Consider the following 72089-nt stretch of genomic DNA (forward strand, 5'->3'; position numbering starts at 1 on the left):
CACCTGATAGTAAGCAGCTCTCTGGAGCTGCTCTGTTCCTCGTTCTACGTGAACTTCTGCATTCTCCACATTTGCCTCAATGCTATCTGCAGGGGAAAAAAAACACACCAAGGTCAGCTGGGAGCTAATGACAACCACCTGACACCTTTCTGTGTGGAGTTGAATGCTCTCCCTGTGCCTGTGTGGGTTCTCTCCAGGTACTCCAGCTTCCTCCACAGTCCAAACTCATGTCTGTTAGAGCAGCAGGTGATTGTAAATTAGCTATAGGAGTGAATATGAGGCTAAATGATTGTCTGTCTCTCTCTGTTAATCCTGTGATAAACTGCAGGCCTGTCCAGGGTGTGCCCCACCATGACCCTGAATTCAGCGCATGGATGAAAAGACAAATGTCAAACTTCAACAGAACCTTCACATCCCACCTCCTATCAGCACTGCTGGGATCCTGAAATAAATGACAAGTACAAGATTCCACACTTAACTAAACCTGTGGCTGCCTGATAATGATATTTGTCACAATTCATCCATCCATCCATTCTCTTCCACCTATCCTGTTCCGGGTCGAGGGGGGGCTGGAGCCTATCCCAGCTGACATAGGGTGAGAGGCAGGGTACACCCTGTACAGGTCACCAGCCTGTCGCAGGGCCAACACAGAGAGACAGAGCAGCATTCACACCTTTGGGCAATTTAGAGTAACCAATCAACCTAACCCCTGTAAGTGCATGTCTTTGGACTGTGGGAGGAAACCCACACAGACACGGGGAGAACATGCAAACTCCACACAGAATCAAACCCAGACCTTCTAGATATCCTTCTAGATGTGAGGCAGCCGTGCTAACCACTGCACTGCCCACAAATCTCATAATCACTAATTTAACTTTTTTTTGTCAATAACTTAGTAAATTAAATAAGTTATTAACAGGTTGATCTGAACTGTAAGTGAACTTCTGATTTTAGGGAAGCTTGACAGAATAGTGACATTGTAACTGATTACTGGTTATTTCACAAACTGAGTCACAGAATAACAACCTTCCTGTTACTACTCACCAATCATCTCTCCCTGGTCATGAATCATCACAGCCAGGTCCTTGAAGATCTGGTTTACATCCATGATATCAGACTGAAGTTTAAAGACAGACAGAAAAAAAAAAAAGACCCATGTTAGAATGAGCTGAACCAAGTGTGTCCACTCCAGGACTACACAGTAGATTTGAGTGGAGGCCAGTATCCCTGGTGAAGGGCTAATGGTGATGTTTATTAGAAATAGTGAGCCAAGAATCACCTCAAGTTGTCTGATGTTGGTTTCTCTCTCCTTGATGAGTTCCAAGTCCTCCTCTGTGATGGCCATTTCCTCTGTCTGTGTGGTCATCTGACCCCATTCCTCTTGGCTTTAAACAACAGGACAGCATTACTAATCGTGCAAACAGCTGCAATATTAGATGCAAACATTTTATTACATGTAAATAAACTTGGCACAAAAATTTGTATTTGGTCAATTGTTTCTTTGCTGTAACAGCATCTTGGCAATAAATGCTGTGCTGTTGGAAAGCTTGTTTATTCCCCCTTAAATGGAGCCACGTTTGTAAGAAAAATGAATTTGTGGGCTGAGCAGCAGAGTTGACTTTGTGGTTTGTGTCCATGAAAAACTTCTCAGATCTTCACTGCAAAAGCCAAACAGCTTATTCTGCTATTGGCTCTTGTTTGGCTTCATTTATTGGAGGATTGAAATCTGAAGAAATAAGACATATTGCCAATTTAACAATTCATTCATTTATCAAAGAGGGGCCTCAGGTGGAAGAACCATACAGAGCCACAACAGCCTGGCACCTCCTCCTCATGATGGCCACCGTCTTGGTCACACGCTGCTACGAGATGACATCCCAGTCTTCAACAAACATTTCTTTCAGTTCAGCCAATGTGGTTGCATTGGTCACTCTGGCACAAAGAGCATGCCCAACAAAGCTGACCCCACAGTGTTCAGTGGGTGTTGAAGTCGGGCCTACAGGCAGGTCATTCCATCCTCTTCACTCCCAGATTCTAATAAACCCCGCTCTGTGGGGCGAGTATTGTTATCTTGGATGAGTTGGATCCCAGACTGTGGAGATATGGGATTGTCACTGGTTGCAGAATCTCATTTCGATATTTCTCAGCATTGAGATTGCCTCCAGTGACGACAGGCCTTATTTTTCCAGTGAGGGAGGTGGATGCCACCCCACACCATCACTCTGCCTCCACCAAAAGTGCAGCAATCAGTACATGAAGTCTGCGTTTTCTCCACACTTTGATCCAACTGCTGTGGACTCAATGCTCAACATAACATTCCATTCTGACGCAGCGCAAATGGGCCTGGAAATGTGTTTTCAGTGCTTTCGGTGCAATAGGTGTGCACAATGTAATGTAAAGAATAAAACAGAATAGAATGCCTTTATTGTCATTATACAGGATGTATAATGAGATTGGATTAATAAACAACTTTTTAAAAAATCTACTTTGTAAGAGCTTCATTTTCAAATTATCTGTGATAGTGTGGGTCTCCATGACACACCTTGCAACAAAGAGGAAACCATGAAAGAACAGGAGTCACTTACTTATCAAATGACACAAGCTTTTCATCCCGGGAAGTGTCTTCAGTCTAAAAGAGAAGGAAAAAAAGATCAATACTGCCAATGTCAACTCAGTGGAAGATTATGAAGGCACAAAAATGGATGTACAAAAGGAAAATTCCACTGTAACCAAAAAGTATGAATAGAAAACACTGAGTCCACATAATCAGGTTTCAAGTTTCATAGAATAATAAAAAAAAAACGCTTCAAGTTAATCAGACTAAATTCTGAATATAAAATAACATTTCTAAGGCTCGTATTTGTTGCCAAATGTTTAAGAAAATATTTGCTGTAGTGGATTCGTTTTATGCTAGTTTGCAAGGCCGCAGTTGTAAATAAGAAATTGTTCTTAATCTGTTTGCCTGGTTAAATAAATAAAGATTTAAAAAGTTTTGTGGGATTTTTAGAAGGTTATTGGTTCAATCCCTGACTCATGCTCTTGACAAACCTGGAGATTGTGTTTGCATTTTCAGGTAGACAGGGATATTTTTCAAAACTAATGATGATGAACAAACAAAACAACCCCCCCCCCCCCCCCCCCAAAAAAAAAAAAAAAAAAACAAAAAAAAAAAAAAAACAAAAACAAAAAAACAAAGACTGACGGACGGGAAGCCGTAGGCAAAATATCAGCCCCCCACCTTCTATAGACCTCAAAATCTGTAGTTACAAATTGGGGACTTCAAGCATCCACCATCCTGTGTTAACCTGAAGTCCACTCCTATGAGTCCATATTCATAAAGCCATAGTACCAGATATTTACCCTAAAATATTTGAAGGACCGAGCTCAAGCAGCTTTCTAGATAATGGAATTTTAAAATAAAAATGTTTTTCTGGCTTTGGCTTAATCAGATTGTGGATTATTTTTTATATAGTTCATGAAAGTTCATTTTGGCCATCCTGGTCTTAATTTATGTCTTTTTTACAAGCTATTTAGTTTCCCTGATCAGAATTTTCTCCCATAAAAATGTAAAAATCACACTGCATGTTGGTAACATATTACCATGTATCTGACATTTCTAATACTGTTTGTGTATAAAAATATTTTTGTAAACACTACATTTGAACACAATTTAATAATCAACACGCAACAATAAATCAGGAATAAAAACATGCCGGGTGTGGAGCATCCAAAACTATTTACTCTGACTCTGCACAACTTTATGAAAGGAGACCGATGCAAAATGATGAAGAATCTCTGTGAGAAAGGTGTGATAGATCACTGATCTGCACAGTTCATGTTGTTTGATCATATACATGGTAATATGTCATCAACGGGAGACGGTGCTTGAGATCAGTTTTTGATCAGAAGACTGATTATGGGGCACACAGAACGGCTTCATCAACTGATGAGCCACATCATCAAGAATAACATTTTTTGTTTCTAGGGGTGACTTCGAAAACATGTCAGGATTCCAGCTAGCAGCTGATGGCTCGGCACTGCGCCTGGCTGAGGTGCTGCCATGCTGGGCTGAGAATTTCAGCTGTTAGTTATCGGAACAGATCGCCATCGTCACAGTTTGCTAGCCTGCTTTCAGTTCAAAGTGACACCCCCCCCCCCCCCCCCCCCCCCCCGATACTGCATGTGAATTTGGTAATGTGCACATCCTTCAAGAGAGTCCATCTTTGCCCTGGAATTTTTCAGCCAAATATGAGACGATCACATGAGTTTTTCTATGTGTGTGTTTTTATTTTAATATATTTCATGAACAGAGGTGAAATGAGCCCTCTGCCTGACACTTACTGATAGGCGGGACCCAGCTCTTGCTCTGGCCACAGACTCCTTCTCTTTCTCTGCTGCACGCCTCTGGACTGCTTGGAAGTTGTTGAGTGCTGCTGAGAACTCATTCATCAGCCGGTCCCTCTGGATCTTTTGCTGCCTCTGGACACCACAGAGCAGAGGCGCACAGAATCCAGTTAGAAAGACATGGTACAAATTATAATGTAAACAAGAAAGATTCCCGACTTTATTATTCCAGAGATATTTTGTACATGTTACACTGTGCACACTTGTGTCAGAATGTTTGGGGGTTTTTCTCTGTGTAATGATTAAATTTCAGTTTCTATTTATCCTTGAGCACTCTTGTCCGTTCAGCCTGCGGTGTTAACAGCAGAGTCAGAAGTCAAACTTTTAGAGGCACAAACATTAATTTCACAATTTTGCAAAGTTATTTTATTGACCCTATTCTGAGTCCATAGTGACATTAGGAAATGTAAACTAGTACTTACTTGCTCTGAAGGTGATAAGGGCAAAGGAATTGATCCCAGCTCTTTCAGATGCTTGTTGGTTTCTTTTGCCAGTTGGTTAGTATAGTGTTGTGTCTGCTGCCTGTGGAAACATCAACAGTTTAAAGTGGCTCATCATCTTGCAGAGAGCTTGGCTTTCTAGTCCAAATAACAGAACAGTGCTCTTGTATATGTACAATTTAAGGTACTCAAGCATACAAATACACTTCATTTGGGACAGTTTAACAGAAATGTGTGTGGTAGCTCTGGGCCACAGCAGATAAAAGGTGACTGGTCAAAAGTGTGTTTAGCAGAGGAACAAACAAAACAAAAACAGGCAAATTATTGTACATACAGCCGATCCTGCAGTTCACTGGTGTCCTGTCTGGTCCCCAGCTGGTTCACCATGGTCTTTATCTGAGCAGCTGTCATGAGAACACAACGATAATTCAATTTTGAAGGTGAGTTTTGGAATAACTCATCAGTGCATACAAATGCCACAATAAAGAAACAGCACATATACAGGCCATCACTGAATGTGTACATATGATCGACGGCCAGGTCGTGTAATAATTTATTTTTAGTTATATAGATACATTTTCAAGAAGATATAGGATGAGATAATATTCATAAAGACATAGTTTGATGTTGCTTTAAAATACGCATTTCTTTTAATATTTGATCAGCCCAAGACACAACATCCCAGCTAGAAAATATTTTTCAATTTTATTTTGTGACAAGTGCACTGTCTGAAAATCAAGGCACTTAAGTTAAATCTTCCTATTGATATTCAGTGTGAACTCTAACAGAATGATGTACCCATCTTGTTATGGGGATCTGTAGTATGGGGTTTTAACAAATTAGATCAAGTTATTATGTTTCAAAAGAAATTTTAAAAAAAATTTTACTCTGAGTTAATAAAAGGACAGTAAATTGTATGGTATTTAGGGAATTGGGTCAACTTAGCATTGAAGCACTAGTATAGAAAAGAACGATACATTTTTTGGGTTATCTTACTAATGGTAAATAAAAAAGTTCTCCAACACCGTTTAGATTACTTAAAGACATGTATGATAAAGAGATCTTTAAATCAAGCTGGGTTTCAAAAGTTAAAGAGATTATAAATAACTGGGTTTTCTTACGTGTGGCCAAATATTGGATTAATTGATGCTGATTGATGGGAATATAATTAGTCTGAGAATTGATGACATTTATAAGCAAAAATGGCATGGTGAAATCCAGAGTAATAGGTTATGTTCCAACTACTATCACTTTAAACTTGAAAATTCTTTGGAAAACTCTTCTTGAATTATCATGATCGGAAAATTTTTGCTAAATTTCGTTGTGGAAACCATCGGCTCCCTATTACAGACGTTTTTTTTTAAATGATAAAACTCAGGCTCAATGTAATCTTTGTAATATGAGGGCTGTTAGTGATGAATATCATTATATACTGTTTTGCCCATTTTTTTTTTTTTTTAAACCCACCGTGAAAAGTACCGGAGACAAAAAAAAATTATTTTCGTCCTAATATACGTAAGTTTTCTGAACTGTTCCAAACCAAGAATGAAACAATATTGTCTAATCTGATTAACTTTATTAAAATAATTTAATATTATTTTAAATAATTTCCTGTAAATTCTCTGTGGCAAACAGGAATGTTTATTGACACATTCTGATTTTGGATTTATTGCTCACAGATTTTACAGTTTGTTTGCTTTTGTTTATTTTAACTAAATTTAAACCTCTCCTGTACACAAGCCATGATGTGAAGGTTGCTTTAAATTTTCTAATTGTACTCTCATACCCTGAAAGGGGTCGTTTTAGAGTACCGTATTTTCCGGACTATAGAGCGCACCATACTATAAGCCGCACCTACAAATTTTTTGGAAAAAACTGGAAACGTACATATATAAGCCGCACCGGGCTATAAGCCGCTGGTATCTCCGCCGCTCTCGGTTTTCCACAATTACTCGGCACTCAGCAGAGGGGGACAGACAACCCCAAATTTGAGTTATAACAAGTCAATTCACCATTGATTCGTTCACGCCGAGCTTACGTGCAGCGGCTCTATTTCCCTCCTGTAGTGCCAGGTCGATAGCCCTCAACTTAAAAGCGGCATCATAGGAAGTTCTTTTTGTGGTTTCTATGATGAGGGAGTTTGAAAAAAATCTCTTTTGTGCCTGCTGCTAGCACTTGTTGGCGCTTTCTTCTTTGATTTCCAACTTTGACGTCCCATGATTCATATCCTGCTAAAGAGCCCCCTGGTGGTTAAAGAAAAATCCACAGAAACGCCGCACCGGGCTATAAGCCGCATGGTTCAAAACGTGGGAAAAAAGTAGCGGCTTATAGTCCGAAAAATACGGTAAATAAAATTGATTGACTGACTGATTGGTTGCTAATTCACAATCTCTGCACACCTGAATATGTGACCGGTACATTGTAAGAAAAATTCCACAAAAACAATTAAATCTAACTCCTGCACACAGTCTTCCTTACCGCTAATACATTTATTAAAGTAAAATCAGGTACCTGATGATGGTCAGCAGGACCAAAATGCTGCAACTGGTAGTTTTCCAAATGATATTGGTGGCCATAGCTACAATCAGAACATCTAAGCTCCCAAAATCAAGACCACAAATTGTTTTTAAATAAGACTAAGCATTTCTCTAAGAAAGCTTTCTTTCAGATTTATGGGACTGTGACTGAAAAACCCCACCCCACCATACACACAAACACACACCAATTCCAGTGTGCCTAAATCTGAGGCAGACTGGAATTGTTTTTAGATAGCTCAGAGATCGTTCAGACTCCTTAATTATTCAACCCCGCAACGAAAATACAAGTTTGTTTTTGTTTTAATCTTGTTTCTCTTTTCAAGTAAGGAAACATTTACTATCTTTAACTTTTTTACCCTGATTTATGTTGATTTGCTCTTTATATGAATTCACCTGATCAACACCATCTTTGTGTGACTTTCTCATTAGTTAGTTTTTATATATGAATCTCTGCTTGGGATTGTTCCTTCTTATTTGCTCTACATGCACATATGAAAGCCAAAATGAGTAAAGCCGTTGTCCTCAGATGCTCTCACATGTAGTTCCAGTGAAACAGGTTACAAGAAGAGGATGTGGATTCTTTGACACCCAACATCTAGACTGACATCGAAACAACTAGTAGCTCAGTGTTCCAACATTCGCAAGAAACAACTGCTATCACAACTAGAGATTGACAAGATACAACACAAATGCTATGGCAAGGGGGAGCCAGGACATCAGGTCAGGAGGGAGATGTCATCATCCCCACTCTGAGATTGGTACCAAGCTCCAAGAACAACTGGTATGTTGAATACCAGAGCAACTGACCTGAAAGATAAGATCATGGCTAAGCTGGAAACCTAAACTATTCAAGGTGTACTCTCAGTGGCAGGGGAACAATGTGAGAACAGAAAAACAGCACAGAGGCACTGATCATGGCAGCACAGGAACAAGCTCTATGCACAAGATCAGTAGAGGCTAGGGTCTACCACACCAGGCAAGACCCAGGTGCAGGCTGCGCAGAGATGCCCCTGAGACAATTCAACACATAACAGCAGGGTTCAAGATGCTAGCAGGCAGGGCATACATGGAACGCCATAAGCCAGCTGGCTGGCATAGTTTACACCAGGGATCCTCAAATCCAGGGCTCGAGGGCCAGTGTCCTGCAGGTTTTAGATGTGTCCCTGATCCAACATCAGGGACACTGGTAATAGGAGGTGGTTAGTTTGTGATCCTCATTAGTCTGACCTAAATTTACTGCTCTTGTTCTGAAGTTTGTGTCCCAGTGGCAAGTAGGTCACGTATTGGCATTAGCACTTTACATATGACTGGGTAGTATTAGCAATTTATAGCAAACAGACTGCTTGCTTATGTTTTTTTTAAATCAAATTTTCAAGGAAATACATCACTTTCTCTTGTATTTTGATGAGAGTGAAGACAGGCTTCTAGCCAGGAAAATGCGATCTGTTGGCCTAAATACAAGTTGGCATTTAAAAAGTCTAGAGCATCAGAACCTCAGAACAAAAAAGGATCCAAAAACTAGAGTCAGCTTAGAGTGCTTTAGTTCCTTGGCATGATATCTCAGAAAAAACAGGTATTATACCGCTCTTTATCAAAGATATCTGAGTCAGTGAACAAAATTTCTTTGGTAGAGGAAAACCTGAAATGTCTCCTTCAGTTGCCAACTCACGTTTACAGTGCTGTGAGGATGGGTGACTTCACTCTCTGATAAAGATGACTTCACTATGTCCTGACATGGCAAACAGTTGTTATATGGGACCCTTTTATCTGTTACTGAGTAAGTCTACATCACACTGCAGTAAAATTAGAAGCACTTACTATTCTGTGTGATCTTTTGGATGTTGGAGCTGCATGTCTGAATGAGTGTGCCGAAGTCCCGTGGGACCGGGCGGCTCTCAGCTTTACCATATGACATGTTTGTACTAGTCTGCTGGTGCCTCCTTATGTTTTGGCTGCAAAGAAACAGAGGGGGAAAACAGTAATTATAAACCATCAGAATCTGTATCTTAACACCGGTCTGATATGATCTAATATTAGAACTCAAATATGACAAGAATAATAATAATAACATAATAGCGAGAGTGTGGGCCCATCATTGACCACCAGAGTATCAATCTAGCGTCTGTAAACAGACACAATGACACAGGAAACAGGGAAGAGCAGTTCTTCGGTTTGGTTCTGGAGTTACTTTTGCTACGTGTCTCAAAGTCCGTTTACAGCTTTCACTGTTTTACTGACGGGAGATAACTGAAACTAACGGCACTTGGTCGTAATAACGCCTGTTAGCTTGCTATAATTAGCTAGCCTATTTGGACATATATCAGCTGAACAAAAGTCACATTTGTGAAACTATAGCCCTACCGTCTTGTTCATATGGTTTATGAATTACCAAGCTTGGCTTAGCACGCTCCTTCTGTTTATCTCCCGGAATGCCAAGGCTGTTGGACGGGCTCAGCTCTTAGCTTCCTTAGCTCCGTGACGCTAATTTTGTCAGCTTTCGATTGTTTACGGTAATATGGTTTTTGATCAACAAGACACACAAACTATATGCTGTTACTAATACTAGCGTTTACGGCTTTAAAAAAAAACAAGCAAATACTTACTTATTTAGCTGTCTAAAATGAACACATAGGAATGGGTTTGTTTTCGTCCTACAATAAATACAATGTTCTTCCCGACCCGTGACATCACTTCGTAACCGCTTCTTCTTCTTCTCGGTATTTATTGGCTGTTAGCAAACAACGAAACGGTGAATTACCGCCACCACTTGGTATAGGATGTGGACCGATATATCCGAAGTACAATCTGCGCGTATCAATTGTCTAGTTGTCAAATATGTTTGAATACTATGTATGCATGTATTTAGGGCCCGAGCACGAACTGTGCGAAGGCCCTATTGTAATTGCTTCGTTTATTATTTTTATTTTTATTTTTATTATTTTTATTATTATTCAGGCAAATGAATTGGCTTTTTGGGGGCTTTATCATATTCAAAAACTCATGAAACTTTGCACATGCATCACACCTGGTGAAAATTTAAGTATTTTAATGGGCTCGGGCAAGGGCGCGCCCAAATGGCTCGCTAGCGCCCCCTAAACTGGAGCCCCACCGCTGTGTTTCACGTACATGAATGAAACTTCATACACATGTATATCATGTCCACGCGCACAAAAAATCCTCTTGGAGCCATGCCCTAAACCCAACAGGAAGTCCGCCATTTTGAATTAATTATGCAAATTTGGCGATTTGCAGCCCTCACACTTTCTCTAATAACTCAGAGGTTTTAGACGTTATCATCTTCATATTTGGTTTGTCTAACCTACACCCCCAGGGGAATCTAAATCTCGAAAATGGTGAGTTTTTGCCAAGGGGGAGGGGTCCTTATGCCCCTTTGACCTTTGATCATTCGCCATGAAAATTTGATTGCCTCTCATTCATACCTACATGATCCAATGTGCATCAAACTTCTCCAGTAGGATGAGGGTGCCCCCCTGAACACATACATATGACAATATTTAATATCAGTCGCAGCGCCACCTAGTGGGAACAGGAAATGTCATATTTTACACTTGGAGGTCCAGCTCCAAGGTGGTTTAGCAGAACCATCTCAAATTTCACCTGGAAAGCCTTAAGAAGTTGGACTTACTGTGTTTTCAAAACTGTGAGTTTTTGACAAAAGGGCGTGACCCTTATGGGACGGCAAAGTTCGATGATTCGCCATGAACACAAAAATGGCTGTAACTCAAAGCCAACTTGCCCAATCTGGCTCAAACTTCAGTGGTGTGATAAGCATGCTGCCCTGAACACACTCATATGCATAAAGTCCATAAACGTTAGAGCGCCGCCTAGTGGCAGCTCGGAATATCTTAAAATAGCAAGTTTTTTGAGTAGCCCCGGAGCTACGTTTTCTCTACATGTATGAAAATGTACATGCTCGTGTAACATACTAAGACGTACAAAAAAGTCTCTTGGACCCATACCCCAAACCCTACAGGAAGTCGGCCATCTTCAATTGAAGGTGTCAATTTTTGCGATTTCCACGCCTGCTATTTGAACGAACTTGTCCTAGGGCATTTCACCCAGTGACACCAAATTGGCTCCAGATCATCTACACAAGTAGCCCATCAAAAGTTATTCAGGGTTTTGTAGAATATTGAACGGTGTTGCCATGGCAACCCTCTGAATTTGGACTTTTTTCAATTTCAAATTCACAGAGATTCTAAACATCAGCCCCTGGGCTGTGCTTTCTCTATGTACCTGAAAATGTGCCTGCTGATGTAAGATGCTAACATCTACAAAAAACTCTCTTGGACCGATAGCCCAAACCCAACAGGAAGTCAGCCACGTTTACTTTAAAGTGTCATTTTTGCAGCATTTTTCGCCTTTTTCAGGCCTTTTTGCCTCAACTCCTCCTAGGGCATTTGACCCAGTGAGACCAAAATGGCTCCAGATCATCCACACAAGTAGCCCATCAAAAGATATTCATGGTTTTGTAGAATATTGAACGGTGTTGCCGTAGCAACCCTCTGAATTTGGACTTTTTTTCCATTTCAGGCCCAGATAGGTTCTAAACATCAGCCCCAGGGCAGTGCTTGGTCTGTGTACCTGAAATCGTGCATGCTGAAGTAAGATGCTAACATGTACAAAAAAGTCTCTTGGACCGATAGCCGAAATCCAACAGGAAGCCTGACATGTTCTAATTAAGGTGTCATTTTTGCAGCATTTTTCACATTTTTCAGGCCTGCTATTTGAATCATCTTCTACTACAGCTTTTCATCCAGTCACACCAAAATGGCTCCAGATCATCTACACAAGTAGCCCATCAAAAGATATTCATGGTTTTGTAGAATATTGAACGGTGTTGCCGTAGCAACCCTCTAAATGTGGGATTTTACTCATATACCACAGTGCACCAAATTGTTACATCTCTGACATACATTGTCCGATCTGCCGCAAACTTCACAGGCTTAATGGGAGGGTAAGGGAGACCGGACACACCCCTCTATCAGCTTTGTTTCACACTCATAACGCCACCTAGTGGCAACAGGAAATCAGTAGGACACTGATACTCATCATCCTATGGTCATTACAGTTTCATTGATGGCTGCAGGCATTACATAGAGCATTGTGACATATTAATTAGTGGGCACTCACCGACGCCACCTAGTGGAAGCGGGAGACGATCGACGCGAAGTACGGCTAGCCTGCTGAGCCGTCAGCAGCCGGGTGAGCCAGCTACTCTCTCGTCTGCGAGAACCTCCGAGCGCGGTTCGGCTGGAGCGTGCCACGGGTCGACGCGCGACTTGGCTGGAGCGCGCCAGGGGTCGACGCGCGCCGGGTGCGAGGGCCCGCTCATCGCCGCTTGCGGCTTTAATTATATTCTTATTTTTCTTATTCTAAATTTATTTCTAAAGATTTCACTTTAAGCCAGATTCCACAGTGAATTTGTTTATTGTAGTTTATAGTGTTTGTTATATTATGTGGGGTATTTGTCAGGGACAATATTAAAGATGCTCACAGCAGAGATTAAAATACAAATACTTGAAGGGAGGTGACTCACAGTACTCTATGCATCCCGGTTTTAATAAATGTTTTCAAAGATCTTCATAATGGCTGACAAATTTGAAATAAAAAATATAAAGCTTCAGATTTCCCTTCTTACTTTAGTTTTGTAAGTAAAAATTATTGTTTCAGTTTTAATTGCTTCTGTACAAAGTATTTCAGTGTATATTTTTCACATTTAGTTTTATGTTAGATTTAGCTCATATGATAACCATGATTATACACTGAGTTCTTTCAAAACCCCTCCTGCAGTATAATTAATGTGTTTGTACAGTCCTGAAGGATATAGTACATTCTGTTGCAATCAATATTAGTCCAGCTAATCAGCTAATCTCCTTTCACTCTCCTCCACACACAGATGTGCACAGAGGTTCTAAAAGGTACAGACCTCACATCACTAAACAGACTCCAAATCATTACATTCGTTTTTTTTTTTTTCTGCTCTAACTTTTTATAATACATTTTATTATGTTTGTTCTTTATAACAGCCATAGAAAAAATGGCACCAACAGTGTTTATATTGGTTGCCTATAAATTTTTCCTTCATTGCTGGCACTGGGCTGGAATTTTCCTGAAGGGAAAAGCAGTCACATGAAAGCTGGTTATCAACTCAATGAGTTAACCCAGTGTTTCAGACTCTAGCTATGAGCGTTCACATGAATGGGGGTCACACTGGATGCATATGACCAATCCACAAATATGGAGAAGTACCAGCAGACTGACTGATTCTACAAAGGAAGAGAAAACTATAATAACAGACAAGGTTAAACAGACAATACAGCCAAAAGCAGCCCAGCTGCTGCTGGCAAAGCAACAGTACTTGAGTGTCCGATGAAAAGAACTGTACAGTAGTTTAGTGTTAAAAGAACTGTGTGAGTGGTGAATCTGTGAGCACTTTAAGTCAGTAAGACTGGAAACAACTATTAAAGTTTAGCCTGTTTGAAGGTAGGAAGCAAAGCTGGAAAAGTGCAGACTAAGTTTACAGAATTATCAATATTACAATTCTATCATTAAGACACGGGTGAATCTGAAAGTACAGAATACATATAAAATAGAATTTAAATGAGGCCAGTCTGTGTGTGAAGTTGATAATAAAGTCAGCAAACACAGTACTGTGCAAAAGTCTTGATCCACCAGACATTTCTTTATACTTTGCTAGAAAAATGGGGAAATACGTGCAGTCATAGATAGAAATACAGTATATAAGGCAAAAAAAGAAAAGTATGATTAACTAATTAACTAATAAGATGGGTGGTCTTTGGTCCTCCTCTAAGCTTGGTTCCTCTACCAGAGGCCTGGGAGCTTCGGTGTCCTGCGCAGTATCTTAGCTCGTCACCTGTGAAGCAATTCCTTGAATAGTTAGAACCATGAAACGTCATAACCAAGTGGCTGGGAAAGCAGATAGCATCTGTGCCAAGTATGGCCTGGAAGTTCTGAAGTCACAATAGGACACATCCTAAAAGGTGGCTGAGAATGGCCATGCTAAGCTCCTGTGGGATGTCCAGATTCAAATGGACAGACTGGTGATAACTGACCAACCGGACACAGTGGTGGTGGATAAGTAGAGGGAGAAGGCCACAGTGATAGATGTAGTAGTACCAAGTGATGCCAACATCAGGAAGAAGGAACCCAAGACAGGTGTTCATGCTCAGCAATGCTGGAACAGTCCAGCACAGAAAATGAGAGCAGCTGAAATCTTAAATTAAAAACTTAAAACTTACCTCTTCAGCCTGGCTTTTGGCTAAGTAGACACCATTAACTTGTTTTAACATAACTTTATTTTTAGTATTATTTTTACTGTCATTATTATGCAGAAGAACATAATTATTATTCATTTTTATTGCTGTTTTACAATTTGTGATTTTTGCTTACTTCCATGTATTGCATCAGCTAATCCAGCTGTGCAGCACTGACCTGCATGGAAGATGCAGTTTGATTGGTAATGTTAATCAAACTGTAAAAGCTGGAACTACTGTGTGTGTAATCAGTGTTGAGCTTAATAAATGTGCTGTTGTTGAAAAGTATGTTATTTCATCTTTTATAGAAGTCTTATGTTAAGACAAGAAGTATAACATGTAAAAAATGTAATAAATCCACACTAGAATAGTGGTGCAATGGTACATAAATATTACTTTAACACACAAAATAATTTGAGTCTTTTCAGAGTGCTTTAGTAATTTGATACAAAAGAAGTAAAATTCAGAATAGATTTTCTGTGTTGCTGGTAAAATTTGCCTGAGTATTTTTGGTTTATGAAATAATAATTATAATTCTTTCTCTCAACTGTTTGCTTGTTTAAGTCTTGGACATGGATGTTCCATGTAAAAGAGGAAATCTTTTGATTATGTTACACTGACATCTGTAGTTCTATAATAAACTGGTTCCAGGAGTAACACCTGACTGTGGTAAAGATTTCTATTAATTAATTAATTTATAGATTTTTTTTTTTTTATCCCAGTAACACAACTTCAGCCAGCCTGGGAAAGGTTTCCAGCTCAGGCCACAGCTGGTCCATCGGGCGGTGACTGACCAGAAGACCTCTGTTTAAATGATTATCCATCATGGCTCCCAGGCTGAGCCACCTTCCTGTTACTCTAGAGCTGTGATTGGTTCGTGGGCTGCAAACCTGCCACAAATCTCCGTGTCAGTGTCCATTCACTCACAACAATGAAGCTGAATAACTAATGAGCTCTGTCCACGCTGAGGTCTCTTCCTTGCTCAGTTCTCAGAGTGGCTTTGAACATGACCAGCAACCTTGCGGAGGCCAAATGCTGAAGAACAGAAGAATAGCGATGATTTGATACAAACAGTACAAATTTAAGCTACACTACCAAAGAAGATACACAGCAGGAGGACACAGAAGAAACTGGCTTTCCTTCTTTTTTTTTTCATGTTTTAGATTTTGGAGGTTCACGGGGTGAGAAGCTTTAACGTGAAGTAAGCTGGAGACCAAAATGAAAGCAGTAGTCTGTCTCAGCTGGCTGGCAGCCTTCTACAGTTTGAGTAAGTAGACTTTTGGATCTGTGTTCCATCTGAATCGCTATATAATCACTGTTTTATGGTTTGATTGCTGTGAAGTGGAGAGACAGCCTCCTGCTCTGTTCTCTTGTCAGTGTGTACATTGATATAAACTGATTTTAATGTTTACTAAGAGCCAAAAAGATTTTGCCATTTAATAAACTAGTATATAGTTTGCTTATCCTTAAGTTTCATCAAGCCCTGGTGCCGTATATGTTTGTTTAAGCTTTAAGAGTCTCACTGTCACTTAGTATAAATTGATGGTAACAAATTTTCTGAGTGTTGTAATGGTGTAAATGTTTGGATACAAGCTGTAAAGTTAAACAAAGTTTGTTTGTTTGTTTTTTCTTTAAAGCTTCCAAAAAATCGTGGAAGTGGCTTAATGACAAATAATAATAAATAATAATAAAACCAGATTACAAATTTTACCTTTGCTAGGTGTTCCATCCGATTTTCTCTTTTGGAGAAAATCGGATGGAATCTGGGGTCATTTTCTCTTTTGGAGAAAATGACCCCAGATTCAAAAAAAAAAAAAAAATTTAAGTGTAGCATAACTTATTTCATACTTTATGATATTGTATGAATTTAGTGGCCATTATATCGCTTTCTTCCCACCAACCCAGTGATATTACAGCATTGAATGGTGCAGTGGGAGTGGGAGTTCCCCCAGTGCTACAGACTCATATGGGTGATGAGATTTTATTAATATTCCATGAATAAATTCAAATTAAGCAAAGCCCGCACTATTCCCACCACAAATGTTTCATATATTTGCATTTCTAAACATTAAAAAATAGGATTTAAAAAAAAACTGATTTATTTTTAGGTCTTTATGTAGAAAATGTTCAGACAGATCAGCAAAGTTGGAGAAGCTAAAAATGTTTTATTTGTGGAAAAAAAAAACCCAGCAGGTTTGAAGCAGAGCAGCGCAGACGATACTTTATTTTCTGTCTTTAACTCAGACCACAGAATTGGCTCAGAGTCAGTGACCTCTGACCCTTTGGAGGAGGGTAGGCTCTCTGGGTCAGCAGAGCACTCTGGGGAGGGGGTGAAGAGGGACAATAGCCTTCCTAAAGTCCTCAGTCTTCAGTGACCTGACCCTCACACCCTCATCTCCATAACACTGCAGCAGTCTGTGCTCACATTGAGACTTTATTAAAGATATGTGTGAAGGTAATCCTCCTACAGCTGCCCATGACTGTGCCCTCGACAGCCCCTCCCCCTCATGCTCCTCATTTCACACACACAGTGTCCATGATAAAGTAGGCCAGCAGAAACACCCATTGATTTAATCCACAAGAGGGACACAATGCGTCTGTGGTGGCCTGTGTTTCCTGTAGTGAAACACAAAAGAAGCTAACATCTCAATCTCTGAAGAGTTCAGGCTCCTGTTTACAGCTTTACACAGAGCTTTGTGAACTTGAATGTACTTTTATGAGTCCATTTAGACTCTGTCATTATTTATTTACTAGGTTAAATACTTGAGGTTTTATATTTCCATCATGGAAGAACCTTAGAATTATAAAGTTCTTGCAGTTGTATGTGCAGCACCACTTAGTGTTACACATGACAGCTAAAAATGCTGGAAAGCACGCTCTACTAGCATTCAGCATCAAATCATCTACCATCAAGCTTCCTCACACTATCAAAGACCCGTACCTGTCATCTTTCAGTGGGGTCACTCTCACTGTCAGGTGACGGTGTGATATCACAGCAGCACTGTGAAACCTGGTGCTGCTTATGAAGAGCGCAGAGGTCAGTAAACTCCTTCTAGAAGCAGGTCTTGCCAGCCAGCGGCCATCTTGAATTATTTAGGTAGTTAATTCAAAGCATTAACAAAATTACTGAAATTCCAACACAGAATCATCACTCAAATCTGATAAAAATGCTTAAAAACTTTGGCCTAAAATTAAGCCTAAAAAAAGCTTTTGTCCCTCCACAAAATTCTCTCTTTCAGTTCAGGATTTATGCCACGTCTCTGTCATGTTGCTGCTTCAGATGAATTTTAGGGAATCTGGGTGTGACGATGTCTTTTAGGCACAAAGCAGTTTAATTTCTGTTTATTTTATACTTTTAATAATTTACAGTTTTAACCACTGACCAACAAAACAAAATAATATCCATCATCATCATCTGAGTCAGTCAGTTAAAAACAAAAACAGCTTCGGTCTGACTCCTGATGTCTGCAAAATATCCACGAAAAGCAAGTAAGTCTAAATCAGTGACTCCAGACCGACTCAGACAGTAAGAAGGAATCATCGGATGTCCAGTATGAAGGAAAAAATAAACGTTACTGCAACCATTTGTGAGAACAAACCTTACTGATTAAATCTGCAGGGCAAACAAAGAGGCCTCATTGTACTAGAAACAGATGCTTCTTGATTTCCCTTTAAATGCAGGTGGAACATCATTGGCCCCAGGGCCAAAAGGCTAATATTAGTTTGTACACAGGCAAGTGTGTCATCAGTAGAAATTCAATATGTTGATCAAGTCAGTTTTGACATTAAATTCCACTGTTGAGACATTTTTGATATCACATGATTTGGTGAAGTTTACCTTTAAGGACTCCAAATATTTGCACACAGCTGTAAACCAAACTTTTATTTTCTGTCTCCTGATCGTAGACTTTGACAGTGATGCATCTGCATCCTCAAGAGTGTTCCTGCCTTGGTTAGATGTTGTGAAGCTGTTTTTCCTAACCATAGAAATCATTCTGTCATCACGCACTTTAGATGTTGTCTGTGGTCCTTCTGGTGTTGCTGAGCTGGTCAGTTCATTCACTCTTTTTAACAGTGAACCAGATTGTTGGGTTGGAGACTTCTAAAGTTTCTGTTCTCTCTCTGATTGCTTCATTTTGGTTTTTCAGCCTAATGATGGCCTCCTTTACTTGTACCAACATCTATGGTGAAAACCTATAAATTCAAATTCAAGCCTTTGAGTTAACGTCACATATTATCTGTGCTTCATATGTTCTGAAGGAAAGAGGCCTCACCTCAACTGTCCAATTAATGTTGAGCATCAGAAAACAGGGAACTGCACAAACACGGCTGTAATTCCTAAACAGTTAATGCAGAATTTTTGCAAAACCCCTGTAATTAAAGCTGAGGAGGCAAAACTACAAAAATTGAGTCTTTGTCCTCCAAATTATGGGCTTTTGGGGGTCGGTGGTTAAAAATCTGTGAAGTTCAGGGGCAGCAGTTTTGCTAAACAACGGCAGCAGAAGGCAGGGAGAATTGCTCAGACTGGAGACAAGTACCAACCCCCAACTCTCATCTACATATCCATCCTGCTCACCTCTGACTCTCTCATGGCCCTTGAAGGGCTTGAGGTCACAAGTACGGGGCGCTAGTGTGGGGGTTGCTGGACAACCTCCTCCCGTTAAAAAAATCTCATTAAGTTCACAGCATTACAGACTGAACTATACAGTCCGTAATGCTGTGACCTCGGTCAGAAGCCATGCAGGTTCAGCTTGTTGGAATTTACCAAGACTAAACTTCACATTTGTTTATTTGATTGTTAAAAATGATCTAATTTGATCAATTCAGTGCTAAGCATTCCTTCAGTAATTCAATGCAATATTTCATGATATTGTAAGCATAGGTGTTACTAATGTGTTCATCTCCAGAAGCAGCATAATCAGCTCAACAAGAGGCAACAGAAACAATGTGATACAAAGGGTTAAATCTTACATCTGAATTTAAGGGGAAGTGGGTGAGGCGGTGGGGGAGAGGGCAGCCATGGAGCGCTGCTAAAAGGCAGCTTTGTGATAAAGATGCTACCATTGTGGATCAATTGATCTGCTGGACATGTTGACAAACACGCCACATTATTTACCATCATATTCAGAATGATGTGGCACTAATGTGGTTACCATGTGTGTGCCACTTGTGTAAAATGCAAACTTGAGTAATTTTTGTCTGTATGATGTGATGCTGCAGAAATTCATTGCAGACAAAGGAACAAATCTCACACATAGCCAGCTGTAAGCAACCAATAAGCCATCAGCAGAGCTACCAGTGTCTTTATAAAATTATGAATTAATCTCACAGTTGCTGACGAAAAACTGACAAACACTGTTGTTGGATTTAAAAAGCCAGAAACTCTGAAAACCATCACATCAGACCCACCACCAAATCATTATTAATCGTATTTGTATATATTCCTACATTTTTCTGCAAAACCATTAAATGGATGAAAATGTTGATGCAACACATTGAGGTTAAACTACAGTGCTGCTGTACTGCACAGCTTTTTCAGCAGGTTGTAAAAGTCTGTATATGGATAGTCTGAAAATTACTGTTAAATCACCGATAATTCAGATGGTTCAATAATTTGTCCTGCTGTTTCCACTGTGGAGGATCCAAAGACTGTCAATGGATCTTAAGTTCTTTGGATTATGAAGGAGCTCTAAAGCAAACTTGTTACAGGATCAAGAAGAACCCAGTGAGCATTTAAGGCCTGGAAAAAAAGACGACGCTAAAAGCTTCGTTCTGGCACCGAGTCCGTGTCTCGACAGTGTCGTCACATCCGGTCACCTTTGTTTTCTTTACAATTATCTATGATCTATTTATTTTACAAATCCATTTCAGAGGTGCTGGGTGGTGGTGTGTTTACTCCACATGATTTGAGCTACCCTCCAGTTTTCATTATTAATCTGCATTACTCTTTTCTGAATATCCTTCGATGGACTTGCTATGGCATAGCTTTATTTCTATTCAACCAGCATTTTCTTGCCTGTACCAATCAGCTATCACAGTTTGGAATACTATGTGTTCAATAATCATACACACAGAAGTTAATGCAAACCCCCACCCCCCCATGGGAGCCCTGAATTTCATTACTAGGCCTGAGGGATGTGAGGCTCGGGGGGGTGTAGGGTTCTATCAGCCCCTCCAGACACAGCTGACCAGAAGAGCTGCAATCATATCTGCTAAGAGCATCTGCTGAGTGGGAGATTTCTCATTACCATGAAGCAGATGCTCATTTCTTGATTTGGCACATCAGTCAAACCAGTGATGGAGATCATGAGGACAGGGAGCAGCTCTGTGGTGTGGTTAGGCTGGGAAAGTTTCATGGTAGATTCCAGCCTATAATCTGACTATAATAAAGCCTTTTTTATCAGTCACCACGTCCAACGTCAACATGGAGTTACCACAATACTCGTATCCAGAGCAAATGCAGCTAAATCATGAAATGTCAAAATGGCCACCTTTATGTAATTTATGTGTATAATTAATAATACATATAATACAATGTTATGATACAGTCCATTACATTTATCTGGTTTAGTGAACCCAAAGTTACGACCCCACAGGTGAATGTGTGCTTCTTATGGCCCATAGTTGTGTTAAATGGCTGAGCAACATTTTAGCAAATGCTCCCAAATCACCTTTGTTTACATTTAAGTGATAAATGTGTTCGGTGTTTGTATTGATGATGATGAGAACAAAATAGGAGTGCAGGCAATGTTGTTGTCAGTCTGGAAAACCAACATAATATCCAAAGATCCCCAAAAACCTGTGTGATAGCCCTGGCTGACCATGAAAGGATGCTGACCATGCTGAATGATTATAGAGAGAAAGAGCTGTGTGGTCACTGAGGTTGGATGTAAGTGCAAATAAAAATCTGTGAGAAGAAGCATGTGATGTTCAACAGATTAAAAGGCATCAGATGGCCTCCAGAAATAAAAATAAACTTAAAAAAAAACAAAAAACCATAAAACTACTGAAGTTTCTTCAAACTCAAGCTACCAATCGCTGTGTGTAGGACGCTATTCTTGGTGGTTGTATTGTATGTTTGGTCAAACAGGTTACAAGAATCCATAGTGACAATGATAAGGCATGTTGCAAGTTCAAGTGCAGTTAATGTTAATGCTTCACAGCTGGGATGGAGGGCAGCCATCGCAAGGGTTCAATGTTCTGAAGACAGAGAAGGCAACAAAGACTGGGAGTGATCCCAAGGTCACTGCGGCGAGGGGACAAGGGTGAGGAAGGGAGATCTGGTAGCATGGGAAAGTCACCTCAGCGACAGATATGAAAGGATGAGAAAAGATGGGGGGAGTGGTTGTATAAGAAGGGGCAGATGGTGGCCTTGGTTGTGTGGTGGCCAACGGGAAGAGGTAACTGGGGGTTGGGTGCAAATAAGCATAGTCACAATGCTATTGTCACTACTGGCCCCTGCTTCAATGGAGGCTCTCCTAACGTGACCCCAGCAACCCTTACCAGTGTTCTCCTCCACAGCTCTCTGCCCTCTCTGGCTGGATAGCCCTGTGGCATTCAGCTTCCATTGTGACTCGTCTTCAATAAGTATCACAGGCCACAAAACCAAATGCATAATCTATCAAATCAGACATTGTGTGTGTGTGTGTGTGTGTGTGTGTGTGTGTGTGTGTGTGTGTGTGTGTGTGTGTGTGTGTGTGTGTGTGTGTGTGTGTGTGTGTGTGTGTGTGTGTGAGAGAGAGAGAGAGAGAGAGAAGTTTTTTGTTTTTGTTTTGTTTTCAGGCTGGAGGTGGGGTCTCCTGCTGTCAGTGGTGTTGAGCAGTGCTCTCTTTTTCATAGTAGAAAATTTCTTTCTCACTTGCAACTCATTACATGTTATTACAAAAACCTCTCGTGGTTTCGATTGGTTTGGTTTGGATTTGTTCAATCAAACTGGATTTTAAGGGGTGTCCAGACTAAGAAGAAGCAAGATTCTGTTTTTATGCATCCAGGTTTAATGCACCAGCAGAGATTTCAAGTTAATGTGCAAAAAGCTGTGAGTGCATGGCTGTAGACTGCAGCATGTGTGTGTGTGTGTGAGTCTTATGTCTGACAGGTGTGTTCACTTATTGTACATTTGGGTTTTATTTTTATACAGCGAGCATTTCTGGAGCTCCTCTCTTTATGTGCCGTTGAACTGTAGGTAAATTTAGATTGGTTCGCTGGTTTGTGTCTTTTGCCTTCATTCTTAGTGTTGCATGTTTGGGATTCTGCCTCTGTGTGTGTATTTATTTGATATTTTTAGTATCTGCAACATGTGTGTGAGAACATGGGAAGCATAAGACATTTTGGGTATTATTCACTTACAAATGTAGTCAATAAGCCATGAAGAGCTCTTTGGTGTTAGTTGCTAGAGTCACACACTTGTACACGACTTTATAAACTGCTTGTGTGACAGTTCTCACTCAGACTTATGTCAGAATGCTGGCCTTTATTAAGCATCCTGCAATATCCTCAATTACATGATTGGGCTTGGGAAATAGTATTTAAAATGCCTTTTAACTGTACAAGAAATAATCAATTCTAAAGCGTGTTCTCTTTAATAACTTTGTTCTGTCTGCAGGTGGCTGCCTGGCCTCCGAGCTGTCGTTTTTGGTGGAACCCAGTGATGTGATTGCAGTGAGGGATCGGCCACTTATGCTAGACTGCCAGGTGCAGGGCGAGGAACCGATCACGGTCACATGGCGTAAGAACGGGGTGTCCATACCCACTGGCCCGCGGGTTCGAGTCCTGGAAAATGGCACACTGTTAATCCAGAGCTTCCAGAAACGCAGAGAGAGCAGCGATGCAGATATGGGCGAGTACGACTGTGCCGCGCAGAACCGTTACGGCATGCTGGTCAGCCGCAAGGCCAAGGTCCATTTGGCATGTAAGTGATTAATTATGCAACACACCACAAGAATGTTATAATCTCCACAATCTGTGTGGCATTCACTTCCTCAGCAACATGCATCACTTTCAGCAGCTACACTGGGCGGAGGGGAACCCAAATTAAGGTATAAAAAGATGGTCTCAGGGTCCTCAGCTATGACAGCCTCACTTCTCAGCTTCCTTAGGAGGGACGTTGTGATTTGGCTGCTAAAATGGAGCACACCAGGCCAACTGTAATCTCAGATTTAAAGTTCTGTTTTTAAGACCACTAATCTTCACAGTGTTGTTACATAACAATGTTCACGTGTTACACAACGTGTGTTTCTTTTCTCTGATTTTTCAAGTTATTACGTTTCCATCTAGCTATTTTAAAACACAATCTGTGAGGATGGATGGAAGGATGGAGGATGAAGCTTTTGCATTTCTTTAAATGGGCACACCTGCCCTGAACTGTTTTAGGTTTAGGGTCTCACAGTTAGACTTGGCCATCAGCTGGTATCAGATGATCACAGCCAGGAAAGACGGGCAAAACTTGAAGTTGTAATAAAACTTTAAAGATTTACTTTGAACATTTGTGTGTACAGTACTGTATATTGGGCATTTAATATAGGCTCATGTCTTATGACATAAAAATTGCCCATTCTTAAAGTGATTTTAATATCCTTCTCTAATAACCTTAAGATGACAATTTCCATTTCAATATGCAAATCTCTGCATTATTCACAGTCCATTCATGTGGAGGTGCAGGAGCAGAGTCAGTGCATGTTCCACAGGTTCACATACTGAACACCTCTGTCTCATACTTGGCAACCCAAGAGCCCCTTCAAACACTTGTTGGCCTCTTTGTTGTCACGGACAACAGGGGCCCACATGCCTCACTAAACTATCGCAGCTTCTCTCTTTTTCAAAAGGGCTTTTGGAAAAGGTACTGTACATGGCTGCACGTGCTTAACACATGCAAACACCCTGCATCAGGGTGTACAGTTCTCCTCGCCCTCACCCCTTTGTTAAACCAATAAACCTGGAGTTTATGGGTAATCCAGAAGAATTATGGCTATCTTGAGATGGTTTGAGGTCTTATCTAATGCAATGAGTTGCCATGGTAATGCCAGCTCATTGAAACCTTGTCTATGGTATCCAACCTTATTGATTATGGCCACCAGTTCAAATGAATCCTGTTTGATTCTGTGTGAGTACTTGAATGTGATTAAAAATCCTGGAAGTTGTAATGCTGTTTGAGGGAACACCAAACATGATTATCATAAAAAAAAAAAAGAAAAGAAAGAAAGAAAAAGGAAAAAAGTTCTATTTTACTGTAAAAAAGGCTAAAAAAATGATTAAATAGGTCATCAATTCTGTAAAATACTTTCAATCATACCCCAAACACTTCACAATATAAGTCTACACAAAACCATCAGTAAGTATATAGAAAATTAATTCCATCAGTTCAATATCACTTTATTATTTTCATATCCACCTCATTAAATCCTTTAACTTCCTGAGCGCCCCGTGGAACACAAAGTAAAGAGATGCTGTGTTACATCATTCTGTTACAAACAAATACGATGGGATTGCAGTTATGTCTTATGTGGTAATGGTTGCTCTGCTCAAAGAGAAAGCTGTTTTAAATTGGTTGAAGAAGCTGAGCTAAGGCTAATTTCTAAGTCATAATTAAGGTATATTGACTGCAAGGGATTTTCATATTAAAAATCCCAAGCTGGCATAACCCCAATGACATCACCTGTCTTCATACGCAAAAACGGACTCGTTGGCTGATCTTGATGTGTGGATCTTTATGTCGGACTCTCCCGCCACGCTGTTTCATAATGACATTCAGCATTCATGCCCAGTATTTTGCTCATCAAGCCTCCTCTTTTTGCGTTTTGCCCTTCAGCTCTTCCTAAGTTCCACACACACCCAGCATCGATGTCTGTGGACGAGGGAGGAGTCGCTCGATTCCAGTGTCAGATCAGTGGAGTACCTGAGGCCAAAATCACCTGGGAGAAAGACAGAGTACTGCTCAACACCACTGACAGCAGGTAAAAACACGTCCAGTGTAAACTCTGCACTTCTGGACATTGTGCACAATACTTGATGATGGGGCAAATTTAATTCTCCTGTACAAACTCAACTCTCAACATATCATCGACCACAATATGTGGCAACTAGATACAAACTTCTTAGCAAAATAATTTTACTTATAAATTTGTTGTGCAGTTTTTAATTTAATTTATTGTATTTAATTTAATACAATATTTTTAAGAGTATACATTTCTAATTTGTAGTAATCGTTTTTAGTGCCTCATCTTCACTTTGACCTCCTTTACCTGTCCAGGTACACTCTCCTTCCAATGGGTATCCTCCAGGTGACAGGTGTGAGAAAGGCAGATTCAGGGGTTTTCCGCTGCGTTGCCACTAACATTGCCAACACCCGCTACAGCCATGAAGCCACACTCAATGTCACTGGTAGGTGGACTTGTATTGTGCAATACACGAGCAGTCAGGGGAAACACTTTTGTTGTGAACAGTAAACATATCTTTATAAATTTAACTGACATAATATAGCTGGTGCTATAGCATGGTGATGCAGTGGTTAGCCCTGGTGCCTCACGGTGCAACATTTCCAGTTTCAGCCCCGGCGGGGGCCTCTGTGTGTGGAGCATCTCAGCAACATCTCAGTTTCAGAATTGTTACAAGCCAATAATATATGCACTGCTTGTGAAATGGTAATCGTCACTTCAAAATGTCCTGGAATCTACATCCAGTTCCTAAGACTTGGTGTTTTATCCACCTAACAGGAGGGAGTCCAAGAACCTACAAGGAGCCAGTAATTCTGTCAGGACCCCAAAATCTGACCATCACTGTGCATCAGACTGCCATCTTGGAATGCATTGCCACAGGAAACCCAAGGCCCATTGTTTCCTGGAGCAGGCTAGGTGCCTCTGTAGCATTCCAGTAGAATGTGAAAGAAAATTACTGACAGGCCGCACAATGAAACTTTTATTAATGAAGCATTTCCGTGTCTGTGTGTCCATCAGACGGACGCTCCATTGGGGTGGAGGGCATCCAGGTTCTTGGGACGGGGAACCTGATGATCTCAGATGTTTCCCTGCAGCACTCTGGTGTGTATGTGTGTGCTGCCAATCGGCCCGGCACCAGAATGAGACGTACCGCACTTGGACGCCTCGTGGTACAAGGTGAGTTTGTACAGGAATGACTGACATGTTCTTTGGTTATAATTCTCTATCTCTATAATTCTCTCTATTATGTTGTCATAAAACAGAATTAATATTCAGACCAATAAACAGTAGAATTAGCCTTAAAAACATCATAAAATTTGTAACTGAGGATTTTAAAGACTACATATGTATAATTGGCTCACATATACAAGAAGCTGTAAGATATTGTAAGATATGTAAGAGGATCCTGCCTGTGCATGTATCTGTGTAAATGGTACTTGGCTATATTAATGAGTGCTGGCTGTGAGGGGAGGGAAAGGAAGCTCCGTATGTGTCAAGCCCTACGCCACCTTCTTACCTTTGCCACTGGCTGCTTAGTGGGGGAAGGACTGAGTTACTATACGGTTTGCTGGAGGGGGTGGACATGCACTCATCCATCAGCCTGCAGATGTCCATAAGCTGAGCCAAATCATATTTCTGACTTTCATTAGCTGTTCTCAATTACAAGATTAGCATGTGCTAATTCCTGTAATAATATTGATTGTAGGAAATATTCATTCTATATATTAAGAGTCATATATAACCGCAAGCTTTGAAATAATTTCTTTGCATTCCAGAAGCTTAAATCACATTTAATCTGAGAAACTTTTAAAAAAAATCAGATTTTTTTTTTTTTTTTTTTTTTTTTTGCTTAGCTACATTTGGAGTATTTGAAAGAAGTCCTATTATGCGCAGCTCAAATAAAATTAAAGGAACACTCTGAAAACAGGAGATCTGAAAGGGAAAAAATCATGCTGGAAGTCTGTGCTGATATGAACTGGGTAATGTGTTTGGAATGAAAATTATCAAATATACAGAGGGCTGAATTCAAAGTCACCCCAAAAGTCAAATTGAAAAAATTGCTGAAATCTCATCACAGCAACTTAAAGTAGTACTCAGTAGTTTGTATGGCTTGTATGCATGCCTGATAACATCGGGGCATGATCCCAATGAGACAATAGATGTCCTGGGAAACCTCCTCCCAGATCTGTGCCGGGGCATTACTGAGCCCCTGGATGGTCTGAGGTGCAACCTCAGTCCAGGAGGAACCCAGAGCCCACCAGAGGGTCCTCAGGCCACCCTCATGAAGTCTGTTTGTGATTGTTTGGTCAGAGACATTCGCACCAGTGGCCTGGTGGAGGTCATTTGTAGCTCTGGCAGTGCTCATCCTATTCCTCTTTGCACAAAGGAGCAGATACTGCTCCTGCTGATGGGTTAAGGACCTTTTATGGCCCTGTCCAGCTCTCCTAGAGCAACTGTCTGTCTCCTGTAATGTCCTACATGCTCTTGACACAGTGCTAGGAGACATAGCAAACCTCCTGGCAATGGCACGTATTGATGCGCCACCCTGGAGGAGTTGGACTACCTGTGCAACTTCTGTAGGGTTCAGGTATCACCTCATACTTCCAGTAGTGACACTGACCTTAGCCAAATGCAAAACTAGTAAAAAAAAAAAAAAATGAGGAGGAAAAAATGTAAGTGTCCTCCACCTGTAAAACCATTCATGTTTTTTTTTGTTTTTTTTTTTTGGGGGGGGGGGGGGGGGGGGGGGGGGGGGGGTTGTCTCATTGTTGCACCTCTAGTTCACCTGTTGTTTATCTCATTAACACCAAAGCAGCTGAAACTGATTAACAACCCCCTCTGCTACTTAACTGATGAGATCAATATCCCAGAAGTTTAATGGGCTTGATGCTGTACTCTGATTAAAAAGTGTTCCTTTTTTGAGCAGTGCATACATAGTTAATAGTATTCTTTCTAATTAAAGCAAGAAGCACTCTGACAGTGCAAATCTCCACCAAGGCAGCTCACTCTCTGGGCAGCGTTTCCTTTTAAGGGAACAGTGTTTTATTTTGTAGATATTAATTTTGTTTTCTTTGTTCTTGTTAAATGTACTTTAAGACGTTTGTAGTGCAGTAAAATCAGATAAGAGGACTGTAACAGATGTTTACTTTGATTACACAAACAATATGCAGGAGTATGTAATGGCTAATAGGTATTTACTTATAAACAGATGGACATTAATAACTTGAGCTCATTATATGATATTACACTACAGTATATTTTTGACTAACAAGGAAGCTCATTCTTGTTCTTGTAACAATCCTTTATTTAAAGATATAAGACATTTTGGGGTCACCTTGAAAGAAATCCAGATGTGAAGTGTAAAAGGTCAGAGGTCAAATATGACATGATATTAGGATGCAAACTATAATGTGATATATAGAATCCCCATATACCCGTATCATTATCTAAATGTTGCCAATACAAATAAAGGCATAATTTTAAAGATAAAACACATTTTATGGCAGTTTGACCTGATTTGAAAGCCCACTGCACTGTGAAGGTACAGACAGCTGCTTGAAGGTTAAATGTGGAGCGATGCCACGGCTCACAGTCAAGGTGAATGTTTCTGTTGTCCAGCTGAAATCAAGTGTTGTTGGGTAAGAACGGTTTCTGTTTGTGAGGCTAGCAGAGGTCTGAACTTTCACACAGTCTGGAAAAGTGTGGACTTAGTCATGGTCAGCATGCAGGGACAAAGACAACAACAGACGGAGAGACAAAAGCAGGGGGCAACTAGACGATCAATACAAGAGGCAGGTGGGGGTTGCAAGGGGAAGGGAAAGGGAAAGGGTTGAAGAATGACCTGCAACCTCTGACCCCTGAGCTAGACAGGAGGAATAAGGGGGCATGTCTCTGAAAACAGTTGGATGGAGGGAGGAGGCGTGGAATAGGGCTGGACAGACAGGGAGGGAAGAATAATGAATGAGAAAGAATAACTAATTTGGTGCATATTGAAGATGAATAGTATCCTAGTAGAAGTACAAATAAATACACATAGTTCTTCTAATAATTGTAAACTTTTCCATTAAAGTTTAGCAATAAAATTTGTCCTTGTGTATTACATTCTTCTTAACTCAGAAGAAGAATAAACCTTGTAGAAGTGATTCTCAGTGATTCTGTTGTATTTCAGAGCACATGCTGCTTCAGTTCAGGTTTGTCATGCATCCTTATCTAAATAACTGATAATAGGTTGCAGTGGAATCCACACAAATGGCCAAAGTGTGAAAAATGACATTTGCTTCACAGATTTGCAAATCTATTAATATTGCTTGCATTTATCAAGCAGTTAATAAATGCAAGCATAATGTTTTCTAAATGTAATTAGACATACAAGGCAAGGTGAAACTCAAGGTCAACAAAATCACTGATCAATACTGAGCATGGATCGACTGAACGCTCAACTGAGGACGCCTGACACTTTAGTGAGACAGATGAAGGGGTGGACAGCTGTGTCCCCTGAGATAGTATGATACCCCAACACCCTCCCCACCTCCCAACACTTGACAAATGAAATCAGACAATGAAACAGAAAGAATGTGTAATATATATACATTTTATATGTGTGTGTGTGTGTGTGTTTGTATAGATAGATAGATAGATAGATAGATAGATAGATAGATAGATAGATAGATAGATAGATAGATAGATAGATAGATAGATAGATAGATAGATAGATAGATAGATAGATAGATGGATAGATAGATAGATAGATAGATAGATAGATAGATAGATAGATAGATAGATAGATAGATAGATAGATAGATAGATAGATAGATAGATAGATAGATAGATAGATAGATAGATAGATAGATAGATAGATAGATAGATAGATAGATAGACAGACTGTTGTTTTCATTGATACTTTTGGCTTGGATCAACTGAGAGCTTGGCTCACTCTGGGGTTTAAGCAATTTAAGACAAATTTGAAATTAATGGCTCTATAAACCATGTCCTTTGTATCTTGTATCCTTGAATCTGACACATTTTCTGGACCTTTGTTTATCAGCACTTTGCACTTTTTAAGCCCATATAAACCTAATATGGGAATAAATCTTAGTCTTAACATTTTGATCTTGATTGTGGTTGAAATGTTTCAAATTAAAAAGTGAGACCCAAATGTTAACAAACCAGAATTATCTTTTAGTGCTGGCTTGGTGCTGAACATACCCTGTATTTAGCCTGACTGCATTTCATCTCGTCTCCCTCCCTGCTCCACCTCAGCTCCTCCCGAGTTCCTGCAGTGGCCACAGTCTGTGTCCAAACCATTAGGGGGCAGTGCTGTGTTCAGCTGCGTGGCCCAGGGTGTCCCTGAGCCTCACCTCATTTGGCTGAAGAATGGCAAGGTCCTGATGCCAGGACAAAATATCAAGCTGACCAATAACAACAGGTATGTGAATCAGGCAGGTAGGCCGGGATGTTGGTCTAAAAATGTTACCTATTATACAAGCTTTTTGGCATTTTACACATAGACTGTACACAGTGTTAGCAGTCATGTGGTTAAACATTACAGTGAGAGAGGTAGCAACAGCAGTATCAGCATTAGTATATTTGTAATATTGACTAGAGAGTGTAATTAGATGCAGAAGTCTTAGTAGTAGTTGTTGCAAAGCAGGTGAAGGTGCATTAGTAGGATTGTTACAGTAATACTACTGTTGCTTTAACTGCTTTACCATCACATTTTCCATTCAGTCCTAGTACTGCATGTCTAGTAAGTAACAGCAGATTACTGATCCAGTTGTGTATGCTGTCTGTACAGCACTCTGGCTTTGACCCGTATTAGGTCAGATGATGAGGCTATCTACCAGTGCATTGCTGAGAACAGTGCTGGTACCAACCAGGCCAGTGCCCGTCTGGCTGTTGCACAGGGTAAGGATCTGCCTGATGCCCCTCAAGGGTTCACAGCCAAAGCCCTGTCCACAAACACCCTGCAGATCACATGGAACCAGTCACCCACCAATATCACTGAGAGCATCATCGGGTACGTCCTGCACATCCGCAAGATAGGAGGTGAGTGTACACACACACACACACACACACACACACACACACACACACACACACACACACACACACACACACACACACAATCTACATTACAGCATGTGTGCATGTGTGTGTTTAATTTAGAGCCTGACAGTCTGGAGCTACAGGAGGCCATAAGTAAAGACAACTTTCAGCATGATGTGACCAACCTGGAACCAGCCACCACCTACTCCCTTTATTTGAGGGCCTACTCTCCCATGGGAGCCAGTCAGCAGTCCCACACTGTCATTGCTACTACATTAGGAGGCGGTAAGCTCACAAAACACTAATGGAACCAGCGCAGGATTACTGTTCCAAGTTATTTTTTATCATCTTTAAAGACAGTGGGTAATGCCTATTTCAAAATATTTCTGTTCATCTCTTACCACTCTTTTTTTTTGCATTGTTTCTCCTCCATCTAGTGCCCACTCCACCCAACTACTTCACCAAGGTGTTAAATTCCAGCGCTGTGCAGGTCCTCTGGGAACTTCCGAGTAAGGCTGGTATGGTTGAGGGTTTCAGGTTGTCCTACCGTAGGGTCCCTCATGCTGACTACCAGAGGCCAATTCAGCTGTCCTGTTACATTAATGTCCACACCATCTCTAACCTGGGTAAGTTTGTGTGTGTGTGTGTGTGTGTGTGTGTGTGTGTGTGTGTGTGTGTGTGTGTGTGTGTGTGTGTGTGAGTACATCACAAAAGGAATTAAGAGTAAGAACTTACATTTATGCTTCTGCAACGCTGCATACAGACACACTGTAACTCCAGCCATCAATGTGACACGGATTTTAATCATGTATCATAATTACACCAACGGAAAGCATTTCCTCTTCATATTAATTAGTATAAACAGAGTATAGTATAAACATTAGCACGGTTACCTCCAGGGGTTAAAGTGGGATTTGGTACGTGGTGATTGGGTGTCGCAGTGCAGTGTGGAGGAACAAATCACCTATAAATAAGTCACAGCCTGTGATCAGCTGACCTGTGCTGCTACTCCAGTATTCATGTGTTGATGGCTGATGTGGAATGTCACACCAACAGTTAGCTCATTCACCAGTAATATGCAATAACCTGCTTATCAGATTGAATTACTCATTAGCTGAAGGTGCCAGAGTGTCATTCCCGATCACTCCATCTCACTTTAACCCCTGGTTCCCCCACAGCAAAACAAGGTGCTGAGTTCAAATTCAGGCTGGGGCCTTTCTGTGTGGAGTCTGTATGTTCTCCCTGTGCTTGTTTGGGTTCTCTCTGGGTACTTCCTCCCACAGTACAAAAACATGCACGGGTTAGTTTGTTTGGTAATTCTAAATTATTCATAGAGTGAATGTGAGAGTGAATGCTGTTTGTCTCTTTGCGTTAGCCCTGTGACAGACTGGTGATGAGGGAATACGTCACCTCTCACCCTATGGCAGCTGGGATGGGGACTGAGTAATTATTTAAACATTTACATTTCTAGCATACAGAACTTTGGTACTATATATTTTTACATTTCATGGCAGTGTCAAAGATGGGCATGCAAAACAGAGAAATGATTTGTACAGTTTCCTTATTTCTGTATTTACAGAATGCTGTTGGGAGGGTCATAGAAAGAACAATATAGTCCTCTATTAGTCATTACACAGTAGTTCACCCCAACCAGCCCCTATGTGAAAACACAGAACACAAAACAAGAACAAAGTGTCCAATAACAATGGAACAATGAAACGGTTCGCTTTAAGTGGGATTCCATGTTTTAAGGTCATATGGGAATGAAGAATTCCACAGAAAGTCATTGTTACTTATAACATTGTTTCTATTTTCTACTGAATGAGTGCTGCTGACAGTTTTTTCCAACTTTCCATTAACAAAATACAGAGTGTCTTTTTAAATTTCCTGAATTAAGTAAACTTAAGTAAACTGACTTAAATAAATTTAGAGAAAAAAAAAAGAAATAGTCATTCTTTGCCACAAAAAATTATTTCCCTCTTTTAAACTGCAGCATAGTACTGTAGTATCTAGTTTGGATACGTTTGTATTTTGGGTGAGTATCTGAAGTATCATGAGATTTTTGCTATCCAGATTGTCACTATTTGGCAACATTTGCTGAATCCTTCTGATCGTTACAGGAAAAGTGTTATATTTAATAATACTGTTTGATGTGTGCCACGTAACACTTCGGTCCAACATCTTATATCACTGAGTGTAACTGTAAGTGTGGCTCAGCATTGTTGTATAGATACAACAAACTTGTTAAGCCACTTATGGACTGAGCTTATAAGAGCTGAATACCCCTGAGAGACTTGGACAGCACATCACTGAAAGGAAAACTAAATGTAATACGGGAGCAATTTAGAATGAATAAACTATAAAATACATGATTATCTATAATTCATTAAATCCATTTTTCCCTCCTTCTTTATCACATGTTCACCAATGCAATATTATTATGTCTAATATTTATTAGAGTAACTGAGCACGACTGCATTTTAAAAGAAGACACTCTCACTGAAGTTAAGAAACAAATCAATCTGCTTAAAAATGCTGTGTCAAAGCCTCACTGAATCCAGATGGGCCGTTCTGTTTTAGAACCAGGTGCAGTGTATGAAGTCAAACTGGTCGCCTACAATGGAAATGGAGAGAGTGACTGCTCCAAGAGACTGGTGTCACTTGCACAGGAAGGCATGAGAGACCAGCCCACTGGTGAGTCCTAATACACATCTGTGACTCCAGCAGTAGGAAGCTCAAATTTGATCATTAATATTCCACAAACATTTTTGCAGACATGCAACAATTTGACTTTATCAGTAAATTAAAAGACACAGAATTTTTGGAAAACCTATGAAAGATTTGGTGAGAGATTTGTATGGTAGAAATATCTTTAATGAAGAAATGACACTGGGGAATGTTCGTGAATCTAATTCCTGCATGTTTACAAAATATAAAAACAAGGCAGGACTGAATCCCCGAATGTAAAAACATGGAGACAAAAGGGAAAACAGAGAACGAGGGTGCACACAGCGTGAGACATTTCTAACGAGGTCAAAACTCGTTTTGTTTGTGCTTCAATCATAAGGACGTTCATCATTGATATTCTTTTTTTTCCAGGAGGAGACCCTCTGTGTCAGTGCAGTGATAGAGAGGCTTCACTGGGCAGCATTGTCATTGGCATTCACATCGGCACTGCCTGCATTATCTTCTGTGTTCTTTTCCTCATGTTTGGATACCGTCGCAAGTATGCATCCATACACTGCACGTCTGTTTTGTTGTTCCTTAGCTAATTTATAGAATAGAATTCATTCCTGCTAAACATGTCTTAAACGCAAACTTGTGCAGCGCATGTACTTATAACTGGAGCTTGTTTTTTTCAGTCTGTTTTGCAGTAAAGGGACTCAGGACAGCTGGTCTGTACAGAGGATTAACACAGTACACAGTGGCATCCCTAAAGATGGAGAAAACCTCCCCAGAGTGGAGTCTCAGGTAGTCACAGTGTGTTTCGCTTTATTCTACATTAATGAAGTACAAGTACACAATAATAATAACAACAACAACAACAAACTTCTCTTTCTCTGTAGCTTAAAGCTCCTCACATGTAAGTGTTTCTGTAACAATGACCAAAAGATGAATTAGTAGGAACAGGAATAAATGTCCTCTACAACAGCCAATAAAGAGTTAGGTTAAACTACCAAACTCGACTGGCATCAGAACAGACTCTGAAGAGGAGTTAATTACTCATTCTTCACAGTCACAAGGCTTCCCAATAAAATATGATGTTAACGAGACAGCTGTGGAATAGTGACTGAAGGCTGGATCAGCTGGGATAAAGAATGCAAATAAATTAGTTAGAAAAATAGTAACTAAATACATGATAGACTCAACCTGGTCTTCAGCTAGCAGCTTTTATCTTGTGGTATATTCCTTGACCATAAGCTTTGACATATATATAATTCAAATTGGGATTCTCTCTAATCCACACAGGGTCAAAATTATACATACACCCCCACTAATATGTGGTTAAATGTCAGGTTGCTCCTCGACCAGAAGCGTTTGGTAGCCATCAACAAGCTTCGGGCATAATTCTTGCTCGATATTTGACCACTTTTCTTGGTAGAAATCATTAAAAGCCCCAAATTACCATGACATTAAGCCCATGATGAGTGAATGTAAACTGTTTGACCACAACTGTAGCTGTAACTTTAAATTATTTCCTCTTTTAATTAGATTGAAAATACAAGTGTAGCACTGCAGTCAGCATCAGTAAAAAGACATGCACTTTGAAGAACACCAGGTGCCAATATTTGGAAATATATCCATCCAACATCCACAAATAACAGCATGCAGAGAATTTGGACGTCTCACACTGCTGTTTGTTTGTCTGGCATATGAATCAATATAACCAAGTGTTTTGGCCAGACTGGTATCTTTTACACTTGATAGGTGGAATAATTAAACTAGCTTACTATAAGAACAAATAACACTGTCTGTTTTAATGTTTATGATAACATACATCAGTAACATACATGCCTCTTTCAGGCCTTGTTTTGTGCACATAATATTTTTTTTCCCAAACGCCACCTACCCTGTAACTTAAAGAACTGTCTATTAATAATCATGTATTGATGGCTATTTAGAATGAGACTAGTTGTCACATGGAAAATCTGACTTCGTGCTGCTTTACACTATTTTACTCCATATGATGCTCAGCAGTCTAATAATGATGCAGTGTTCAGAAATAATCCCACGCTTCTGATCTATGACTTATTGTTCTCTTTTGCCTTCTTCCTGTCATGCTGTTCCATCCTGTGAGCAGGTGGTCTGTCCAGCACAGTGCCAGGTTATCACTGATCACCAGTCATCAGGTTTGCATGCCATGGGCACTGGCTAACACTGGTCAATGATGGAGTGCATCCCTGTCCTCTCCTCCAGCAGTCAGCCATTCACTAGGAACCATAAGCCTCCCAACAAAGAGCACCATCTGTGCCGTTTGATAGGGGTCAGCTGTAGGTTTAATTATAGGTTTAGTCTCCCCAAGACTTGCTGCTAAAAACCTGTAAGTAGATTTGTAGATGTAGACTCGGAGGCATTCTAGCCCTTCTCCACCCTAAAGCCATCTTCCAGTCCTACCTCAAACCAAAGCTTATTGCCTTTGTTGCCTGTGCATGTGCGCATGCGCATGTAGAGAAAGCCTTCAGAAAGCATTGTCACTCCAGATTGTGCCCTGTCTCATTCATTTTGTGTGTGTATACCACTAAACGTTTGTCACTTTTTCAGTGGAAGACTGTTCCATAAACCAAAATTTTCTATCCTTCACATCTCCACTGATAAATTGACATGTGACAGCGTGGTCTTTAGACCCTGAATGAAGCCAAATATTCAAACCTGACTGAGACATCTCATGAATCTGCTGTGACAAACTCTTGATTTTGCCTTTTGTTCCTCTACAGTAAGGAAAAGAAGAAACATAGCGGCCTTTGTAAACACCTTACAGAGGTGAGAGTCAGATAAGAAATTATTTTCTATCAATTTGCAAGCCATTTAGAAGAATCATGTAAACAGGCATTTTTTATTCCGTTCATTTTATCCAAAAGCTACTAATTTCCAAAGAAAGCTACCTCCCTCTGACAAGAATGTCTGAGCTGTAGTTTGGGCCTTTGTTAGCCCAATGATCCTGCTCATGTTAGCCTACCTCAACCAAAAACCCTTCACATCAGTAACTACATCCTTGGCCAGTGTCAGTCACAGTGTACCTTGCCAGACCCTCTGCTAACCAGACCAGTCCAAAGAGGGCTGAGCAGCAAGACTACCATGTGGAGCATTCTCTACAGCATCAGTCTCATTACCTGAGGCAGAGGTCGGTGTGAGGCCTCACAACCGTCTGTTCAAGCTTTGCGTTTGGTGGGATTTTTTGATCTGACATCAGAAAATACTGTATTCATGATTTTCAAATGCCTACTTGTCCTTGAAAGACATATTTGACAGAGGAAGCAGGTCATGGATAACACGCTGAAACAACCCAGGCATTCCTCTTTTTTTTTGCCGACCACTGAACGAAAGCTTGTTTTTATTGATCTGCACAAACTGATGCCATACTGAACTGAAGCCAAAAAAGTGACTGAGGCGATGCTACCGAGTTACCTCTTTAGATCCCAAACTGATGAACCTGGAACCTCAACAGAACCAAGTTTTCCTGTGATACTTGCCTGAATGCACGGACAAGACCCACGTTTGTCTGCAGATCCACAAAGATGTTCACTGAAAACCAAGATGGATGATACCCAAAGATATAAACTATTCAGGGTTTTCTTTATGTTCATTTCAAACTCACTATAGAGATATACATTTATATACAATACATTACATTTTACTTTCAGTTCTTGTTCCTGTTTGAAAGGGGCCACCAGTGTGTTAACTGAACCCAAACCAAAAAAATTTTAAACATGATTTCATTACCATTTTTTTAAAAAAAATCTCTTTCAGGCCCTTTAGTTCTAAAGTCATTCCAGGTGGACCCTTCAAATATGGAAATATGGAACTATTTTACAGATTCTAACATTTACCTCTTAAATGTCTCCAGATGAAGATGTAAGATGTATTTTGAATAATTTTTTTATGTCGATACTATAATGAATACTTATTCATTTTTAAATGAGCTGAATTGTTGCCAAATATTTAGCTATTTTGAAGAAATACATGACCAAATAACCTTTTACCTTTACACTTCACACATAACCAAAGCACAGAAACATGCATGTAAGCAGGATGATATACAGCACATATGTGTGAAGAGCTAGCAGTGGGTGAACCTTGAGGGCAGAAGCACTGAAAATGAATCCCAAATCGAGATAAAAGATTTTTTTCCCCCACTTTTGGTATCAATTTAAATAAATCAGTGATTCCAGATTGAGGGAATCCAGATTGCTTTGACCCAGCCTTTCAACTATCTTTCTTCCTCCTAATATGTTAATGATGAAGCTCATATATTAAAGATAACAGTTTACCTCAAGTCTTTATGGCCCTCAAGGTTTACCTTAACCCTTACAAATGTTAAAGGTTTACTCACACCAGAGAAAAATGAAAAATAAAACCTTTCCTCTTCATTCCCACTGTTGCAAATAAAAACTGTTAAACAAATGTGATACCAAAAAAAAAAGTTTGATATGAAATATGTAAGAAGTCAATGTGTTTTTGTAGTATGAATGTGTAGTTTTTAAGCTAGTATTTGAAACAGAGGCTTTTGCTACTTCTGCTTTGTTTTGATGTTTTTTTGCCTCTTTTCATTTGAGTCTTTTGTTCTTCCTGCTGTGCACAGGAAATGTTGCCAAAATTGTTTGATTATTATTAATATTATTGTTCTTTGATTTGACACCATTAATTATGAAATGTTTTCTTTCTTTGATACATGTGAGAGGGCTATGAAAACGCTTGTTCGGGATTCCTTTGAGTGAGTAATGTGAGTTTCCTGAAGACCTTAAACATTCAAGCGAAAATGTTTGTGAAGCCAAACTCACATATTGCCAAAAGTCAGCTGTTAGAAGAAAAAAAAACTACAAAAATGCTGTAAAATATAGTAAAGTAGAAAGTATGCACTAGTACCAATGAGAAAGAATGCTTTAATAATTCTAAGTGCTTCACTGTTCCCAAAGCTTTTCACTGTTACATTGTAGCCAATTGCAAATCTAAAGCTTTAACCTGTTGTGACTGAGGTCTGGTCCTTGGTCTTTGGCCAAAATGAAAAGGTATGGAAGTAAAGAACTGATTGCAGATGAGCAGCACATGCAGAGACCAAGTTGTGACTTTCACAGGTTTTCATATTACATTTATTTAATGCAGTCATGCAGTACAACTATATATATTTATTTTAATTTTAAACATAGCTTTAAAGAAAACTGGGTGATGCTCTAATTTGCTCCCCGTGGATCTCATTTTGAACAAAAGTAACATTTCATTCCATATTATTCTTAATCTATAAAATACACTTAATACAGAATGTACTATACTAGGGACACAATAACAGAAGTACAAAGAGAGATTGTCAGTAAAATGAAAATTATATATATTGTATTTAATCCCATATTTATTCTCGATCATACTATTACAACAGTAGTCACTGTTCAACAAAACTCACACAGGCACCGTTTAAAGCATTCAAAGCTACATTTAAACAAACAGTCTAGATGTAGTTTCTATTTTGAGTTTTTGTGATGCCACATTGTTAAATGTCACAAGGGTAAATTTGAATGTGGTCATTTGTCTGATCTGCCCTTTATTTAATTACTTGTTTAGCCCAGTGTCTTCTTCTTGGCACTGTCAGTCTTCCTTAGAAAATATGGAACTCTTAACAAAATTCTAATGAATTGCATTTATTTCTCATATTGCGCAAACTGACCACTTTACACTAAATATATATCATTAAGGAAACAGAATATATCATTAGAGCACAAATTGATGTAAAACTTTAATTTAGGTGAATGCTGTTTGCAATTTGGAAGACGACTAATTTATTTAAGTTTCTGTTTTTAACCTAAAGAATGTTTCAGAGAGCCTCTAACTGTGAAAGCAACAGTTTGGTTTGTGCCTGCAGGCTGATCTATCTGAAGTCTGATCTTTATGCCACCTTTTCTCTTTTCTTCACCATATTCAATGCCCAAAACCAAATAAAGATATTTAGCTGAATTCATGTGTCCTTTTTATTGTTTAGCGTGCAACACGTTAGCTTAGTTAGCCTATAGACTAAGTCATCTATTGGCAAGATGCTTTCTTCAGTCCTTGACCCTTGGAAGTCAGAGAGGTAAGTTAAATAGTTTTAAAGATCAGTTCAGAAAAGATTTGATTGTGTTGTTGTGCTTTGTTTACTGGTAATGAGGTCACTTAGATCAGAGTGTCATATTTGTTTAATATACTGCATTGATTACAAGGGTAGCTCATTTTCAGTTATTTTTATTTTTATATATTAATTTTAAACATTTATACATACACAAAAATGTTTGTTTTTAACTGTTATTTTATTTTGTGTGTGAGAGAGAGAGCGAGAGAAAATGGACCATGTGGATCTCTATAGACCCAAAAAAGAATGAAAAGAAAATGAATATGAAAAGAATTTAAAATCATCAAAAACATCTGTGTTTAAATATCTACAAATGTAATCATGTCTGAATGTTTGAATGCATGTATCAAGTTTCTGTATCCATATTCTCTTGATTCTCTTCCACTGGCTGCTGGACCCAGCTAGATAATGGAAGGACCAAATGGTTGGTAAAAGGAGTGAACACTCCACCTGCACACACAGCATAAAGATGTTGCTGTAATTTGACTCTCAGACGGTCACCCATCCATGCTTCACCCACATATGTCAGAAATCTGTTCATCGGGGATCTCGATGGAACTTCACCTATCATGATCATTCTGGTCTGCTCTCTGTCGACCTCCACGGAGATCTGGCCAGACTGTTAACCACAATGTGATGAGGAGCCTGGTGAGATGGACTCATGCCACAGTTGGGACAAACAAACTCTCCTTCGGGCTATTTAACGTCCATTCATTCACCAGTTAGAGTCCTCTACTCTGTGATCTGCTGACTGACTGCAAGTTTGACTTTCTTTGTTTGACGGAGACCTGAGTTTGTTAAGATCTGCCACCCCCGTGTGTCTGATCAAAGTGGTGATCACACAGTACTCTATAACAAGAAGTTCAAAGTATCATCTAAAACTATGCCTCAGTATGCCTCAGTTGAGTCCATTGTCTTACAAATCAAAGGAGCTGCTCCCACTCTACTTCCTACAGTGTATTGCCCACCTAATCTAAATAATAACTTTTTAACTGAATATTCAGAGTTTGCTAACTCAGTTTATTCTATGTCCTCTGATTTATTTTGCTAGGTGACTTTAATATACAGTGGCTTGCAAAAGTATTCATACCCCTTGAACTTTTCCATATTTTGTCACATTACAACCACAAACAAATATGTTTCACTGGAATTTAATGTGAAAGACCAACACAAAGTGGTTACAATTGTGAAGTGGAAAGAAAATTATACATGATTCAAAACATTTTTTACAAATAAAAAACTGAAAAGTGTGGTGTGCAAAAGTATTGAGCCCCCTTTTCTCTGAGTGCAACCAATTGCATTCAGAAGTTGCCTGATGACTGCTAATGACTAAAAAGAGTCCACCTGTGTGTAATCTAACCTCAGTACAAATACAGCTGCTCCGTGACGGCCTCAGAGGTTGGTTAAGAGAATATTGGGGAGTAAACAGCATCATGAAGTCCAAAGAACACAGCAGACAGGTCAGGAAGAAGGTTGTGGAGAAGTTTAAAGCAGGCTTAGGCTATAAAAAGATTTCCCAAGCTTAGAACATCTCACAGAACACTGTTCAATCCATTATCTGGAAATGGAAAGAGAATGGCACAACTGTAAACCTACCAAGACAAGGCCGTCCACCTAAACTTACAGGCCCAACAAGGAGAGCACTGATCAGAGATGCAGCCAAGAGGCCCATGGTGACTCTGGACGAAATGCAGAGATCCACAGCTCAGGTGGGGGAATCTGTCCACAGGACAACTATTAGTCGTGCACTGCACAAATGTGGTCTTCATGGAAGAGTGGCAAGAAGAAAGCCATTTTGCAGTTTGCCAGAGGCCATGTTGGAGACAGAGCAAACATGTGGAACAAGGTGCTTTGGTCAGATGAGACCAAAATTGAACTTTCTGGCCAAAATGCAAAACGCTATGTGTGGCAGAGAATTAACACTGCACATCACTCTGAACACACCATCCCCACTGTCAAATATGGTGGTGGCAGCATCATGCTCTGGGGCTGCTTCTCTTCAGCAGGGACAGGGAAGTTGGTCAGAGTTGATGGGAAGATGGATGGAGCCAAATACAGGACAATCTTGGAGGGAAACCTGTTGGAGTCTGCAAAAGACTTGAGACTGGGACAGAGGTTCACCTTCCAGCAGGACAACGACCCTAAACATAAAGCCAGGGCTACAATGGAACGGTTTCAAACCAAACATATTCATGTGTTAGACCGGCCCAGTCAAAGTCCAGACCTAAACCCAATCCAGAATTTGTGGCAAGATCTGAAAACTGCTGTTCACAAACGCTCTCCATCTAATCTGACTGAGCTTGAACTGTTTTGCAAAGAAGAATGGGCAAAAATTTCAGTCACTAGATGTTCAAAGCTGGTGGAGACTTGCAGCTGTAACTGCAGCAAAAGGGGGTTCACGTATAATTTTCTTTCCACTTCACAATTGTAACCACTTTGTGTTGGTCTTTCACATTAAATTCCAGTGAAATATATTTATGTTTGTAATGTGACAAAATATGGAAAAGTTCAAGGGGTATGCATACTTTTGCAAGCCACTGTACATATGGACACTGTCACTAATATGCTTATGAGGGAGTTCTCATGTCTTGACAGTTTTGGGCTACAGCAATTGGTTTATTTTCCAGCTCACTCTAAGGGCCATATTTTTGATCGTATCTGTTACTCTGGTGTTATTTCACAGAACTGTAAGCGTCTGACCTAAAACTGACCATAAGCTGGTATCTTTTAATGTCAAATTATTATTATGTCTTATCAAACTCTTTTCTCTCTATCTCATATTGCAACATTAAGAACAATGACATAATTGCCTTCTCCAGTGGAGTTGACAGTCTTCTTAGTAGAGACAATTTAGAAACTCCAGATGAAAAAGACTTCATGATTTCTTTGTTTTCTGAACTTCACTCAGTCTGAAGAAAAAGAGAAAGCATTTCATCACACTGATGCAGTATCTCAGTGGTCAACAGCTTCTTCGATTTAAAGATCTTTTAAGACTTCCTGTTCACCTTAAAAAAACCTCAGCATCCTCTCACAGCTCAGCATATTTCATGTGTTTCTGTGCAGCTCCGAGCCCTCGTACACATGGACTATATGAAAGTTTTTGGGTTTTTAGAGCCTGTCATGTCGGACAGTTTTTGCAATCAGAATCCTGAACTGAATGCACTGTTGTGCCAAACATATTTGCTTTTACAAGAAGAGCTCTATAAATTCTCTTGTTTGTCTTATTTTATTTATTCATTCATTTCTATTACTGTCCACACAATATGACTGCCAGCTCTGACAGGCAGGAAGAAAAGAACAAGAAAATAAAAGTTAGAGGGGAGAAAACAGAAGAAATAAGGGGACAGAGCACAGGTACACACACACATATGAAAGGCTGAATAATATTTAATCTCACTTAAACAATAGCTGTGAAATATACTTTAACTAAAGTAAAAGTGTTCATCGTGCAGAATTATATTCATGACATTACTGGATCATAGTTGATTCATTAATGTATTCATGTTGCAGCTGGAGATGGTTTTAATGACTTACATACTGTTGGGTAGCTTTAGCTACAATATAGTAAAAATATACCTCTCCCTAACCACCTCCTCATCTGGAGGGACACTATTGCATTCCCATATTTGCTGTTTTGTTTTCCTGCAGCATCTCCTGACTGTGTCCTGGGCCTCCTCTCAGTAGGACATGCACAAAACACCTTACCTAAGAGGTGCTAAGGAGGCGTCCTGGTCAAACGCCTGATCCACCTCGACTGGCTCCTTTTGATTTGGAGGAGTGGCTCTGCTCTGAGTCTCTACCAAACAATTGAGATCTCGAACTAAATAGACACTGATGATTCGTATCCAGCATGTTTTTCATCCCTGCAAAGAAGCGCCGCTTTATGTGAACACATTTGCTTTATTGGTGCTTTTTAAGTTAAAACAATCACATTCAGCCACACGGACACTTTAAAGGGACATTCCACTCAATTCACTGGCACAAAGCCAACAGTGTTACAGACCGATGGTTTAAACGAGGCTCCAAACTTCTGAACCTTTCTTTTAAAGCCTTTCTGAACCAAACTGTAAAAACCAGTTGATATTTATATCAAAGTAAAACAGTGGGGTTACCACAGTGTATTAGGGCTACTGAAGTTAAAATACTAAAGAAACACTGTATGAGAACAAAACTGTTACTGAACATGCATGTATGGGGATTTTTTTTTTTCCGTTCTGTACATTATAAACGGTCCCTGATCACTTGTTTGACAGCTGGCTGCACATAGAGAGCAGTGTTGTTAGTCCAGGCTTTGGAGGGAAAAGCAGCTTGTGGTGTGTCAGCCCTCATGATATGATCCAGAGTTTTTTTACTCTCAATTCTGACCTCCCTCCCACAGCCTCATTTTTATTTTGTTTACTTTCACTGGCCCTGATCCACTGTCGTAGTGGTACAGAGGTTCATAGTTTATTTAGGTTTACTGTGAGGATATTTTATTGGTTTGTGGGCTGTAACAGTATAATGTGTTGGGTTCAGGATGAGCTATATGGTCACACTTCCTGGATAAAAGACAACTATGTTCTTTTATGCATTTCTTTTATTTTGATTTTGAAGGTGACACTAAAGCCTCAGATTGAATCGTCATACTCTGTAGTGTCAGATTTTAGTGAAGCTGGTTCGAACAGCCCGGATCAAAAAGGCTCATCTGTATACTGAGCAGTTGTGAAGTCGTCTGTCAGTTATGGTTATTGATCAGCGATGTTTCTAATATTCGGAAAAGAAACAATATCCAGATGATTCACAGAAATGTTGAACTTTTCCTTTAAACACACACACAGACAGAGGGAATGATGCTGCTCATCACAAAAGTGCTGAAGAAGAAGAAGAGCGAGTCTTTGTGTTCAGCGCCTGCTGCCATGGCGACCGCCTCCATGTGTTCTGTCAGTGCTGCTGTGACCTGTCGCTGACATTACTTCCTCCAGGAAACTGATGGACAGAGACACAGAGAGAGCCAGAGATGGAGTAAAGACTACTGAACAGTAGACAGGAGAAAATATCCAAAAATAATTTTTTTCCAAAGATTTTTGGATTACTGCAAAAAAAAAAAAAAAAAATCTGTGGGAAATAAATGTTTATGATGGTTATGGGTCCTCTTTCTGTTTTTCTGACAGAATCTCAGCATTTCTGCTATTGCCACCTTATTATAAAAACAAAATGTGAGGAAAGACTTAAGCCAAACCGTACAGAACGTCCTCTGCAGTGTTCATTTTGACAGCAAATTTTGATTTTAGTCACAATTTAGTCATCTGAATAGTTCCAGTTTTAGTCTAGTTGATGAATTATCGTCAGAATATAGTCGACTAACTGTACAGTCGATTCAGTTGACTAACATATAAAGGGTGTAAAATGTAAATGCTTTTTCTTCAGTTCCTTTGAATTAGTCATTATACACACTTACACAAAATTAAACATTTATTCAAAGATATGGAATATTATTAATGATATTAACATTAGCGTTTCACCTGCTTCCCACACACCTGATCATTAACACCACCTTACTGAGATAATCTGAGCGTTTTACAGCAGGACGCTCTGACAGGTACAGGGCAGTGTTCAGGACTAAGATTATAAAGGCTAATCCACCGCGGTGTGGAGATTTTCTCTAAACACAAACTGGGAAAAACACTTTACCCTGCATGACATTAAAATGCTGACCTTTGCATGGAGATCTGGGTGACTGGTTTGCAGATGTCGTTTAAGATTTGTCGTGTTTTTACCCGAGATAGTCGCCCCACATGGTTTACACATCGTTTTGTTTGTCACTACGTCAAAGGACAAATGTGTCCATACATCGGCTCTTCTCTTCCTCCCTGCTGACATTGGTTACATAACTTAGTTCTATCGGAAGTAACGACCAATCACAGGCTAGTTTGGTCTTCCCACCTTTAAAGCAAATTTGTGCATCTGTGCGTTTGATTGGATGTTTTCCTCACTTGTCCCTGCCTGTCACAAAATTAAATCAGTTCTGATTGGATGTCGTCCCCGCCAATTATTTTTGTCTCGTTTTAATCTGTTGACGAAAGTGTCAATTAATTTCGTAATGTTTTTATACTTTTAGGTAGTTTTAGTTTCAATTTAGTTATCGTCTCGTTTTCGTCATGAAAGAAAGGGTCAAAGACGAAAATATTTCGTCAATGAAATTAACACTGGTCCTCTGGTGGCTTTTTCATCATTTAAAAGTTTAATAGAAGGTTGAGCATCTGTTTTTATGAAGGTTCTAAAAATCACATGATCAGAATTTGTGTGTGTGTGTGTGGGTGTGTGTGTGTGTGTGTGTGAGAGACCTCTTGGTATTGTGGATGGTGCTTCCTCCCAGGACGATTCGTACTCCAGGCGTGCTGCGGTTCAGGTTGTAAACAGTCAGAGCTTCTTCATATGTGGCCCCACCTATCACAAACACCAGGATGTCCTGAGGCCTGAAACAGACACACAAGTTTGAATCATGTGACCAGCTCTCCCTCCATCTCTCTCTCTGGTAACACAACGTGAGTGTTACCTGTCTCTGAGGCTGCTGGCTCCCAGGTACGGGAACTGACTGTCTTTGAGTCGACCTTTGATCAGCTGATCCAGAGTGTCGTGAAGCAGAGGCTGATGCTGAGCGTACACATTCTCCACACCCTGAACACACAGAAGAAATAGTGTCCTCAAAAATGATGAATTTATTACTGAAATACCTTATTCTAAAAAAACGCAGGTGAGATAATAAAGAGAAACTAGAAAATTCATTAAATAAAAATGATCAAATTTAACACAAAATGTTTGTGCTGAAGAGGTTCTACCACGTGTTTTTGTAGGCCTACCTTTAGTCCTTTGAAGAACTGTTTGGTGATGGCGACCGCATCTGTGGGTGTGATGAGGTCACTTCCTCTGACTCTCTTTCCTCCATACTCAACCACAGCCTGCACCATCTGAAAGACAAAGAGGGACCGTTAGTGCCCTCTGGAGTTAAAACCACAGTCACCAAACCTCTGATCAAACCACATGGACGTGGCCACTGTGATGGTGCTAAACATGCACACACAGACACATGCATGTAGAGACTGAATTTCACTACATGAATGTGTATGTGACAATAAAAAAAAAACAAAAAAACTTCTTTATTGTTCTTTTTTGGTCTCTAATGTGACCAGTTCATTCTCAGCCTCTTCAGATTCTTATTAGCACTGTTCATGAGCAGCATGTCTTCAACCTCAGTTTTTAAAAAATCACTCTCAGGCTGACTGACTGACTCAGTGTGGACATTAAGCTTAGGATTAGAGCCTTTCATAGTGAGTAATCAAAACCATGTAACAACATATAAATGACTGACCTTGTGTTGAGTATCTCAGATGTTCTCTTGGCTGAAATTTGGCCCATCTGTCTGTCAAGGACCCTCAACATAAACTTTTATTGAGAACAATTTAATCTTCATCTTCCATCTTCTCTCTGCTACTATGTTTATATTAGGCTAACCATAGCTCATTTTCTGTCTTTGTCTATGTCCAATGTTACAGCAGAGCTGTACACTTTAGTCTTTTAGAAATGCCTCAGTTAGAGCACGCCATGTCATCTTTACATGGAAACTAGCTAGCTAACTTCCTGATAGCGCCTAACTTCATTAAACCTTGTAAATTCCTTTTTTCATTGATGTTAAACATGCTGAAAGAGTTTGGACCATTTTTAACTCTCAGTGGCTCCTCAGAGTTTGACTGTTTTTAGGAACCGAAGGAGCATTTGGACATGAAAATGCTTAATGGCATCGGACTGAATAAGTGGATTTTTTTTTACTTTAATGGGACCATAAGTTCCAAAATGAACAAGTTTCATTTAACAACACCTGAAACTAGCAACTGAGACTGTAAACTTATCATCAAAGTGTTTACTGGGCTCAGAGATTACTGTAAGTGTCAGCACTAGGCTCATTATCTCAACATGTGATTGTTATGCTGTTGCTGGATGCCTACGAATCCCCCCCCCCCAATAAGAGCTGAGAGCTGTGAGGACACAGTTACCCTGCGGTGGCGTTCAGACACTCCTCTCCTGCTCAGCTCATCCATCAGAGATGAAAGGATGCTACTGCTGTGGCGCTCATACCGCAGAGCGTAGAGCATGACGAGGCGGACGGCGTCCAGTTCGGACACCCGAGGATTCTGCAGCAGTCGCCGGACATTCTGAAGAAAAATACGGTGTTACTGCAACTTTACAGCTCGTTCAGAAGAGCCGGAAAGTCAATCAAATAAATCCAGAACGATCTTCATTTGTGACACGTTCCAAAAAACAAACAAACATGAAGGTGAAGAGGATGGAACACCTGGTATTTACCTGCTGAGCATTGGAGTGGTCGTTCTGACAGGCCAACTCCTGCTCCACCTCCGACACCTCCATCAACTGCCGCTCCGACACCAGACGGGACAGCTCGCCCACCACCGTCACGTGTTTGGACACGGTCCCCGACATCTTCTTAAACTGGGGGTAGTTATCAACAAATGCCTGCAAAGCGTGACAAAGGAAACAAACATCTGGACTGATGATGACATTACAACATTTCTCATTAATAATTACTTAAAAACCTCAAACATTATAAAAAAAAAAAAAAAAAAAATCCCCATGACAGTCCGGTAGACCGCCCACATCACTGCTCACGCTGCACCAATCCACCAGTTCAACGCGCACTTCACTGTATTCAGTGAAAAGGAGCAGTCTACTGTTTTCCAGCAGTTGTTATGAAGGGGGAGGGGGGGGGATTAGCTATACAGACTAAACTTTTCAGCCCTGGAGGTTGGTACTTGGATAAAAGCAGGGGAGTAGAATTAGACAGGGACAGTAGGGGCACATCCCTACCAATATCAAATGATGGCTGTTATGTCCCTGCCAACATTTCTGGTTGAAATAGCACACGATGCGGTACACAAAGAGTTAACAACACATAGAATTCCTTCTTGAACACGGCTCAAGGGGTGTGGCCACAAGTACGACTGCAATCAGTGTCACCAACTTAGTGATTCAGGGGGACCCTCCCCCCACCCCAAAAGGACTCCAATTTGGGACTAAGGGTGCACTGGGTTCACGTCCCCACCAATGCTCATCCCAAACCTACACCCTTGAATTCAACTTGTATCAGGGAATAAGCTTCCACTGCGCCCTCACTGGAGCCTGACCTTCATGTCTGAGATGGACTCCAGCTTCTGTTGTCCTTTTGGTTTTTTCTTCTGGAAATCCTCCATCAGGTTCTTTATGTTGGTGCCGATCTCTCCGAAATTCAGGTACAGGTTCTAATGAGCAGAAAAGAGAATGTGATTAACAATCTTGAAGACACATTTCTGCGCTGCGAGACAAAGATTTCCAAACCATTTTAAACTGGACTAAACTGGGAAGCTGAGCAATCTAAATGAGTCAGATGAAGACACCTCCACCTTGTGCCACTTTTCACGATTGTAAGTGAATTATTTGCAGAATACAACTCTCAGGGAGGCAGACGACTGAATTACCAAAATAAAACGACAAAAATGGATATGGCTGGTTGAAGACAGCTGATATATTTGTCTAATTAACCATCATTTGTTCTCTTAAATTATGTGGATTTTGTATTTTTGCACATTCTTCAAATTCCTGTCAGATTTCCATTTTAACATGTCGAGATCAATAAACGTTTGCACAAACATTTTAAGCATTTTAGATCAATTTCAAAGATATCAGCTGTTTGTGGTTTTTATTGAGAAAATATCACATTTTATAGAACAGGTGAACAAATGAATAAATACAAACAGGTAAAGTGCAGGCTGTCTTCATCTGTTTTTGCTTAGCACACCCTGTTCTTCCTCTTGTTCCTTCAGCTTCAGACACAAAGATCCTGACAGATGTGAACAGATGTGCTGCTGTTCGTGTTTCCTGTGTTTGACTCACATTGGCGTAGAACTCGTCGTTCTCGGCTGACAGGACCACCTCTCTCAGGTCTTTGCTGATCCCGGGGACTCTTGATAGGTCGATCCTGTTGTTGTTGAGGCCGAGCAGCTCATGGACCATCGCCTGGTACGTCCACTACAACATACACCGAAAGCTCATAAACACACACACACACACACACACACACACACACACACACACACACACACACACACACACACACACACACACACACATTTCACACAGAAATACACCTGGATGTTTGTGCTGATTTGATAACAACACAGAAAATAAAACAAACTAATTAAAATTAATAAATTAAAAAATTAAAATAATTATGAAAACCTATTTTGTAATTATATAAAAGAATCAGATAATAACGTTATAAATCTCATAATTACCACAAGTCTTATAACACTGACTCAGAAACAGCAGCTGAAACGATGCTGCCTGTTTCCTGTTAAAGCCCGAGGATATCACAGCGCAGTGCTGTGACTGGTCACCTGATTGAGCAGCGGTGTGATGGCATCATCGCTGCGGTCAAGGATTAACAGCAGAGGAGGAACTTCGGTCTTCCTGAAGTCGAACAGCTCATACTCCTTTGTGATGATTTGCTGATAACAAATAAGGAGAAATACTGCAGACTAAAAATACTACATAGACTACTGCTTGAGTAAAAGTATCAATGGCTTGAGGTTTTATTTATTTAAATGACACTGAAGTATTTTCATTGCAAATGGCTCAGATTACAATGGATCCAGAAAGCTGCAAGCTTGCCAACACAGAGCTGACATTAGCTTCTATAACAGCCAAAAGGACAGTGCTAAAATAACCCGAGGTGGCCAAAGTACTGACATTCTGTACTAAAGTAGAAGTACAAGTACCTGTGTTAAAAACTAGTTGAAGTACTGGTACAACTTCTTTACTCAAGTAAAAGTAAAGAAAACACAGGCTCTGAAATCTACTCAAAGTAAGAAAGTAAAAGTAGCTCTTTGGAGGACGTTTCTACCTCTTTTTTACATCGTTCTCCATCTGAGTGAAGTTATCGCTCATTCTTTGCTCTCCCTTAAAATACAGCAGCTGTTCTTTTAGCTAGCAGACACACTGTGTGACAAACTGCACAAACTTTTTTGGCTTTTACGTTTTCTGTCACTTATTTTCCTCACCGTTCCTGCGTGCAGCCTCTATGTAAAGTGCAACTTCCTCTAGCTCTTTCTGATCTCCGAGCGAGCGTTGCAGGAGCCTCTCCCTCTACCGTGTGGGGTGTCTGACCCCCCCCCCCCCCTGTTGTTGCAGCTTCCAAGATAAAAAATGCTCACAATCAGGAGCCGGCTCCCACACTGACCGGAAATGCAAACGTTTCTCAGACGCATTAAACCTAAAGTAACGAGCTTGTTTTGCAAATGTAAAAAGTAGAAAGTACAGATACTTGTGTAAAACTGTAGGGAGTAAAAGTAAAAATAGTCAGAAAAATAAATACTCAAGTAAAGAACAGATACCTGAAAAATCTACTTAAGTACAGTAACAAAGTATTTGTGCTTTCCACCTCTGAAAATAACCCTCTGACTTTAGAAAACAGTAAAAGAGTTTTTCACTGAGGTCATGTGTGATGAGAGTGTTGTTGCTGTGGAAACCTTGACACTCTCTGCAAGCCGTTTGGACATGTCAGAGGACAGCTGGTAGCGGATCACTGGACATTTCTTAAGAGCAAGCAGGACGGAGGTCAGACCCTGAGTACAACGCATCAACATGGAGGGCTCCCAGCTCCGCCCCTAAAACACACACACACACACACACACACACACACACACGCATTTTAATAAATGCACACACACACACAAACATTTCAGTGTTTGGAGGTTTTTAAGGTGGAGCTCTGACAGCTAAGAGGCTCGCTATTCTTACCCGAGCGACTCCCTGCAGGTTTAGGGAAAACAGGTGAGGATTCACAGCGATGAAGTCTCCATAGAACTCCTGCAGACAAACACGCACGTGCGCACACACACACACACACACACACACACACACACACACACACACACACACACACGCACACACACACACAAATTTGGATCATGTGATTGTTAGAACTTCATAAAAACAGATGCTCATCCTTCTACACACACACACACACACGGTAAGCTGTACTTCTGCTAGTTTGGTTTTGATGATATGCCACTCAGGTGTATAAAACTGTGTTTATACCAAACACGTTTCTCCTTGGGACGCTCATGAAGGGAGCAGGAGAACTGACCGAGACGTTCTATGATTTGTCAGACCTTGATCTTTTTTTGTTCTGTCTCTGTATTAAAATAGAGTTCAATCAAACAGCAAACCGCATGACCCCCCTGAACTATTAATATTCATGTAGTTGTATGCTGTAAAGTTATCTGTGTTGTTATGATTTTTGGAGAGTGAAATTTAGCTAAAAACGAGCCACCATGACTGAGGAAGACATCTAAGAATGTTCATCAACATTAATATGGAAATAAAGCTACAGTGCTGATGGAGAGTTAAGATCTGCGTCTCACTGTTGTTGGTCCCAGACGATTTCAGGAAGGATTTATTTAGAAATCCTCATTTTGGAAAACAAGTAAACTTTAGTATTCCACCTGTCTCACACTTTCCTGTTTTGTTTTAGTAGACAGGAACATGAGATCTCTGAGCTAAAACTGTGGGACAGGGCCAAATGGGTATAGGGCAATGGCAATTGGAACAGCCACATGATAGGTCATACTCTCCCTTTAATGTGAGCATGTTCAGAGCCTTTAGCAGAAAACCCAGGCTAACAAAGAAAGTTAATAACCATCACCCTGATTCCCGAGATTTCTGATTGGTGTTTTAAGTTTTGTTGAGGCAGTTAACACAAAAAAGCCTGGATCTGTTAAACTGAGTGTCACTCCAGTCCAGCAGTAGGTCACAGCATGCAGCTGGATTCATTCAGCTGGATCCTGGGCTCCCTAGAGTTCCTGAGACTCACCTGGACTTCAGCCACCACTTCCTGTTCATCAGCCTCAGCCAAGGCTTTGATCTCACTCTTACTGATCACGTTGCTAAAGTCTGAAAACACAGACACACACACACACACACACACACACACACACACACACACACACACACACACACACACACACACACACACAGTGCAGTCAGTTGATGAACCTCGGATAAAACTGATCATCTGCAGGAATGGCACAGAACCAAATCCCAAACTCCAAAGAAGAAATCGCTCAATCTTCAGCTGATAAGTCCATAGGCATAGGTGGGAAATGACTCACATTTGATTAGAGTGCCACCCTTTTTAATCAAACTGCTGTCATTACGAGCAGCAGAATTCACTTTTAGGTGATCCGTGTATCATGAATGTTTTGATTAAGATCACTGATCTCTGATACTGCAGTAAAGCTAAAATCAGACAGATTCTCAAAGAGCTTTAGAACTCTGAACTGTCTGAGGAGGAGAGCAGCAGGAGTGCCAACCCAACAGCTAACTACATCAAACCCCCACCTGTGTCCTTCTCTTCCTCCCGCTCACTCTGAGTTACATCAGGTACCATCAATGTTACCATAATAACTTACAGATGAAGTAGACGCTGTACTTCGGCCTCCTCAGCTCCTGGATCAGATGCGCCACATTCTCCTGTAACAAGCACACAAACACGGAGTTACAGATGGTGGTACCTCTCTCACACACACACACACACAGACACTCACACTGACTCACTCACTCACTCACTGAGGGTGTTTCGTACCTTGGTGGGCCGCAGGAAGCAGATGGCCTTCAGGTGCTTCATGCAGTCTCTGTTCTGAGAATCAATCCGCTCAAACAAGTAAACCTCCTTCTGCAGGATCTCAGACTGAGTGTACACCACGCTCACTATACTGGTCTGAACACACACACAGAAAGAGAGAGGGTTAGTTTCACTGCACAGACACCATCAACTTAAACCACAAGTACACAGTAACGTTACGTCAGCTACTACTCAGTACCAGCACCGCTAACAGTCCTAGTTCAGTCCCTCACCGTCTCCTTGTCCATGAGCAGCACCTTCATCCCGGGCCCGCTGATCTCGATCATCTTGGAGATGTACTGCTTCACCGCGAGCGTCACGTTCATGATGGCGACGCTCAGAGACAATAAACAAACAAACAAAAACAAATAAACAAAGAGCAGCGACTGTAAACGTTTTTTTCTGTCTCTTTACCTGAGGAGCTACTGTAACAACAAGACAGCAAACTTCCTTCCGGGTCCCTGACGTCACGCGTCACACGCACTCCGTTGCGTCATCACGTTTTGAGAGTTTTTTTTTTTTTTATTAAAACTAACAAAGCTTATGAAAAAGAAACGTTTCTGTCATCATGTTGTTTGTTCATAAAAGCTTATTAGCATTGTATTTAACAATTAAAAATAAATCATAAGTTTAAAATGAGGGATGAATTACACACCTCTTCTAGTTTATTTCTAAATGCAGTGATAGAAAAGATCAGACCACCTGATCTGTGGCTTGTAACATGGGTTAAGGTTTAACCCATGTTACAAGCCACAGATCAGGTGGTCTGTAACATGGGTTAAGGTTTAAAAGAAAAAATTTCATCAAATACTTCTTTAGAGAAGTTTTAATAAACATATATTCAGTTAACCATACTACAGGCCAGCATATGTTGCCTGTTAGCAATCTAAAGGATTACATTCTGCTAAATTGCTGTTTATTTTCTCAATAATTTTTTTTTAGGTTCCTTATTTATATAAACATGTAATAACACAAAACAGAGAGGTGGCAGAAATTAGCATATTTGCAATTTTTCATTTAATATGTAAACTAAATTAACTGTTCACATAAAGTTAACAAGCATCTCAGCAGCATTTGTATGAAATTATTATCCTGTCTACTGGGAACAACACATTTCAGAAGTCTGAAGTATTATGTCAGATTTATTTAGCTGAGCCACATTAGCAAAGCTAGCATCTATTAGCACCTGTTATCACTTGTTAGCTAAATTTCTCTGAGTTTTAAATTACCTACATATGAAAGCAGATGTTTTCAAATAGCTGAGATAAATGACAAATGGTTGCACAAATTCACTCTGTATGTCTTATGATCTTATTTAGTCTTTACTGTCACTTGAATAAACTGTTTAGCAACTAAGCAAAATAGCTATAGGATGTAGGATACTAATATTTAAGTATTAAAAACAAAGTAAGCATTTAAAATAAAATGTGAAGTTTCTAATATATGTGACATATATAAACATTAGCTAAGACACATTTTTAAAATAAGGGTTGTGGCATTACCTGTGTGTCTGGTTTAGGAAAGGGTTTATATCTGCATTAGCTTCACAGCGAAACAGCAAAAGGTAGCTAACTTTATTTTGCTTCCTGTCAAATTAACAAACTAATGCTTTATATCCTTAGCTGGTAGCTATTAGTATTACACGATGTGATGCATGGTGACTAGGTGTCTCTAATTTCTAATAATTTATTCTGCTGGTATTAGAAATTGGCACACTATTCAAATATTATGGGCTGTAACATTTAAATAGAGATTAGTAGAGTCAGGAGCTGTTACAATAGAGCTTTATGTTTGTCTTTATTCAGAGTTTAAATACTCTGTACATAAAAAGTCCTGAACTGATGGCCAGCGTGTTGCTAATAAAGACAAGGAGCATGCTAACAACCGTTAGCATGCTAAGAACTGTTAGAATGAGGCTGAACTCTGTTTGAACTGTCAGAGTCTGGTGCTCAAGCTGCGCGTATTTATCATCGACAAGTAATATATTAGGTTATGAGAGAGATTTATTATGCTTTTAAAGCTTAATATTATTAAAATAGTTGCTGAGACCCCACGGACAAGTATCACTCCGCCCCGCCTGAATGTAGTCCCGTAACAGCAGCGCCAGCGGGCGGGAGGCGGCGGAGGGATACACTTATGTTCGCAGCGACGAATAGTATCCTCAACGTGTGCTTAGTGCTAACTGCTAATAGCTCCTAGTCTGTGAAGATCACACATTCATTTTATTCCTAGAAAAAAAAAACACGGTTCAGAGGCGGAATTTTAACGGAATGTATAATTATTTTGCACATTAAATGTCTGTATAAGGTAAGCGCCCACTTGGTACACTTTTTAAATGGATGTCATGCACAGTTATTGAAGTCTCTGAGTTAGCAGCTCGGCTAGTTCTGAACCTGTTAACACTGTTAGCTCCATGCTAAGCAGACTGAAGTGGCTAGGGGGACCTTGGGGGGAAAAGTACAGTAAAATAAAGATGCATTGGATTGTTTATATTACTAAGCGTTGATAAGAAGTCAGAAAGTTAGTGTAAAGTCAGTGAGCTTGAACATGCTGAGCTGCAGATGTGGTTACTGAATGTGTTTTAATTCACCTTCTAAACTTGGCTTATTAACTGAGATTATTAAAGTTTTTTTAAGCTCTGCTTCTTCTGATTGAATTTTTGGTCAGTTAGAACAACTTTGAAACGTGCCCAATGTCAGCTGCTAAATAATTTATGTCCTTGTTAAGATGAAGATAAAAATTGATCGGAGTTAAATGTGGCACTGCTAATTTTGAGATAACAGCTAGCTGGACCTCATACAGAGGAACTGGGATATTGATAAATGAAAAAAGGTAAATATCTGTGAGTTGCAACAGAAAAACCATTAAACTTATAATTTTTATTTGTTTTTGAAGATTTAAACCAAAGAGTGGAATATTTTCAGTTTCAGCTTTGCACACACTTCCTTTTTGTGGAAAAAAATAAAAAATAAATAAAAATTTGTATAACCACAAGGTCTTTATTAGGAACACCTGTGAAATATAATGAGATCCAAGATATCAGCTGTAAACCCTTGAACTTGTACTTTTGTAAAGTTTATGTTGGCTGTCTGGGGTTAGGGTTAGGGTTAGGGTAACCCTAACCCTAACCCTTCCTGTTAGACTGATGCTGCAGAGTTAGTTTACTGACTTCATTAAAGTATGTACCACCAGAGGCTCCAGTAGTGAGTCATTCCTCACAGATTCCCATATTAAAATGTCCAACTTCACAGCAAATATAAACATGTTTACAGCCTTTACCAGGTGTGTTGGATCAGGGACACATCTAAAACCTGCAGGACAGGGGCTCTCGAGGCCTGGAGTTGCACAGCCCTGCTCTAAATGCTACCTACTGAGTTGGACCTTCAGTTTTGTGCAGGTGTGTGTCTTACAGATGTGTTTTGCCAGCAGGTGATGAGATGATGACAGAGGTGGGGATGCCAGAAGGAGGCATAGCTGACCAGCAGATGGAATGTAATGAAGAAGAGGAAGAGGTGCTGCAAGAGAGAAAGGAGGATGAAGGTTAGAGGAGGGGAGGTAGCTGCTCACAGTGATGCCGCTTCCTGTTAAACAAAAAAAAAAATACTGACCTGCTAACTGCAGGTGTCAGTGACTGAAAACAATCATTTCAAATGATTGCAAAGTGACAGCAGAATTTCATCTTGAATTCAAACTGGCAGAACTTTTGTTGTGATCAGACGATCGGCTGATCAGAGGCCTGTACTATGAAGCAATTCAGCATACCCAGGGTATCTTTTTGTTATCTGGATTCACTTACTCTAACAGTGGCAAGCAGCATAAACGGTCACATGAAGCTGGTTTTCAACTCACTAAGCTAACCCCAGGTTTCCTCTGAGCGTTCATGACGTGAGTGGCATTGGCAACATCTGACCAATCAGAGTAAACTATAATATTTAAAAAAAAATATGAAGAGGTTACACATAATATAGAATGAAAGTAATACAGCTGCTGTAGACAAATCAGCAGTGTGAAAGGAAAATCACTGTACTGCAGTTTAGCATTAAAGTGCTCTATGAATCTATGTGTGCTTTAAACATTTTTGTCAGTAAGACTGGAAATGAATTGCTATATCAATAAAGTTTAGCCTGTTTGAAGGCAACAAGAAAAGCTGGCAGAAATGCCAACTGTGTGAGGTAACAGACTTATTAATATCACAGGTCTATCATTAAGACACGGGTGAATTTGATGGATTATATGTGAGTGTTCTATTAAATTAAAGTTTTTAATTTGCATAAGACAGTTTTAGTTTTTATCCTTTCAGCTGCAGCTCGTGTTTAATGGTCTGACAGTAAAGAATAAATACAAAAACAGAATTCAAATGTAGGTTCAGTCTACCTGCGCTTGACATAAACGCTGCATGTACAAATAGGTGTCCCAGTTTGTATATTAATGCTCATAGAACAACAAAATTGTTGTAAAAGTTTTTGCAGCCGTAAAGGTAAAGAAAAAAGAAAGTGGCATATGAGAATCTGTATTATTTACCGAAAACATTTGGAAAACGCAAGGACTTCAGACACTATTAACTTTAGAGCCACCTACTCTCCACACAGAGGTCTGAGGGATCTTCAAGAACAGTGACACTATTTTCCACAGACTTGATTGTGATTTTATTGCTGTTGATCACTAACCTGGAACCTAACCTGTTCCAGTGCAGGTTGTGTTTGCAGCAAAAGTTACTGTGGTGATGTACCACGGTAAGAAGTAAACCATGGTAACCCAGGGTTAATCCTGAAGTTACCTGGATGATCCAAAATGCTGCTTTGTAGCACAGGCCTCAGGTGTGTGTCTCATGTTTAGGTCTGCTGAACGAAGCTGACTCCACACCAGTCCAGATCATCCCAATCCCAGTCCAGAACAGTGCAAAGAAAACTTGCAGCCCCCCCACAGCCAGCAGCGCAGTGCAGGTAACAGCTAATTATTGATCAGCTACTGGTCATGCTGATTGGTTATAGATCATCTGCAACTTTTCAAACATGTGATGTGTTCAGTCTGCAGGTTCCTCTCTTGGCTTCAAGGTCAATGGTCAGCTGGTCTCCCTACTGCCTGGAGGTCAGTCCATTACAGTCTACTTCAGACTACTATGGTGCACTTCTATGGAGAGAAATATTCCTCAAACGGGTTACAAATGTGGATGATATTGGTCACAAGCATAAGCTAAGATTTAAACATTTGTACAGTGATTTGTGTATAACATTTGAGGACTCACAAATGTGTGCTCCAAGCCACACATTAATTCAAAGCAGTCTGACCACATGTAAAATCATTTTGCAAATGTGTAAACCTGAATAAATAGTGATCACAGTTTTTCAGGGTTCCACTTTTGAAAAAGTTCAGCTTCACATATCTGATCCTTTTCTCTTTCACAAAGCTTTGTGTGCATTGACATATCTTAAGATACATGTAACATCCCTTTCGCTCACTTACAAAACCTTAAATGCTTATACACAAGTTGCCTGATCAAGCCACATGCCCACATGGGGGTTTTGAGACAAGTTTCACACTTTGCACCGATCCACAAATGTAGCCTTCTTTTCAAGTACTAAAGGGAAACTGGGACATCTGGACTTCCTGTATATTCCTGCAAAGTTGACATTTCTTTTGCTAAATAAACAACAGCTTGTCACCTTTCTACAAGAACACATAGGTTTACCAATTACAGACAATACACTGTAGCCCATAAAGAAGAATATGTGGTTTAAATAAACTGCTGCTGCATGCTGGATGTTCGTCTGCTGAGAAGTCAGTCAGTGCTCAGCTGCAGATAGGGAACACCATGGTTCCATATCCCTGTGGATTATCTTTTTTTTTTTTTTTTTTTTTAATTAACTATGAATATAGATATAATCCAGGAATAACACTTTGATGTTAATCTTACATTCCCTGGTAAGAGCAGACTTTTTAACTTTGGCTGTATTTATCTGAAGTGGAGAGTAAACAGCATGCAGGATTTCTTACTTCTAATACTGTGATAATATATGCTAACAATATGCGGCCTCTTTCTCATACCCGACTTAGCCCAATCATGTCTTCATATTGGGCTGTGTGATTGGCTATAATTACTTCACCATTATTGACTGAAATGGAGAAAGTGAGGATTCCCCATATCTAGCAACTGACCTAGGTCACTGAAGAGTTAGCAGTAGATAGATAGTGAGAAACTGGGGGATCACAAATTTCCCAAAGCTTTAGAGACACCTACCATCCACCTATCAGTTCTAGGCTGCTGCCTAGATATCAATATGTAGCATACACCCTTATTCAAGTGCAGTATGTACTTCCTCTAATTAGTTTACCTTGGAAATTTTTTTTTCTGTTCTAGGATGTGGTTACCAAAAAGTATTTGTAGAAATGTTAAAGATAATCACAGAATATCAGTCTCTTACAGCATGCTTAAAATTATGATTTAATTAGTGTTGTTAATAATGAAAACATTTTTTGCAGAAATATGTATTATATCTTTACTAACCCAGGGGTGGCTGAAAGTATTTGGATAAACGTTTAGGGCCAGGGCTCCAAATTAGGGAAAAATAGTTTTGCAGACAATAATAAGATGTCTGCTGAAGGGTTTTCTGTTATTAAATGAGGCTGTAATGCTATCCCAGGGTTCTAGCCAGCAGGTTTGCCCGGCTCGCTGAGGTGCCGTCGCAGCAGGTCGAGAATTTCAGCAGTTATTGTCGTACAGTTACGCCGACCTGTGACACCCCCCCCCCCCTTTTTTTTTTCTGGCTAGAACCCTGTATCCTGACTTCTACACTTATTTAATATTTTCATTAACGTCGGGAGGATACCCACAACTGTGATGGGTCTTGCTAAAGATACGTTGGAGCATCAGACTGATGAAGTCTATTGTCTCTGGTTAAAGTCAGCAAGGTGCATTTGACTCTGCAGTGTTATGTTTCTGTGTCCGTCCTACAGGGGGCAGTGCAGAGCTGATGCTGTGCACTCATCCTAAAGGTTCAGTCAGTGGCTTCACCATGGTCCAGATTCCCGTGATGCTTACGCTTCACAGTCCAGCAGGGACCCAGCACATCTGCACCACTGCCTCCCTGAGTGCCTCCCCTGCTCCTCCTCCTCCTGCATCTCGTGCTTCTCCTGTCCCTACCCCCATCATCACAGGTAATCCTTCCTTCAGCAGGTGAGGATTGTCTGGGTGTTCTTTGGACTAACGCAGACTGTCTCTGTGCCCTAGGTGTGATCTCTGGTGAAGCAGCTCAGAAGATTTTGAGTGACCACAATGTGAACTTCAAACCTCCAACAGGATTAAAGAGTCTGTATTCTGCTGCGGCGTCACCGCTCAGCTCACTGCAGACCACAACCTCCCCAGCATCTGTCAAGACCAAACGACGTCCGAGCAGTAGACCTGCAGCACCACACACCCTGCTGCGCAAAGGTTTGACTCCTCATCCTCCTCCTCTGTGTTTACTTAGGCCTGCAGAGACGACTGTACAGGAAGTGAAGGATTATATGTAAAGCTGATTTGGACCTTCCTACTGTGAAAGATCTCCAAATAAATTCTTCTGTCAGCTCATACATCGAAATGCTGACAGTTTTGACTCTTTGACTTGCTGTGACTCTAAGCAAGATTAGAAGATTTAAATTTCAGCCTTGATTTTTAGTTTACATCGATGATGAAAACGGTATAATCTGGATAAAACTATTAAATTTATTTCTCCTAAAATAATGGCCTACGTCATTTATTTTGACCTAAATCATCATATTTTCAATATTTGGTTCAGTTTGGGGCATTTTCTGAAAAGCCTAAAAATTTTTGGTCATTATTTTAGGAGGATGACAATTTTAATAAAACTCCTTGTTATAAATCAAATATACCCCTTTTGGTTACAGTTGAACATCTTTGTTTAGTTTAATTCAAGCTGAGATGATCAAAAGTGAGTCTTTAGTGAACAAGAACTCTGATACTCCTGATCATTACATTTCACTTTGCCTCGAACCTTTAATGCACCGGTGCGTACTAATGGCATTGTCTATTTAAGATGATGCTACAGCAGAACGCAGTGTAGGTGAGCCTCCGTTTTAACTTGTGTTAAATGTGCGGACTTCAAACTGCGTACTAGTTTTTTAATTGTGTTGATAGGCCAAGTACAACCAGAGTTATGATCAATAATTTATGCAATGCTTTTTTATGTATGTTGTGCGTTTGGAGCAGGAAGAAAAAAATTTGGTGGCAATATGCAAGTTAAAAAAAGAAATCACAGTCCTACCAGTGGAAAAATGCACTACATCAACCAATCAAAAAAATTTAAATGGCAATGTGTGGCATTTGGTTGCTGAGGAACAGGTGAAAGTTGTGGGAGTGACGGAGCGAAAGACAAGCAGCGATTATGGATAGTGAGTTTTGAAATTTGAGAGATTTGTGATGTCAGTCTGGTTTCTGCTCAGCAAATGTACTTTAACTGTTATCGGCTCTGCTGCCCACCAGTTATGTCTGCAGTTTATTTTGCAAAAAAAAAAAAAAACGATATCTGGCACTACATAAAAAAATGTCAGTGCAAATCAAAACAGTATTGTTGCTAATCTTAGACATATCCAAGACTCTAATCACCATCAGTGCCCCATCTGTCTACTATTTATTATATGGAAAATAATCAATTTTTTTGTTGTAGTTTTTTTGCAAAAACAAAAAAAATGCTGTAATTCAAATAATTAAACTGTCATTTAAAGGGTTAAAATCCTGAAAATTATTTGGCTGATGTGAGTAGGTTTAAATTTGATTAAGTGATTTCTGGAATAAAGCAAAATAAATACTGATGTATGATGATTTAATACCAGTTTTTTGGTGCGTGTACATTTTTGCCACAAAGGTGTCCAGAGAGTGCAAAATTCATAAATAATATGTAGGAATAAAAGACTCACAAAAATTTAATGAAAAAGATTTCCTGCAAAACTTAATACCACAAGCTGTAACACAACCAAAATGATCACCAAATAAAAAAAAGTACAAAAATGCCCGAGGAGGGCATAACAGTTAAAGCTACTGGCCTGTAACCATTACTGAAACAGGTCTTTCAAAGTTCTGGTACAGTGTGTGTATACACTCCCCTCCAAAGGCGTTGAAACAGTTAAACTAATCCCTTTAGTTTGGTTGTAGACTGAAAGTTTGGGTTTGACATCAAAAAATCAAAAGAGGCAAAAGATGAACATCAGCTTTTATTTCCAAGTATGCAAGACTGCATTTTTAGTTAGAGGAGTAACCAACATGAAAACCAGAGAGCTGTCTTTGAGTGAAAAACAAGCAATTGCAAATCTGAGAGAATATGGAAAATCAATCAGAGCCATTGCACAAACATTGGCCATAGCTAGTACAACCATTTGGAATGTCCTGAAGAACAAAGTCCTCACTGGTGTATTAAGTAACAGATGTTGAAAACAACAGCAGTTGATTACAGAAACATTGTAAGTGCTGTAAAGAAAGCTAGGCAGGCATTATCAATAAAGGCGTTCGTCAGGGGCAAGGAGAGGTCGGATTTAGCCATGTCTAGTCAATCCTCCAGTCTTAGAGAATGCATTTTACCTGCTAAAGAGGAGACTGAAGGGAGTAACCTCCCAAAGCAAACAACAACTGAAAGAGGCTGCAATGAAAGCCCAGAAAAGCATCATAAAGAAGACTCTAAAATTTAAGTGATTTCAGTGGGTTGCAATAACTGCTTGATGTGGATTCAGATGTGGACAAATGTGAAGAAGACAGATGGTGAGGACTAAGGTTAGGACTTAGTTGAGGTGGTATGAGGTGAGGAGGTTTCAGTTCTGAACGCTGCTGCTGTAGACTCAGGTTTGAAGGACCGTAGTGGATTCAAGTTTGAAGGATGCAGGTGTGGAGGATTGTGGTTAGGGCTCAGGTGAGGTGGAGAGGGGAGGACTCAGATGAGCATTCAGGTGTAGACTCAGTTGGAGATTTAGGCCGGAATTCTGGTAAGGTGTAGGGGACTCAGATGTGGACTTGGGTGTTGTGGACTATTGTAATGTGGACTCAGGTGTGTTGTCTCCCCTCAGGTGAGCTGGGTCCCGTGCGCCCCCCCGACTGCCTCATCTGCACGTCTCAGTACAAACTGATCACAGAGCTGCGAGGATTTATGTGTGTAAGTCCTGTTCACCTGCCCCCTTTACAACTGTACCTGTGACATCACATGGCCTTACTCTTCCACTGTAAAACTTTCTTTCCCATCTTCCTCCTCCTCCCCCTCCTCATTCAGATGTGCAGCCCAGCCATCGCTCAAAGTCTGAGGAACCTGAAGCGGAAGAAGCCAACCAAACCCCGCAGGGGGAGCAGGAACAAAACCAGAGCCCTGAAACCTGGCAGAGATCCTCGAGCTGGTAGTAAAGTGTCCAGAACCAGACCAGGACACTCTGCTGTGAGTTCAGACTGCTGATCAACACGGATCCACTTACATAACCTTTGATTAATCATCAGTGGAACAAAAAAGGTCACCTGATGACCCTTCCTGTGTGTCTCTTTTAGTCTAAAGGTGTTTCTCCTACTCTGAGGGTTTGGTCATCTGGTGACTTCTTCTCCAACCAGTTCAGCACCTCCACCTCCCCTTCATCCCTCTGCAAACCACATCAGCCAGACCTGTTTGGACCCCTGCCCAATCTGCCTCATGGCAAACTTGTGATCCTGGTGGAGGATTTTTATTATGGCTCCACCCCCGGACGCCACCCCAAGAAATACAATCCAAAGTGTGGAAATTTCAGTGGGCCATACCGCTGCATCCACTGCCCCACAACGCTCAGCAACAATATCAAGTGAGACTCTTGAGATCATCTTAAACCTGCATTCTTTCTAATGACCAGCAGGATGTACCACCATTGGTCATAAAAAGAAGTTTATGAGAAAGTGGGCGTTCTGGTCACCTGATCGTAAGCTCAATAAACACTTTCTTCATGAGTGTTATGATCTCTTTTGCTATTTTCTTATAGTCTTATTGAATAAATATGAAATTGAATAAACTTGAATGTAGTTATAGAAATTGTGGAAGCAAGTCATTAGATGTTTGATTCCTGACATGTCTTCTGTTAAGTCCTGATGATTTGTTTGTGTTGCAGGTTGATGAGTCACATGCAGCAGCATGCATCCATTTTATCTCAGCAGGATAGTAAGACAGACTTGGTGTTCTCGTGTCCTCACTGTTTCCGTCACTTCCTGTCTGCAGTAAGGCTTCAGAGTCATGTGGAGGCAGTCCACAGTCAGTGCGAGTCCAAAGGTCTGTGACACAAACATGTTGAAAGGTCATTTGTTTATTTCGGCCTGCTGTTTCATGTAAATGTGTCTGAATTTCTCTGTTTCATGCTAAAAGGAAGATGCTTCAGGTTTGTGTGCCTGTGGCGCAATGATAGATTTGTTTCCCGTTTCCTGTTGCAGTAATGTGTAGAATCTGCGAGCTGGCATTTGAAAGTGAATCTGCCTTCCTGTGGCACATGAAGACCACCCATAAACCGGGAGAGATGCCCTATACCTGCCAGGTTTGATTCCGGGCACCAGAAACCTACCTCACCATCATCAGTGGTTGCTGTAACCTGAGAGTTTACGTGCCCTGCTCTCTGTCTGCAGGAATGTGGCTTCAGGTCGTCTTTCTACTCAGATGTGTGGCTCCACTTTGAGGAGTGTCATGCCAACACCAGAAACCTTATGTGTCAGTACTGCCTGAGAGTGCTGCGCCGCAACACCTGCTACCAGCAGCACTTCATCCGCCACCAGGTAAGTAACCGCTACAGTTAAGACAGTTAAAGTGTTAAACTTATAAAACAGTATTAGTTTAGGTAAAAACGTGTTACACAGTAAAATAAAAGAAGCACAGTGAGAGGTTTCTTGGGACCAGTGAGATAAGGTGTCCCCTCAGGGTTTTATATTTCTGATATTGTAGTTTTTTTCTTTTCTTTATAGAGTTTTATCTTCATTTTATCATCATCATTTTATAACCTCTCTAACTGTAGTAGGTGGCTCTCAGAGGGATCATCCTGAGCCCAATGAGTCCTATGAAATGCTTCTTTTTATGTGAGCGCACACAGAGTCTGAAGCAGAAAGCCTGGCTTAACAGAGAAGGTTGATATCCATTGGCATGATGCCCATTATCTCTGGAAAGGTGGAGGCGGGGGGTGGAAGGTTTGCTGTTGATGTAAAGCAATGCATTATCTGCATTGAAGTGGCGGTTAAAGGTGTGTGTGTGTGTGTGTGTGTGTGTGTGTGTGTGTGTGTGTGTGTGTGTGTGTGTGTGTGTGTGTGTGTGTGTTTGCAGAAGAAACGTGAGCTTGGCTGTGATAAATGCCGTCTGCACTTCCTGTACGTTAAAGAGCTGGTTGAGCACAGAGTTCTGTATCATAGGACGCACATCAGACCACCTCAGCTCAGTGGACTCAAACCTGGAACCAAGGTACATCTCACACACCTGTGCACCTCACACCTGACCCAGTTTTTAACTCAAGTAACTTTTTAGTGGAAAACTGAGAGCATCCCGTAATTAAAGACTATTTACTGAACTCGTCTATGAGGTCACCTGTTGGAGGTGGCTCACCTTTAGTGAACAGCTCTCTGCCTGCAGGTGACAGTCAGGACATATACTGTGGTTGGAGGATCTGAAGGTGAAGAGGAAACTAAGACGACTGTTACTCCATGCAAGGTGAGCACCATGAAAGCGGTTGGTGCCTGAGCTTTAAAATCCAAATGGGCTGCTCTCGCATTCAAGACCAGAACTCAGCTGGTTTTTCATCATCACCACCATCACCCCCTGCTTTATTTTTCCTCATTCCTTTAATGAAATACTGACTGGGAGAATAAACTACTTGTTCAAATCTGTTCTGTTAAAATGTCCTAATTTTCTTCCTGTTTCGTCGTCCTGCTGTTTTTCAGGTGGTGGATGTTTCCCTGCCTCCATCTTCACAGGACGTTTCTAAGAGGAAACCAGTGGAACGTCTGGCACTGCTGCTGTCCAGCATGAGCCCAGACAGGTAGCAGTGCTGGATTTCTGTGGGTCATGGGAAAGTCTTAAGAAATTAATACCAAGGAAAATAATTACCCCCCCCCCCCCCCCTGTTGCTGCCACAGTTCTGTTCAGGTAGTCAGTCACCTGAGCAGAGCTTCCATTCACAAACCCCCTGCACACACAAAAACACACAAATGATTTTTTTTGTTGCCTCAGGTGTAGATCTGTTAAATGCTCAGGTGACCACATCAAGGTTTCCCCTCTGTGTTTGTGTTGTGCCCAAATAAAGGTGCCTCCAACAAACTATGTGAATGTACATGTTCCCATGTTACAATCAATAAAAAATGCAAACAATTACAAATCCTCAGATCCAATATGCTAACACTCCTTTTGAACGCAGTTGGCTCGGGGGATTGGTTTAGAACAGTTGATCCAACAGGTCCTTACTTTTGTGTCTGTACACCTGGATCACAGGAAGTTTCTGATGTTTGCTTTGCAGGGCGTCCTTTTTATTCGGGACATCACTGGACAGAAACCTTGGTCACTGGCTCTCTATCTATTTCAGGCACCCTCGGCCACGTCACCGCTGTGCTGAATGTCTGAACTCCGTCCCTGACCTCAGGGGTCACTACCCTTCTCTGGTCCACTGCTCGCTCTGCAGGTTTGTCACCTGCTGCTCCAACTCCTACGCCAACCACATGATCAAGTAAGTTGCTCTGATTGGCACCTCCACAGTCTCTTAAATGTCCTTTTGTTTTCTTCCTCTCAGCTCTCTTCTTGTTTCTTTTAAGAATTTGTTTAATGTGTTTTTTTTTTTTTTTTTTGTAATAACAAGTAAACGAATATTTGTTTTTTTGCTTATTATACACTATTTTTCTATAGTAACCATGCGACCTGCAGGAAGGCACCGCAGTACCAAACCCTCTTCCAGTCTGACCCAAAGTAACCAGAACAGCAGCATCTGATCAGTGCAGTCAGTTATCTACAAATGCAGAGGGCTACCTGAATACCTGACCTGCTCTGTGTGTCTGTGTCTGTGTGGGGTATAGGCTGCCAGAAATGTTAATGTGTGTGACGTGCAAGCTCTTAACCTGCAGAGGAGACCTGATGGCCAATCACCTGACAGACAAGCCGAAGCATACCTGCATCACGTTAGCACGCACAGGTAACATGCACAGGTAAAGCGCAGACACACAGGTAACGCACTTACAATTGGAACATGAGGTATATGACATAATGACAAACACTACTTCATGTTTCAGATGGGTTTTTATTTTGAGATGATTAAATTATTCTGGCAGAAACTGGTTCAGACATCCTGCAGTTGTTCATGTGTCCACAAGATGGCACCACAGTGAAACAATTAGGCCTCACCGTGAGCGGTGCAGAAAGTTTTCAGTTCGAGAAAGAGCACATTAACTGATCAGCCTGAGTATGTTCACCCTGATTCAAGTGCTAGTAATGGGAAAAAAAAATAATCAGTGAAGCTTCCAGCTTTCACCATGGCTTTGGGTAAATAAAGAGCAGACCTCCATTTTCATCCAGTGCACTGAGGAATTTGAATTTGTCATTGTGAACCATGAGTTTATCTTAAATCTTTTATAAACAGGAGAAAAGAGAAATTTTAATCAGGTTTACTGACTCGTTCATCCATTTCCTTCCACTCACCCAGTTCAGGGTTGTGGCAGTTGCTGGAGCCCATCCCAGCTGTCACTGGGTGAGAGGCGAGGTACACCCTGGACAGGTCACCAGTCTATTACAGAGGCATCCACTCAGCTATCATATACCCAACCTATGTTTTCCTTTATAGATAATAAAGCTGGAATCTGCCTAATTTGATTGTTCAGCTGTAACAAAATGCAGCTAAGGCTAAAAATTTTGATCAAACAGATCAGACTGTGTTTACTGGTGGGCCTGGGATGTTAGTCAGTCCCAGTCAGACTGATTAGGGGATTTGCAGGTTCAAACTTTAGATTTCTAGACTCTGTTGTACATTTAAACTGTTGCTTTGCGTCATTTAATGACGCATGAAATGAATGTTTCTGACAACATGAAATGTTGTCAGAAACATTCAGACTGTCTGCAGCTTCAAAAACTTGACCTACGCTTAGTCCAGTTTTAGAGTCTTAGTCATTTTAGACTTACTCAGATATTCACATCATCTCCATCATGAAGCTGTGACACATTTATCCATCAGTGAGACCTGAACCTGCTTTCTGGGACTGGGTTCAGGTGTTGTGAAGCAACTTTTATCTGCTGATGTACAGATTTAAAATTTTCTTTTCCTCTTTCAGAGAGTGGGACGACTCATCAGGATCAAACTGTGTCGGAGATGAAAGAGAACGGAGCCAACACACCTGAGTCTGACAGGTAACACAAAAAATATATACACCTCTCTTGACTGGGATTAATATTTAAAGTCTTAAATTTTACTTGTTGAATCTATAATAATAGTATGAACTAAAATGGGGAAAACATAAGAATGCTAAATAAGAAATATCTCATTCTAAAATTATTCATAATAAATAAATAAATCAGTATATTGAATTCTTTTTCCTCCATCTTTTCTTTTTAATCACCCTCATAATAGAACGTCATCTGGCAGGAGGGGTGGAGCCTTCATCCCCATCCACCTTCTCTCCAGTCGAAGTTCTACCCAGCTGACAGTCAAACCCCTCCTCTCTTCCTCCTCCTCCTTCTGCTCTCAGCCTGCCATGACCATCAAGTTCCTGGGGCCCCGCCCACCACCTGGACAGGTGAGGTCCACATGTGATGACAGTGATGATAGTGTGAAGCTGTTGATGATGCTGGTTTTCTTCCTCCTCAGGCTCCGGTCCCTCTTTTGCTCTGCCAGCTCTCCATTGTGCTCTCCTCTTTGTGTCGTGGCATCTCACAGGCGGCTCACCATCACCGCACGTCTCCCATGGTGATCCGCTCCTGGACCCGGCAGCAGCAGCGTGGCCTTTGGCACCGGACATGGACTTGGAAGACGGAGGACATGGCAGAGTGGGTGCTGGACCGACGGGAGCAGCAGCTGATTGTGAGCGAGGACATGCTACTGCTGGTGGCGAGGGCAGCTCTGGGAGGGGATGGGCGACCGGTGGACTGGTACAGTTGGACTGTGGACTTCATGTTGAGACATGAACTTGGACTGCAGACCACCAACAGCAACCGGCTGAAGAGCCTCCAAGACAAAAGCCGCTGCTTCATTGAAGCCCTCTGCTCGCAGGTACCGGAACTGTTTGTTTGTCATCAGTTATGAGTTATTTGATCAAAATGCACCAATAAAACTTAGATTAATCTCCTGGTCTTCTTCCTGAGGTCACAGCTGACCGTTGTTCATGTTTATTGGTCTATTTTCAGGTTCAGCTTCAGTCCCTGCCTCCTCGGTCTCTGGGCTGCATGGATGAACTCCCCATCTTCATCGACTCAAACAAGTTCTACAACCAGAACCCATCTTCCTTCCAGCTGTATGGCATGCCCAGTGACACACCCATGTTTGACATCGTCCTCTCAGCTCTGTCCGATGGCAGCTTCCTGCGCCCCCTGTTGTTCTTCACGGGAACTGCACCTGATGTTCCTGAAGGGTTTCCTGACAATGTGGTGCTTGAGGCTCGACCAGAGGGATTCACGGATCAGGACCGCCTACACATCTGGATTGAAAAGGTCTGTGACGTGTTTGCTGTGCAAGCAAGAAGGATTGTGATTGGCTTACCAAAAACTCTGTTGCAAGCCATGTGATGTCCCCCTCACTTTTCCTCCCTGTCCCTGCAGGTGTGGCGCCCCTGTGTTGTCTTGCAGCGTAACACTGACTGTCTCTTAATGGTAGACGTCCATCGAGGTCATCAGACAGAGATGTTCAGACATGCTCTGTCCTCCGTCTCCACAGATGTCATCTTCATTCCATCAGGATGCAGCTGTCGTCTGCAGCCGCTCGACATCTGTGTGACACAGGTGCTCAGAGACTTCCTGCAGGTAAGCTCACCTGTCTGAACCTGGTCACCGATATCCACCTATGTGACATCTTGCTAATGTGTTTGTGGTCTTTCCAGGCCCGATGGATCAATCTAGCGTCCGTTGGGGGTCTGGATGGTCTGGGTCTGGATCAGCTGGCTCTGACTCTGGCATGTTGGCTCAGTGAATTTTCTTCCACTCTGAGTTCAGAGATGCACATCCTGCGCAGGTGAGAATGCCTGGATTCACGTGTAGTTAGCAGATATTTGATATTACCAACAATATTTGACATCTGCTGAGGTCATGTGACTGTGTGACAGCAGTATTATTGTTTTTCTTCTTCAGGTCTTTCACCTCAGTGTATAACCTTCAGCAGGCAGATGATCAGGTAGAGGTAGCAAAGATGATCACAGTTCTGACCATGGCCCTGATTCAGCCTCTGGAGATGGGAGAACCAGAACTGGGATCTGGATCAGAACCAGTAGCCAGTCTGGGAAAAGAGGAGGAGGATGTGGTAAGAAGTCCGTCCACGCTGCGTTGCGTGTTCGACAGCGAAAGTGAGCAAGACTCATTTCATGGTTTCCACAATGAATGAGTCACCACCTTCTTCTGCTCTACAAACACAAGCTGCTGTGACTTTCTGCTGAGCTCGATGCCGATCCACGAGCTGCACACTTTCATCAGGATAGATGCTGATCAGTATTTTTAATCGTTTAGCTATAAATTGTATTAAAATATGATCATGTGACAGTAACTGTTATCATCTTTCATGAATTTTTTTCTGTTAAGAGCCCAAAAAGTAACCAAAGCATCAATTCATTAAAAGTTTGACTTAAAAAACCAACTGCAATAAAGCAAACTGTTAGAAATGAAAACAAAAACTCTGCAATGTTTTAATCAACATGTTTTGAGAAGGAGGTCTTGGCGAAGTTAAATATAGTATTAGCATAATTGGCATTAGCATTGGGGGAAAAAAACTT

General features: G+C 40.6%; 3 protein-coding genes across 5 annotated transcripts in view; 1 reads left to right on the plus strand and 2 right to left on the minus strand.

Moving 5' to 3' along the window:
• The window catches only part of stx12 (syntaxin 12), a 10999-nt gene extending 893 nt beyond the window's left edge, over window positions 1-10106 (minus strand). Inside the window, exons 1-9 of the mRNA XM_030741984.1 lie at window positions 9985-10106; window positions 9200-9333; window positions 5179-5248; window positions 4827-4926; window positions 4342-4479; window positions 2586-2629; window positions 1280-1385; window positions 1045-1117; window positions 4-86 (exon numbers count right to left, since the gene is read on the minus strand). Of these exons, the coding sequence (XP_030597844.1) occupies window positions 4-86; window positions 1045-1117; window positions 1280-1385; window positions 2586-2629; window positions 4342-4479; window positions 4827-4926; window positions 5179-5248; window positions 9200-9296 (711 nt within the window). The 5' untranslated portion in view covers window positions 9297-9333; window positions 9985-10106. The remainder of the gene's footprint in view (window positions 1-3; window positions 87-1044; window positions 1118-1279; window positions 1386-2585; window positions 2630-4341; window positions 4480-4826; window positions 4927-5178; window positions 5249-9199; window positions 9334-9984) is intronic.
• A 5583-nt stretch (window positions 10107-15689) lies between these two features.
• On the plus strand, window positions 15690-40319 carry LOC115788764 (immunoglobulin superfamily DCC subclass member 3). 2 transcript variants are annotated; one of them, XM_030741935.1, is made up of 14 exons: window positions 15690-15946; window positions 23282-23587; window positions 25484-25628; window positions 25925-26055; window positions 26388-26525; window positions 26628-26786; window positions 30870-31035; window positions 31405-31655; window positions 31776-31940; window positions 32093-32281; window positions 34236-34349; window positions 34755-34881; window positions 35018-35126; window positions 36457-40319. In XM_030741935.1, the coding sequence occupies exons 1-14, from the start codon at window positions 15898-15900 to the stop codon at window positions 36529-36531; spliced, it is 2124 nt and encodes a 707-aa protein (XP_030597795.1). In that variant the 5' UTR covers window positions 15690-15897; the 3' UTR covers window positions 36532-40319. The 2 variants fall into 2 exon arrangements, with proteins under 2 accessions (XP_030597795.1, XP_030597796.1); XM_030741936.1 differs by lacking the exon at window positions 15690-15946 and adding an exon at window positions 16642-16649.
• Window positions 40320-43841: 3522 nt separating this feature from the next.
• On the minus strand, window positions 43842-55799 carry vps45 (vacuolar protein sorting 45 homolog). 2 transcript variants are annotated; one of them, XM_030741945.1, is made up of 16 exons: window positions 55684-55799; window positions 54415-54517; window positions 54143-54277; window positions 53970-54030; window positions 53372-53451; window positions 52297-52365; window positions 52026-52163; window positions 50895-51005; window positions 50392-50526; window positions 49647-49760; window positions 48811-48978; window positions 48501-48659; window positions 47310-47417; window positions 47006-47127; window positions 46794-46925; window positions 43842-45435 (listed from the first exon to the last, which is right to left on the minus strand). In XM_030741945.1, exons 2-16 carry the CDS (start codon window positions 54505-54507, stop codon window positions 45351-45353), a joined length of 1710 nt encoding a protein of 569 aa, XP_030597805.1. In that variant the 5' UTR covers window positions 54508-54517; window positions 55684-55799; the 3' UTR covers window positions 43842-45350. The 2 variants fall into 2 exon arrangements, with proteins under 2 accessions (XP_030597805.1, XP_030597804.1); XM_030741944.1 differs by lacking the exon at window positions 55684-55799 and having other exon boundaries at window positions 54415-54723.
• Window positions 55800-72089: the final 16290 nt, after the last annotated feature.

The sequence above is a fragment of the Archocentrus centrarchus genome, chromosome 11 (assembly GCF_007364275.1).
Source record: "Archocentrus centrarchus isolate MPI-CPG fArcCen1 chromosome 11, fArcCen1, whole genome shotgun sequence".
Taxonomy (NCBI): domain Eukaryota; kingdom Metazoa; phylum Chordata; class Actinopteri; order Cichliformes; family Cichlidae; genus Archocentrus; species Archocentrus centrarchus.

Coding starts and splice junctions, on each gene's coding strand:
- LOC115788764 (XM_030741935.1), top strand. CDS start 15,898: ATGAAAGCAGTAGTCTGTCTCAGCTGGCTGGCAGCCTTCTACAGTTTG. Junction 31,941..32,092: donor TGCTACTACATTAGGAGGCG/GTAAGCTCACAA, acceptor TCCTCCATCTAG/TGCCCACTCCACCCAACTAC. Junction 34,350..34,754: donor CATGAGAGACCAGCCCACTG/GTGAGTCCTAAT, acceptor TTTTTTTTCCAG/GAGGAGACCCTCTGTGTCAG.
- vps45 (XM_030741945.1), bottom strand. CDS start 54,507: ATGAACGTGACGCTCGCGGTGAAGCAGTACATCTCCAAGATGATCGAG. Junction 50,527..50,894: donor TCACACCGCTGCTCAATCAG/GTGACCAGTCAC, acceptor TGTATGTTGTAG/TGGACGTACCAGGCGATGGT. Junction 48,660..48,810: donor ACCACTCCAATGCTCAGCAG/GTAAATACCAGG, acceptor ATTTTTCTTCAG/AATGTCCGGCGACTGCTGCA.